Below are 57,372 nucleotides of genomic sequence, written 5' to 3'. Positions count from 1 at the left end.
ATTATGCCATGCGCTATAGCATGGAAACTATGCACCATGGCGCATCATGTTGTCATGATAACACACAGAAGCCAACTTTCGGTATACATCATTTTTTCACCTGACATTCAATTGAAATGATTCAAGCGTCCACATGAAACTTACTCAATGATATAACTAATGACACTAGTTCCATATGAAAATAACAACTTGTTTGAAAGTTGGATACCTGAATATCTAACAGTCACTTTTACAAAACTTTTGGCATCCAATTGCCCCAAACCCAAATCATCTTTACCAAAACTTGAACTAAAGCTAATGAACCAACAAACACCTAATAGAGCATTCATACAAATAATAATAGAATCTAAACATAAATTGGCCATATATTCCCATTACAATTTATTAAAAGGGGCAAGTTTTGCCAACCTTGGCACTTGGTCAACCAAAACATTCAACTAACAAAATAATATGTTTAATATTACTAATCATGCACTTGCACAAGCAATTTGGCCTCTCAACACAATCTCACCATGAGATACATAGCCCAAGCCAAATCACAACTATATTAATCTACACAAATAATGCAAGTACAACCAAAATAATTATGTGTTCCTAATTGAAAACGTATAAACATATATTCAAAAGTTAAAGGTTATTTTTATCCTTGAATTATACATGAAAGGTCAAAATGCCTTTAAATTCAACTATAGGTTAATTATGTCCCTCAACTTTAAATATTCTCTTTCTCATCACCTTGCCATTTTCTTACCGTTAGTTGATCATTAGTGGACCCCACATTACATTTTTTTTATTTTAAAATATTTAAGTTAAAAGGTAAAAATGACTCTTAACCTGATAAAAAATATTAAAAAAATAGTGTGATCCACTAACGACTAACAAATATTAAGTGTTTTTAACTTTAGAGTGATAACAAAGGGAATATTTAAAGTTAAGGGACAGAATTGACCTATAATTGAGTTTAAAGATATTTATGACCTTTCACATATAGTTCAAGGAATAACCTTTAACTCTTATATTCAATCACACATGAATTTAATCAAAAGTCTAAGGGAAATTACAAAAAAATAGAGCCTAACTACTCTTTGCCTTGACTAGCCTGCCCCCTACTCCTACAGGTGTTATTGTAACATCCCAAGTTTTTAATTTGTAAACCTATTTGCTACTTAAGAATAAATTAGTAAAGTAATTAAGATACTCATATTTTTAATTTTTTAATTGATATTTTAAATCATAGATAGCTTCTACAAGTTGGATTGAGTTGGGTTCAAATAGTATGAGGCAAAGTGAGAGGTGCTTACTGTGCCATATGCTGTAACTTGTGCACCACATGCTATGTCTTGTGCACTATATGCTACAGCATATGGCACAGTTTCAATATAAAGACATGAAATTAGTTAAAAAAATCAAATGAAATTGGGAGAAAACTATAAAGCTAGAAAGAGAAGGATTGGACCTCTAATAAAGCTTTAATTTAGGTGAATTTGGAAGCTACTTTAGACCTTCAAACTCTTGAGTAAGCTTCCTACTCATCTCTTCTACCTCTCTATCTCATCCTTTATGGAATTTAAGGGTGGGTAAAGTTACTCTGAATTGGTGAAACTATGGGTTTATGTTGCATGTAACTCTAAAAGTTTGATTTAAGTTTCTTTATCTTAAATAAGTGATTTATAAGTTTAATGGTTGTGATGTGAATGAACCCTAACATGAGAGATTTACGGTTTTAAAGTTAGGGAAGACGATTAAGTGAGTGATTTAGCTTTATAGGTGCTAAATGAAGATAAAGAGTTGATTGTAGCTTTGATTAGCTCAATGATAGAAGTTATAGATTGTGAATAGCTAAATTTAATTAAATTTAACTAATAAGCACCTATGTTAAGTTAGAAGAACTAACTAAATTTACCTTGATATTGCAGATTATTGTTATTTTGAATCTCTTTGAGGTTCAAGAGATTGTTAGAGTATTAGAGTGCCACAGGGTAACCCTTTTTGTGTCAAAAGGGTTGAGGTAACAGAATGATTTATGCTGTTTGTTACCTTGTGAAATTGTTTGCAAGTTATTTGTGAAATTTATCATGTGATATTTTGTAATTGCATGATTTTAGAACTTGTAAGGTAGGAAAAAGAAAAAGGCTTTTGAGAAGATGTTGTCATGCGGGTGTTAATTGCATTTAAATAAGTTAGGTAATATAGATACACACACACACACACATGATAAGGCATGTTGATATTATTATATGTGTGAAAGTCATGATGTGAGGGTAGGAGTTTACCTTAGGAGTAGTAGTGATAAAATTCATATAGTTGGGTTGTCACCATGAAACATTTAGTGTAGCAAACATACTATGGATTGTTAACATGGGAAATTTAGGTGGTCATAATATGCTTTATATAACTGAAAAGCGCTCGAGGATTAGAGCATTTGACCCTAATTACATGTAATCATTATGTCCTATCATGCTTTCTATACTTTTAAATACTAATTGGTTTGAGCTCAAACTATCATTTTAAAAAGTTTTTGGGATCTCAAATGTATTTCAAGATGTTATAAGTTCATAGCCCTTCTTGATAAAGTAATTTAGGAGGGACTTAATGACTCCTATTTACCTTTGTGTATTATAATTGTGATGATTGTTGGTAATGTTAAAGTGGACATTACAACTATCACTCATAAAATTATAACCACAAGCTAAGATAAGGTTCTAGTAACTAAATAAGTTACACTACCTATTAGCAAGTCAAAACATAAATGAGTACATAAAGTGGGAGTACAAGTAATTCATATGATTATGGCACATATCAACATTACATATCATGAATCACAACATGCATAATCCATAATTCCATTCGAACCTCCTCGATATTGGTGATTGAATTTGTGGGCTAATAATACAATTGGGACAAGTTTATGTGATTAGATTGACCCAAGTTTACTTGATAGGGAAGGCAACCTAGCCAAGATTCTATTCCATTTCTAGACCATGTTTTACCCCTTTTCAAATAATTAAGCTATCACATGCTTAATTACTACCACATGTGGTGAGTAAGGACTTTCAAATAGATATATAACTGAACACCAAGGCCATTTGCGGTGTTAGTGAGTACCATATGGTTTTGCATTACTCTTTATAGGGTAAATTTCTCACCCTCACATATACACGATCATGCTCACACATATATCACATTATCACATGCATTATCCATGATAACATTAACATTTCAAAAATTATTTTCATAAAGTCATATATAAAAATATACTCCCTTCATTAAAAAATATAAGGCAATTTTTAAAAGGTTGGATGTTAAAAACTGTAAGGTATTTTTAGTCTTTTGAGGTGTAATCATTATTTTTTTCTAAAATGCCCTTATTAATGAATGACTTTATATTTATTGTAGGAAGTTTAATAAGGGTAAATATGAAAAGATGGAGTTAATTTGAAAGTATGTAACTATTTCATTGTAGGTGAAATTTAGTTAAAAATATTGTATATTTTTGAACGGAAGGAGTACACACATATATAGATTTGCTTTTAAACTATTTTCCCATTTCACATAAATTTTTTAAAACCAAACTCACACACTCATGTGCATATACATACAAACATGATTACTCATTTCACAAATCTCACAAATGATTTAATAAGCCAATAAGTATGGCAGATTATTTACTTACCTCAACTTTTTTGTTACTAAAAAGGGTTACTTGCAGGATTTTAATGCTTCTCAAGCCTCTTCAAGCTCATGTAAGCTCCAAGAAACTATAATCTACATGATTAAATGCTTATCATTAATTATCAACTCTATCATGAGCACTTTCTAGTTTAATTAAGCTATCCACAACCTTAAGCTTTTATTGTTGGTTAAACTAACACCCTTGCTTGTAGGATTTCAACACTTCTCAAGCCTCTTCAAGCTCATGTAAGCTCCAAGAAACTATAATCTACATGGTTAAATTCTTATCATTAATTATCAACTCTATCATAAGCACTTTTTAGCTTTATTAAGCTAAGTCCACATTACTCTCAATATTCAAATTTAAGGCTAGAGTATGTCCAACCTCTATAGCCCAACTTCAAAACACCATAAACTCACTATATATAGGTATATAAACCTAAATCAACTCCCGATAATCCTAACAAACACAATGGGTTTGGTTTAAATTCAAGGAGCAATAAAAACTCTAACCTCCAACACCCAAACCAGCAAGAATTTCGTATGAAGAGGTAGAGAGGTGATGTAGAGAGCTTACCTGGCTCAAACTTAGCCTAAAATACTTTAAAGTGGTCTAGAATCCAAGCCCTAGCAGAAAACTTGCTCTTCTCTGTCATCCTTCCTCCTTCTTTTGTTTTCCTTCTATTGCGAGTAACTCACGACAAATTTGATGAAATCTATCACCATTTGCCATGGCGTAAGGGGCATATGCCACGACAGATGGTTCAGTCTGGCCCAAGCACAAATTAGGCCTTCACTTGAACATATCCAAATAATCAATTTCAGGCGATATATAATCGTCCATTTTAATTAAATAAGGGGACATGCAATTCATATCTCATAACTTTAGATGTAGCAATAATAGATTGCCAACATGCAATAAAGAAATCTAATGAATTAATTGTAGGAGTACATGCTTTGCTTCTTACAAGAAGAAACACCTGCTATATATAAGGAAAATGACAATTAAGGATCTTATAAAAACATTAATTATAATTATAAATTTTAAATTATTGAAATCTCAATAATAAATCATGGTCCTTACTTGCAATTAAAAAAATAAGAATAGTCAATTGGAAAATTAACAAAATACACTTGGGATTATTTATAATATTAGCTAAGAATTTAAGAAAGTTAGTTGTGAATCTTGTTTTTTTGTTGTCAATATACAAATAAATTTCTTGGAAAATCAATAAAATATATTTAAAATTATTTATAATGTTAATTGAAAATTTATGAAAGTCGTTTATGAATTGCAAGCCAATTACTTTTGATTTTTTTTCTATTAATATATAGATAAATCACTTAAAAAAAGTACAAAATACAATTCAGATTATTTGTAATGTTAGTTAAAAATTTACGAGAGTTACTTGAACATCGCAAACCAATTACTTATAATTTTTTGCTATCAATATAAATCACTTAAGAAATTAATAAAAGATACTTGAAAATCTTTGAAATGTTGGTTGAGAACTATGAAAGTACATTGTGAATCTCAAACCAATCAACAAAAAATATTTGCAAGCAAAGACCATAATTTATTATTGAAATTTTAATAATTTACGGTTTGTAATTACAATTATGTTCTTACGGAGTCTCTAACTATCATTTTCCCCCATATATATAATATAAAAATTCTAAAACCGCTATTTTTTACTAGTCATGAATAGTATTATTTATTTTCAAATTCCACACAATACATAAAATGCACACTAATTTGTATTAAAAACTCTATTTGAATTGTTAATTTTAAGCCCTTCAGGAAGTTGAGCAAAGAGAAGCTGGTCACGTGGTCCATGAAGCCCGAAAGTTACTGTTTCAAGGTAATTGAAATGATGAGTTTTGAATATAAGACTCCACCCAAAGACATATCTAGATAATTAATTTTAAGTGATATCTAGCCGTCCATTTTAGTCAAACAAGATAACACGTAATTGCATCCTCCGATTTCCTCCTAACGTTAGATGTAACAATAACACATGGCTAACATGCAATAAGAGAATTTGGTCAATTAATTGTATAAGAATGCAGATGTTTTACTTCTTGCAAGAAGAAAAACACACACACACTCTCTCTCTCTATTTAGAGAGAGAGAGAGTAAAAATAATAAAACTTCTAACATACTGTACTCTTTATGATTAGGAGTTACCAACAACATTAATTACATATTTCTTAAACTTAATACAACACACATAACACATTAAGTAGTGTAAAAAAACTCTTAAGTGTTAATTGTACACGGTTTAAGAAATCAAACATAGAGGAGCATGCCCCAAAGTCCATAGAGCTAAAAAGCATTATTTCAAGGTAAATGAAATTAAATGATGTGTTTGAAATGTCATAACACACTATTAAGATGCATCTAGATAATTAATTTTGAGTGATGTATAGTTGTTCATTTTTTGCCTGACAACGCACACCATTTTAATCCAATAATGATCATTCCACGTTATATTAAAATTTTTTTATCAAATAAAGAGACACGTAATCACATCCTCTCAATTTCCTCATAACTTTAAACACTGCAGTAACACCAGGTAAAAATTCCTTTAAGTGAATTTTTGGATTATTTTTTTTTCTTACAAGAAGAAACACATGTTATCTGTATATAGTATAAAAATTATAACAAGTCATACTATTTTAAGTCAAGAATATTATTATTTATTTTTCAAACTTTTATACAACACACAACATATACATCATGCACCCTAATTAATATTAAAAACTCTATTTTGAAAGTTAATTCTAAGTTGTTCATAAAATTGAGCAACGAGGAGCATGTCACGTGATTTGTGAAGCTAAAAATTAAAAGCATTATTTTGAAGTAATTGAAATGATAGATTTTGAATGTTAAAATGAGAGATACATCTGCGTAATCAATTTTAAATTTTAAGTGATTTCTAATTGTCCATTTTTTCTCCCTAGCATAGTTTTTTTTTTCACAAATAATTTTATTAACTAAACTTCATGTTTAAGACTGGTTAATTTGGTTTATAAGACTAGTTTATGTTATTTTTATATCGTTGGGCTACATTATTTAATGCAAGTGGTGACTCCTAGAGTTGGACAACAACGAGAAATTTTTGTTCTATTTATATTGTCTTGTAATCCCCTTAAAGCTTTTTTTTTTTTAAAAAAAAAAAGAAGCTAAATATGGAACGACCTGCAGTATGTGTTTATGTTGTTTTAGAAAAGAGAATCCCATCGAAAGACTTGACAAAAAATTTATTTACAGATAAAAATCAATATAAAAAAATTATTGTTACAATGAAAACAAGAACTAATTTTTTTTTAGATGAAACTTGTTATCAATATTTGTCTACAAATAGGTTTTTTTTTATCAAATATTTGGATATGTTTCCTTCTTAAAATGGGATACGAACAAATCTTACAATGGCAGCAGTTTACAAATGCGGCTTAAAAACTATAAGTGGGGTTCAGGTTTGGTACCAATTTAAATTAATGATATATATAATTTTATGCTTTCATAAAAAAAATAATAAATCATCTTAAATATGTAAAAATTAAAGCATCTAACCTATAGCTGGAAATACGAGCGGACCCAACCCTTAAGAACCTAGGTCCTTGCTTGATTTTCATTTTTAACCCCTTTTTTAAGGTTCAGCTTTTATATAAAAGGCTCAGGGTTGGGCCTGGAAGCCCTGTTCTAAAAAAATAAAAAATTAAAATAAAATTAAACATTATAAATTAATTAAAATATTTTGAAATTAAAAAATAAAAATCCTCACAATATTTTAAAAATTAAACAACATATTTAGAAATCTAAACAACACACATTCATCAATTAAAACCCAAATCTTCCTCATCCTCATCATTTACAAATAAAACATTAGATCTCTCAAATGCAAGTGCACTTTTTGAAAATGGAGATGGAGATTCAGTGTCAATTACCTTTACAATTTCTTTTTCATCACCTATAATAAATAATAACCAAATTGTGTTACTATCAATCAAATATATATACGTGCGTGCGTGCGTGCGTGCGTGCGTGCGTGCGTGTGCGTGCGTGTGTGTGTGTGTGTGAGATAATCAAGCTTATCAAGGCTTGGAGGGTTGCACGGGCTTGAGTCTTTTTTCACAGGACTTATCAGGGCCTAGCCCTCAAGCCTGATTCCTTTTAAAAAATAATTTTTAAAACCCGAACTCTTATTTAAATAAGACCTTCAAACTCGACCCTTATTCCTGTCTCTAATCTAACCTGACTATAGGACTGTGAGTGCACAATTTTTAATTAAAACCATGATATTTAAAGCATTTTAGATATTTCAAGACGTAATTAATATTTTTTAATAAAAAACTCTTAATTAAGATGTGTAATTAATAAAGTTTTTTAATTGAGAAACAGTATTAAATAAAGATAAATATTAAAAGAATGTGTAATTTAAAGACAATTAAAAATTTATTGAAGATGTAATTAAGTTAAAAGTGTCTTAAAATATTGGACTGAGAGAGTATTCAAAAAAACTAATAAATATATTTTCTATTTGCTTTCTAGTCTAATTCATTGCTCCCTCGTGAATCAATTTAAAGTTTCTATAAGAAATTGTGTTTTGATACTTGTTGATGTTGATTCTTCTTCTTCTTTTTTTTTTAATTTTGGCTATCCTATATATCTAATTTAATCAGTCCAGAAGCCATAGAGGTTAAGAATTAGATAAGTCTGGAGGGAGTAATGATGAAGGGTGGTAAAGGTAATGCAAACAGAATCAAATTTTAAGTCGATTAAGGTATCATTTCAAAAGTTAATAATAAAAATTATAGTTAAATCGTGCTCAAGTGAATTGTAAATAAAATATTTTATTAAATAAATAAAATTATTAGTTCAACAGTTAACCGAAATTTTAATACTAGAGGTGGGAGGGTGCAATTAAACAAATTTTTGGTGAGATATATTGTGCAGCGCTAACAATGAAGAAAGTATGCGGAGGGAATATTTTGGTGGGATGAACTATGTTGACCAAATGTTAAACATATAAAAAATTCTTTACTAATTTAATATTAAAAAATTAATTATATTAAACATATCCGTCTAGTTTCTAATCCCAATAAGACCATATCATCTTTTTAAGTGGCAGCGAATTGTCAACACAAATGTAGCTTTAAAGAAAACCTATTTTACTATACTTGTTTTTATATATTTTTTAGAGAGATTCAAATCTTATACAATAAAATTAATTATTATAAGATTTATTAATAATTGAATTAAGATCAATGTGTTGTGAATGACTTTAATTCAGTTGTTAATAAATTTGTAATATTAATTTTTTTTATATGAGACTTCAACTTAATTTTCTTTTTCTTATTTCTCTTTTATTTTTTTAAAAAACATCCAACACAATAACTCGACATCTTGGGCTTGGAGATATGTTAAGTCAAGCTTCTACTACAAATTGACCTTGTGATTTAGAGGCTTCATAAAACCACACATCGACCCAACAAATTTGGGCTCTTTTTTTTTTTTTCACTAAGCACATTCTCTATTGAGTTCTTCTCTTCACAATTCTTTCCCTTTATATTTATAAAATTTTGATTCCATTTTAAAATTGTAGATACTCTTCTCACATGATCTATCTATATAGGGGCATCAAGTCCGCATGCAATCAATATGGTATGTAATCTATTGTTCAATTCCCAACATTTTTGTTGTCATATTTTGTAATTAAAACACAACCGCTCAATATGATGCTATTTGTGCAATCAATCCATGTCACTGCCAATAAAAGATTAAAGTCAAAGTGGTTAGCGTGTGGATCATGCCAAGGCAAAACTTGCATGATGAGGTCACTACAATTAAAATGGTGTCATGAGATGTTGATGTGAATTTTCGTATTATATTTAAGATTTTTTTTAATTCACTTATTTCTACCTTAGTTTTTATTACTATTTGTTTATATCTAAATTTTCATTCTTCGTATAGAATGATTGTATTGGAGTCACGATTGGGAGGAGCAGGCTTTAATGAAGCTCTAGATTTATTAAGGAGGCAGAAGTTTATGTGATATTTCAATTTAGAGTTTGGGATAATGGAAATTACTATAAAAGTTCTACACACCCCTACCAAAGAGAATAAATATTAGTTCATATAGACACTTTGACTTGAATTAAGGTTCCAATTGTACATTTTATAGGTGGAGTATCGGTAAATTCTTTTCTTTCTTTACCACTTTATATTTATTTCAAAAATTATAAAAAAATGAATTTAAATGTTTAAATTCTTTTTGCCAAAAATGTAAATATTTAAATTGAAACTCATTGTTTGACCACTAAATAAAAAGAAAATTCTAAAAGTGGAGATTTGAGATTATCTACACTAATTAAAATTGTTGACCTCTCTAATGGAGTGGGTGATTGTGGGCATGTTGAGTTTATTTAGACTAGCTTCAATATATAAATTAGTCCAAACAGTTGATATCTAGTCCTGAAAATTAGTCCAAATAGTTGATATCTAAGCCCAAATTGTTAGTAGTTTTTAATAATCCAATAATCCAACACCCTGAAAAAAAAATCAAAAATATGTTTTACTTTTCAAAAAACTTTAAGGTTAAGGCATAATACTTAAATGGAATTTTATTTATAAAAAAAATAAATTTGAAATCTTTAAATGAGAGAAATTGTAAATAATAATATCATTTTTAATTTTGTATCTTTATAAAGAATTTTTTTTCTGGCAAAAAAATATTTTTTTATCACTAAAGGAGCCTCAAGTCTTATCACTTGACTGAATGAATTTTATTTTGGACCTATTTGAACTAGCCCCGAAAACCTCATAAAAAATGCTTTAGTTTGCGAGAATGATATTTAAGGCCTTTTTAATAAAATTTATCTTAATAAAGACTTATTGGATTGTTGTCTTGTGAAAATATAGATGTAAAAAATTGAACCTTAATTTATATTTTTTTGTTAGAGTTTCTTTAAAAATTTAATAATTTAAGGTTTAGCTTTTAACACTAACAAATACATATTTTCACAAAATAATATTTAATGCAAAACTAGATAGGCTTTTATAGTAATAAATTTCTTAGAGATGTCTTTAAATGTCATTCTTCCTTTTATTTTTTCATGTTCAACTTTAAAGTTGTTTGAACTTATTTAAACTAAGTCGTCGGACTTTAAAATAGGGTAATTAAAAGTGTGGTTTAGTTCAATTTTGATCAAAAAAAGAACCAAACGAAACTAATCGATTTGTACAAAAAATAATATTTAATCAATTTTTTTATTAAAATCAGTATGGTTCAATTTGATTTATATCTAGATCAAGTTTTAATATTTTGTAACATATAAAATTATACATTAAGTCTAAGCATAACTTTTTACTTTTTTTCAGCTTTTTATATTCTAACTACAAGTCACATTCTCACTTTATCATCCATGAACTGAAATGAACAACATATCCAAGTTTCATTACAATTTGTCTCAATATCCTTAATTAAAAGTAACTCATTTTAATTAAAAAAGGAGAATTACACATCTAAAATTATTTAAAAGATCATTCTTGAAGTAACACTAGTATATGTATTCACTCTCTAATAATAAACTTGAGAAAGAAAGGGTTAGGATTTAGAATTCTATTAAAATATTTTGAACTTGAACTAGACTTTAATTGAAATTAAAATTTTAAAAAATAAACATTGATAAACTACTATTAATTATAAAAAATACATTTAAAAATATAAAAGGTATGATTTAGATTTGATTAAGGCTTCAAAAGAAAAAAAAACTTAAATCAAATCATTTGATTTTTAAATTTATAAAACCAAATTAAACTTTACTAATGATTGGTTTTATTTAATTTTTATTGAATTAGTTTGATACCGTTGATTTTGTTTGGTTTGCTCACCCTTACTTGAAATTGCTACTACTCAAACTACTGATGTAGTACACGTACATGGACAAAACAAATACATACATACATTGATATGTATATATATATATATATGTATGTATGTACATGTATACATACAATTGCTCATAAGGAAAATGACCATTAATAAAAAAATAAGGAGAATGAATATGGAATCCAACCCGATCCAGGCTAGTAGTGATTTTTTTAATACAAGCTCACGGATAAAAATTGTGCAAAAGGACAAACAATTAAATCATAAAAGAAACTCCTCACCCTGTTGGAAGCACATCATAAATCTTAATATCTAAATTATCATTCATGATTTGGTAAGCAAGCCAGTTAGCACATTGATTTACTTTTCTGCATACATGATTAAAACTGATCATCCAGTTCTTCTCAGCAAGTTCTCTAATTTCTTTATGATTCCAGACAATGGGTGATTTTGTGAAAAGGACGTTCTACTTGTACAGTGGCTAATGGGTGTCAAGATCCATTAAGCCCAAACCCTTTTCTTTGGGGCCAGATCTGATGTCTTGATCTCATCTATCTTCGCCGCGACTATGAAGTCATTCATACTCAATCCTCCTGCACAAATTGAAACCCTTCCGGTCAACTAAAATCTCCATGCTATTCAATCATGCTGAATAGTGAACATTCATAGGTTCACAAAAGAATTTTAATATGAATGGCATTAAAAACATTTTTTTTAGGGAAGAGAAAACTTACATTTTATTTGGGACCAACACTAAATGAGAAAAATCATGTTTAATATTTAATGCAAAAGAAATATGCTTTCCACTCTACTTTTGTGATGGGCTGAATAAAATAAAAAAAGAAGATATTTTATTTTTGAGGAAAACAGTAGTTAAATAACCATAATATCCTTACTAAAATATTACATTTAAGTAATGTACAGATTTTAAATGTAAAATTTTAAATTCAAAATCCAAATCCATTTATCCAAAGGCCATCTCAAATAAATATTTATATTTTTAGTCAGTAAAAAATATTTTTTTCATATATTTTACAGAATACATTAAATTACCCATTTACATTTTTTAATTACCAGTAATAAAATAGGGTTAATTAGCAAATAGAACCCTGAATTCTTGCTCAAAAATTGCCTTGGACCCGAACTCTTAAAATATACAAAATAAACTCTAAACTTTTAAATTCATAATAAAATAAACCCTAACTATTAACTTTTTTAACACCATTATTGTTCACACAAGTACTGTAACAGTTAAGGTTAAATTTGTAGGAAAATAAATCCTAAACAATACCTGCGTGGATAGTAACAGTCTTAAAAAGTTAACGGTCAGGGTTTATTTTGCTATTAATTTAAAAGTCTAGGGTTTATTTTGCATATTTTAAAAGTTCAGGGTCCATGGCAATTTTCAAGTAATAGTTTAAGGTTCTATTTGCTCATTAACCTAATAAAATAATGAATTTCTTCAATAATTAAAAAGGAAACAAGGGCATTTTAGACATTGTTTGAAAACACTCTCCGGATGCGGGGCTCTTCCCCAATTCTGAGGGTGAAAAATGAATTCCTTCAAAATAGTTGTATCAAGATTCCTGAATAAAATAATTGTAGAAGCAATGAATCAAACATGCATGCATTGGTTAAGAATCCCATTTTCCATTCTTCTCTCTAAGTTACACTTTCAACCAGATGAGACCTGGGAATGATATATAGCTCATTTTTGGCACACTTACATGTCCAAGGATAATTGATTTGTTAAACAAAGTTTTATAGACTGAAAAGAGTTTGACCGATGAAACCGGGAAAATGGACTAGTTTAGGACTTACCAATGGAAGCTGTCCATAATTCTGCCCTCACTTGATTTGGTTGTTCGAAATGGAGATTTGGGAAATGGCCTGAAGCCTCTGTAACCTTAAGGATCCTGTTGATGAGCTCAACTCCACGTTTAAAATCTCTCACTTTCCACAAGCATTGAAGTTTAAGTGCACCTTCTTCATGCAGTAGTCTCCAACCAACAATCTAAACAAACTAACAAAAATATGCGTTTAAAAAAGAAAGTGAAATGGACTTCCATCAAATTTGCTTCAGTGACTAAGAATGAACTTACTTCAAAATAAGACTTGGGATCAAACTAGGAATGAAATGACATTAATTAACCACAAAATAGATTCTTAGAGTAAACATCATTGATTGTACATCATGTTTGCAAGTGAATCAGCCTTGATTTACTGTAATACATAATTGAATATTGATGGGAAACTGATGAAACCATGAACAAAACTAAATTTCTTCGCATGACTTGTTATTAAAAATTATCAGGGAGAAGCAACTTTATGAGTATGTCAGCTCAATCGCAAGTATAAAACTGAACTTAAAGCATCCAACATTAAATTTAAATGACTGTATATACATTAAACCCTAGAACAGAGAATTCACAAGGGTAAGTAGTAACGGCCCCTCAAACAGATAAGTCTTGCAGGACAATGATTGCATTTGCAAGTGTCCTGACAGTGCATGACAGCTCGATAGCAATATCTTCTTAATGAAAGAAAAATTGCATTTCTGTTTTCCTAGATTTGGAACATGACCAAGAAAATTATAATCACATTGACAACAAAGAGAGAACCAGGCTTCAAGTGTTGAGTTGAAGAAAATTAAGGTACATATTATAGATGTCCATTTGTTCTGTACTCAGAAAATTTACAAAAAGAGAAGCACATGCAACAAACCCACCTCGGCCGAAACCATGTACATTCCTAATTAGGAATGGTCTTTGTTCCCAAATTTCATATAAAATAGTTCTATGAAAAGATATAGGAAGAAAGAGTTAGCTCAACAGCTCAGCAAGTATATAAACTTCACATTCACTAGATTATATTCAAAGGAACTCATAATTCTTCAGATAAGTTTTATATAGGTTAAATTCTTGTTATGAACAAAAACGTAGGACTAACATAACCTGATTTAAAATATTGAACTCAAAATAAATCATCTTATGCCATATTCCCAAAGTACAGGATTTTCATATGTTATAACAGCTCAGGAATCAACTACCAAAAGCCAGTACCCTCTAAATTACAATGAACGATCTCTTTTCACAGGCTAAGCAGCAAACTAACATAGACAAGTTCTGTCAATGCAGAAATTATGACAAAAGACAACAAGATCATAAGCAGAAACTATTTCTCTACACAGGCTAAGCCGCAAGCCACAAACTATGATAGATACATGGGTAATTTCAGGATAAATCATTCAATGATTCAAGCCCTGCTTGTATATCAATCACAGTTAACAGATGTAGAAGACAGAATAGCTCATAAGAAGATATCATTTTTGAGAAACACCAACATTTCAATTTGTTCCTCAACAGATAATTTCTTTCATTTCAGTCCTTCAATGGTTAAAATATTTGAAACGTCGTCCTTCGATCCTATTTTTATCCAAAATTTAACACGAAACACAATTTAGCTCCACTGACCGTTAACATTGTATGGATTTAATTTTTTTCATTGTGGCCAAACTAAAATAAATTATCAATCAATAACCAAGTTGAAAGTTCACCTATCCATCAGAGCATCAACCTAAAGAAAGTTTTGCCCACAAAATTTGACAGCATTAAAAAACGACAGAAAGAGCAAAATTAAGCAAATGGGTGTAAATTCAGACCTTCTTCAACAGTTTTTTGGCATCATCTTCAGACATGGGAGACTGCAGGGGCGAAACAGGAGAGCACTGTTGCTGTGCAAGGGAAAGAGCAGAGAGATTGGGGATAAGGATTTTGTGCTCGGTGTCAGAGTAACCCACTACCTTCTCTCCAAAATTGCTTTCCAATTCAGCAGGGAAGGGGTCTCTGGCGCCAAAATCGCCGAGAAAATCGGCGCCCATAGCACGAGTTCTGAGACGAAACGCAGAGGGAGGCCTTCGGGAACGAATTGAGGGAGAAAAGGCGGAAAGAAGACGAGGAGCGGATGTGAGATGCAGAGCCACAAGCGAAGAAGAGGAAGTGGTCATTTGATTTACTTGTGGATGAAACAAAAGAAAGATCGATGGAAGGGAAGTGGAGAGCTGAAGTGTGTGAAATGGAAGAGAGAAAGAAGGCTTCGAAATCTGGTGGCAGAGAGGACTGGATTAGGATTGGTGGTGAGGATGGAATGGCCGGGTTTGGACAAGAACATCAAGTGGTGTCAAACTTTTTTAAAATATATGAGCGAGCGAGTGTTGCATTGACTATAGCAATTTGGTCCTCATCATATCCATAACGTTGTTTTAATGGGTGAATCTGTGTTAAGCCGTGAAAAATAACTAAGGGGAGGCCATTAAACTAGTATCTCAACAAACTTTGCCAAACAAAAAAAAATGAAACTTCGGTCAAAAAAAATCTCGTCAAACGGTTGACCAATTTTTTTCTGACTTGGAGGAAAACTTTCCAAAACCATCCTCAGCTTCCACTACCTCTGCCACATCATCAAGCTCAAAGAGATAGAAAGATAGTAAACTTTCATTTAAGAGCTCTTGATCACACTTCATAAAAAAAAAACACACCTTAAATTTTGAAAATTCATTTTAAATAAGAGATATTAAAGTGAAATTAAAATGTAAAGTAAAATTAGCTCATTGCCTCTCAACTCCTCTATTTCTCTATTTAAATTATTCATTCTCTTATATGAAGTTATTTAATAATATCACAAATAATTTTTTGTAAGTTAACGAACAATTTCATGTAGAGAAATAAATAATTTATTTTACTATGATTATAAATTTAGAATAAAATTAAATTTAATAATGATAAAAATTCTTGTAATAAACAACTTTATGTAGGGAATGAACAATTCATTTTATTATGATTAAAATATTTGAAATAAAATAGTGATACAAACAACTTTAATGAATAAAGAATCATAAGAATTGAAGGATATTGAAGTAATTTTATTTTATATTTTAATTTTAACATTACTTTAATAGCCAAGTTTAAAGTGAGTTTTCGGAGTTTAAAGACCTTTTTTTTTTAAATTAAGTTGGTGTTAATGTTAATGAATTTTTTTTCTAGAAAAACCGCGTGAGTGGTGTCCCAAAATGTCAGCTTTGCACTTTGCCTAATCCTCAGAGTCGCAATTGCGGGCGCCCGGTTCCGATCGACGTCATCATGCTCCCCTGCTCATCATAGGGCGATCGGGTCCGGCCAGAGCTACGGTTTAGGTTCGGAGGATGATTTTTTTTTTTTTTTAGGAGAAGTCAAAATGCATTCATTATAAAAGGAATACATACAGAGAAAAAGTCACACAATAATGCTGTTACACAGGGACCACGGTAAAAAACACAAGCAAAGAAAAATATTTCTTCGTTAAAGACCCTTGAAAAGATGTTTATCAAATTGTGAGATGAAAGCTTGAATGTCCTGTAGAATTGGATGAGAAGTCTGCTTCAGAAGAGCACTAGAGGATATAAAATCCTTATGATGACAATGCACTTGTAGACAAGACATCGGCAGATTCTCCTGACGACAGGAGAAAAGATTTGCGTCTTGGGAAGCGTTCTTCTTCATCGTGATTCCATTAACAGGATTTGAATGCAAACAAATGACAACTTTGCAAGTCACTTGGTTCTGCCTTTTAACTTTCGTCATCCAAAGGCATATTCCAAGAGCATATATTGAATAAAAAGAAACACTGATTTCGAAAGTCAGACAGAATCCGTTCAACATCAATAGAGATGCCATTGAAAAGGATCATGTTTTGGTTTGACCATATATGAGATTCAAGAGGATAAAGATACTCTTTAACATGTCAAACTGATGATCTTTTAATAGCCTCTATATTAAATCAGGCAACCACATGAGACAATTGATTATCCCTGAAAAACAGATGTTTTAAAATTGATTCCTCTAAACCAAACAGCCCTTGCCAATGCACAGTCAACAAAAAGGTGATCAAGAGTTTCATCACAATTGCATGAAAAAGGACAAGATACATTGGCATGAAGATGATGCTCTCTTAGAATGTCAATAGTTGGGAGAGCTCTGTGCAAAATTTTCCATGCAAGAAGTTTGTATTTGAGAGGAAGTTGAAGCCTCCAAAGAACTCTCCAATAAAGGAAAGGTGACAATGGAGAATTATTTTGAATCCTGCTACATAATAGTTCGAATCCTTTCTTTGCTGAATAATATCACCAGGAATCAAATTATTAGAACACCAAATAATCTTGTCCTTTGACTGCGAATAGGATAATGGTTTGTTGCAAATTAAACTGGAGATACGATTACGATATAAGGAGAGAATAAAAGGTTTGGTTCGGAGGATGATGTTAAGTTGGGTTTTGTCATGAAAAATGTACTATTTTATTTTGGAAAGTTTCATGTTTATTTTATTTTCAGAAAAAAAGATGGCAAGTTTTCGAGGGAAAAAAATTATTGATCCGAGAGCCAGATGCACGTGACTTCGACTTTTCAGGAAAAATGTACCATCTTATTTTGAACATTTTACATGTTTGGTTAATTTTCAGAATAGGATAATAATTAGTTTTGAAGAAAAAAAATTAACGCAAGAGTTTAATACAATCTGACTTTGGTTTTCCAAGAAAAATGTACTATTTTATTCTTAAAAATTTAGATGCTTGGTTAATTTTCAGAATATGATGACAAGTTTTCAAAAAAAAAAATCTTCAGAAGAGCGTTGAAGAGTGTCAAAGAGGACAAGAGATGGATGACTTGCATACACTTGCAAGTTCATGGAAGAAATTTGTTTTAGAAAGACGTGCAGAACGTGGAAGATTTCCAAAGATAATGAAAAACTATTTGAAACTTTTGAAGAGTGTTGAAGACTCACAAAATAAAACCACCGATGGAAGATTTTTGCTTGCATATACTTGCTTGTAAACTCATGGAAAAAAGTTGTAAATATGTGCATGTATATATATTTTGAAGAAAATAGTGATTAATTATTTTGACTTAATTTCATATCCTACCAACGAGCAGTGTAGTTGAAATTCAAGAGAAGGACTGATCCTTTATAAACATGACGAACCTAATTAAAATTAAAATTTTTATTAAGAGAGATATTCTCATTTAATATCTAATCGTACTTCTAATAAGAGGATACATACTCAAGAAAAAAAAACTTTATATCCTAATTCATTGACACGCAATAATTTTGTATATGTTGTCCTAATGTTTCCTTTCACTTTGTTGCAAAAAGATAGAAAAAAGATTTAAATTAATATAATATAATATGACCGTTCTGGATATCAAGGAAACTAAATGGTGATGTCTGTTTTTATTAAGTAACTATCACCCCGTTTTTATTTATAGAAAAAAACTATTACTTTTAGTTTATTTTTTTACATTAAAAAAATTACATTTTTCAATAGATATTTATTACAAACTTTATAAATCATCCCTTATAAATTTATCATTCATAATCATAAGAAATAATTAATAAAAATTTGATTAACATAATTAATAAATGGTATTGTAATTTAATTTTTTATTTTCAAACACAATTGATGTAGTTAACTAATTTTTTTAAATTGTGTGATGTAGTTTGTTTCTCCTACAAATAAAAATGGAGGAAGTATATGATTATATATATTAGTGCATATAAAAATTTTGTTCAACCCACCTGATTGAATCGTTAAACAATTAAATTAATACTTTAATTGATTTAATAAATGATCAATTTATAAATGGTTTGATATAATTCAGTAACAGTTTTGACCATTAATCTTTAAATCCCAATCAATACTTTGACCAGTCTAATTTTCATGAGTGGCTTGAAATTTATTATAGTATGTCTAGTTTTACATTGAAAATTAATCAAATCAACTACAGAGCTCTCCATGGTTTTTATCTTCTGTTCCAATATTGTAGTTTTAATAGCTTTTAACACAAAAAATCAAACACACACTAAAATTTTAAGATGTATTTAATTGGTATATTCTTATTTGATATCGATGTTATATAAGCTTATGTGAATCTAAAATGTATTATTCTAATTTCGGACGTTCATTAATCTATTAAAGATATTCATGTTGGCAAGATAATTAAAAATATTTCAATAAAGGTTTGGTAACATTTTATGAAAAAACTACACAAATTAGAACGCGAAGAAATATATGGAATAAAATATAATCATAACAGTCTAATTTCATAAAACCCAGATACGTACATTGAAACAAACATCAAAGATCCATCTCTCTCTCCAAGTCTCAAACAGTCACAGTCATGCCTTTACACATTTCTTCATCGTCTTTCAGATATATATATATATATATATATATCTCAAACCATCATCATCAATTGTCACATGAAAGAAAAAACGATATGGCAGCAAAAGCAACAAGCAGCTCCACCATTATTATTGTGGCTGCTTTCATTGCAGCTCTCATCACAGGCACCAACATCACCACTGTCGTCTCCGACGACACCGCTCCAGTTCCCGGCGACAAGTCCCAGCTGAACAAATGGTTCAAGGAGAACGTGAAGCCATTATCGACACAGTTACGACGACGAAGGACGATGATTCAACCTTCAGTTGCAGAAGCAGAGAAACGTGTGAGGATGGTGAAGGTGAAGAAAGATGGAAGTGGGGACTTCAAGACGGTGACGGCGGCCATTAACAGCATCCCGGAAGGTAACTGGAGACGAGTGATTGTGTTTATCGGAAGCGGGACGTACTTTGAGAAGATAAAGATAGAGAAGACGAAGCCTTTTGTGACTCTTTATGGTGATCCTCAGAAATGGCCAAACTTGACTTTCAATGGAACTGCACAACGATTTGGAACCGTAGATAGTGCTTCGTTGATTGTTGAATCTGACTACTTCGTTGCTGTCAATCTCATTATTTCGGTTTGTATCATAATATTCATGTATGCTTATAATCCTTATAGTTTATTCTCGTGCCATATTCCTCATCCCTTTTATTTGATTAATGTAAATGTAAAGTCCTTTTATTTTGAAACATACTTATAATATAATGACAAAGAGATGATATAAATAGTGTTTATTTTGTTGGCATGAACTTGACACTATTAAACTATGTGATGATTTGAAAGTAGTTTAGGCATGAACTCTATTTAAATCAACAAAATAAACACCCTTTGAGTTAGCTCAAGGTTGATATGAGTATTTTCAAATTACAAGGGCCGACATTGCAGACAGATCCTGTTAAAAATAGAAGGGATGGGAAATCCTGGAACTAAAACCAAATATAGTTTAAAACCCTAGTTATTAGTTTTAAGTCTTATATATGAATAATATTATTTCTGCTAAAATTATGATAGAAAAATGTAATTATATATTGAATTTGTATCTAATCAATACGCAGACACTTATAATTTTTTTTATTTATATGTTGCTAAAACATGACCATGTTAATCACCAATTTATATTGTTGTGTTTTATTTTGCTATATATAATATTTTTAATATAATAATTGTTTGGTAGCATAGAACTCAGCACCGATGCCGAACGGGAAGATTGCGAGGCCGCAGGCGGTGGCGTTGAGGATTTCCGGCAACTATGCTGCGTTCTACAGATGCGCAATGTTAGGATATCAGGACACCATTTGTGACGACAGAGGCAAGCATTTGTTCAAAGATTGCTACATTCAGGGAACCATGGATTTCATTTTTGGAAGTGGCAAATCTCTTTATCTGGTAATTAATTAACCATCTATATATACATATATATATATTAGCCTAATTGATTTTGTATCAAAATTAATTATAAGTAAATTGATTATAAGTATATTAAAATTTATATCATTTTAATGAGATTCATCATATACCAATCAAACCCTGCTTAAATTGAACCAATGGTCTTTTTGGTTGCACAATTCCTATATTTTATAATTTGGTTATAAATCAAGTTCTTAAAGGAGCCAGGGTATTTATAGATTTCCTATATTAATTACTTTTTAAAATATAATTTGATTCACTTTATAAGTCACTAACTGATGAAATTGTTTTATTTTAAGTTAAAATTTTAAAACTACCCTTAATAAATAAGAGAAAGAAAAATAAAAAAATAATATTATATTATTTGTTTATTTTTTACTTTTTATTTGAAGGTTATATTTAAAATTTCACCTGTTTTTATTCTTTATACTTTTTTGTATTAGTATTGATAATATTAATAAAAATGACTTACAAATAAGATTGAAGGGATTTTTTTTATTACATTTATGCTAATTTTAAATACTTGTGTGAATAATTTGAAGAAATTAATATAATAAACACAAATTTGAGTGGCAGAACGCAAGACTGAACGTGGTGGGGAGAAACGGAGGGGTGATAGCAGCGCCAGCAAGGACTAATCAATCGGACGACACGTGTGGGTATTCGTTTGTGCATTGCGACATAAGCGGAACAGCCAATGGCACGTACTTGGGGAGAGCGTGGATGTCACATCCCAAGGTGGTCTACGCTTACACTTCCATGAGCTCAATTGTGAACCCTCTCGGCTGGGACGATAGCCCTCAAGGAGCTCCCAAGTAAGGCCTTTTCATTTCAATACTATCTCTTTCTTAAAAACCAAATTATATTAAATTATTTTTTTTAAGGAGAATGGCAAATGAATTTCATCAAAGTAGGAAATTGTTAAAAAAGTGCGACCAAAATGGGTAATTATTCTGAAGTTCTTAAAGATTTATTTAACAACATTAATTATGTTTCTGACTCTTAATAAAATAATAGAGAATATAGTTGTTAAAATCTGAATTGAAATTGTTAATTCAAAAGGTTATAGAAAGCATAATTGTTATCATATATATATATATATATAAACTAAATTGAAGTTATGATGAATAGTTGTGTTGTTAATATATACATAAATTGAAATTGTTAGTACGTTGAAGTTGTTAAGATAAAAAGCGTACTTATTATCGTCAAAACATAATTTTGCAAAAATTTATATCAGATAAGCCCTTAAAACTTCAGAGTAATCCTTTCATTTTGTGATACCCTTTTGTCATTTGCCAATGTTGATGACATTTATTTGTCATTTTCCTTTACAAAAATCTGTTAGTTTACCTAAATCTCACTTTTAATCATTTACAATAGAAGTTGTCTCTATTGATAAAAATCCAGTAGGTTAAACGATAATTTCACTCTTAAGATTGTAGGTATATGAGCGTTTAAAATTTTAAACTCAATTTTTAATACAATAATTCTCTTTAACTTTTAAAAATAGTGTAATATCGCCGTTATTGTTAATTTTGACTATTAGTTAATTAAAAAATTATCAAAAAAGACCAACAAAGTTGCATGAAAGGACAACAAATTACAAAAAATGACCGTTCGCTAACATTTTTTAATAGTAGGGGATATTGCAACATTTTTAAATTTGAATGAAAATATTGCACTAAAAACGAACTTAAGGTCCTAGATGCTATAGGATCTATAGTTTAAGAAGCAAATTTTTCATTTAACCTAAATCCTTTTTATGAAACACGATGCTTCCTATGTCTTTGAATGTTATTCTCCCTATGTATGAAACTTGTTATAAATTAATTTCATCTTGAATTAATAAATGCATTAATGGAATGTTAAAACGTGTAGCACTGTGTATTATGGAGAGTACAAGAACAAAGGAGTAGGTGCGAGGAGGACAGGACGTGCAAATTTCACAAAGTGGCTTAGACGTTCAGAGGCTTTACCATTCATCACTCTCAGCTACATTGAGGCTTCCAAGTGGTTGCTTCCTCCCCCAACACTTCCTTAGCCTTAGTCAAATTTTGTGACCCAATTGTATGTTCTTATTATAAGATTGAAGAGTGGGTTTCCACATTAGTGCTCATCAAATTGCGGTGCTTATTATTGTTTTGAACAAGTCAGGGACTAATCTAAATCTAATTTGGACTGTTTAATTTAAAGTTTTAGGGACCCGTCTGATTGATTGTGTTGTCATTTTTTTCTCCTTCTATTCACTAAACGGTATGGAAAATTTTGGTGTTTCTTTCATTTTTTTACCTTCTTTAATTTAAATCTTTGAGCATAATAACTACTTTCACGTGTTTTTTCTCCCCCAAAAAAAAATGTTCAACTCTGACGTTAGCCTTATCCTTTCGATGATTAGTCCAAGAAAATTTAGGACCAGGTTGATGGATAACAGTGGCCGAGAATGATCAATACATGAAACAAATTACATGCAACCACTAGTAGAAGAACAAGAATTGACCTTATCTTTTGTATAGTTAAGACTTAAGATCTAATTAAAATCACCAATTAATATCCACAGCATAGTCATAGTTGGAGCAGTACGTGCATATCTTCTGCAAGGAGTTGGCAATAACATATATGAGGAGGTATAAACGAAGTTACGGTAAAATCAATTTTGTCAAATTTAACAAATAGTTGGACCTTTCAAATATACTTTTGACAAATATAAACTAAAAACCAAACACACACTTAGTTTTTAAAAGATAAACAATTGACCTAAAACAACCTAATTTTAAAGCTATTACAGGAAGAAATTAGTTTTTTTTTTTGTGACCAAAATTAACCCAAACGTAACATTACATTTTAAAAAAAAGAAAAGTTTATATTTATTTATATTTGTTTTGTTTCATACTGTAATTTCACCTCTATTTTTTTTAAATATATCTATTATTTCATTGAAATAAATCACTGCCAATTAATATTTGAAAATTTTTTTGGTGGAATATATTTAGACGCAACTTTTTTGTTAAATTTTCTATATACATTAGCAGGATATAATTACAAAATTCTATGTTACTTTGTATCTGGTATACATTGCAGAAAAGATACCTAACTACATATAAAAATATAGCTCTATGTTCTCATTATAGTTTTATGGGATTGTACATTTTGGCAAAAGTAACCCAAAGCTGTTTTTTTTTTTAAATTAAAATGATCTTCAACGGAAACTAGACATGCCATCCAAACATAAGAGATTTATTTTATTCCTTATAACCTCAACATTTTAAACCAAAACAGATCATCTTAAATATTTTATTATCTTGATAAAAGTAGTATATAGAAGAAAATAATATATGTTGGCTTAATTCTGAAGCGTGGCACTCCTTGCTTGTAACAGGCGTGCCATAGGAGCCATATGTCCTCTAGTGTGTCAGAGAGTTCAGTGACTGTGGGTTCTTAAGGTTCATCACAATTTTCTTAGAGAGTTTAAGTTATTAAAAGTCTTTGCCTCTTAGAAAATGAAAATGTATATGCTTGGAAGGAAGTAACCACTCATTACTTAGAAATCAGTACAAGTCTGGGGGAACATAATGGTTCAAGTTATCAGAGTTGAGAAGCAAAGTAACAAATCTAGTTTTTACCTAAGATCACAAAATGGTCATGCAAAGCGAGGTTTTGACCATAACTGTTTGAGAGTCTATTGGGTTTTTTTAAAAAAAAAAAAAATAGAGAGTCTATTGAGTTTTGATGATTGAGTGATGATCCTTGCCTGTTGACCGTCCTCCTCCTTTTATTTGATCAGGCAATTGCTCCACATTTGACTTTAAATTTTTCCTGCCAAGAGCGAGCTATAACTGTCCGTGCCATCTATAGGAGCTATAGATGTTCCACACTATGGAATATGGCTATACAGAAGTCCTCCAATCCTATTCGACCCAATTTGATTTAAAAAGATTCAATTCTTTTCGGTCTTATTAAAAACCAGTCCTTTAAAACTAAAAAGACTAAATTATTTTTTTTGAGTTGGACTGGACTACTGGATCACTTGATCCAATTTAGTCTTATTAAATTTATTTAATATGATTATAATTAATTTACTAATTATTTATAATAATAAGTTAAGACTATTAATAATTTAATAAGTTTAGTTTATCACACGGCCACATGCTCAGACTAGGAATTTAATAATCTGGCACCTGGATTGCAATTGAATTTTTTTTGTTGTTGAAAATTATTATGGATTTATTATGATTATAAGTGTTTTTATTATCTTAATTGAGTTTATTAGATTGAAATGGATTATTGCTTCTAATAGAAGAAAAAAAAGGGAAAAAAGTTCAATGAATACTAGACCAATAAGATTAGTCTCTCAATTTTATAGACTAAGTTTAATCCTATTAATTTTTAAATATTACTGAATCAGACTGAATTATGGATTGCCTAACTCAATTCTTTTTATGAAAGAAATCAAACTCCAAACTAAGTCGAAGTTCAATCCCATCCAATCATTTGTACAGCCTTACTATGAGAGAGTGCCTTGTCGAGTGCATCTTGTTTCTCACGAACGTGGGGGCGTGTCTGGACTTTGTCGCTGCTATCTCAAAACGCAACGTTCCCTTGATCCGCTCGGGTTCAGCCTCTAGGGATGTATCCGGTTAGGCTTCTCCTATGCCTCTCATTTTTGGCCCACTAATAAGCAGTCCAAACAATATATATATATTATAAGTGCGTGCGTGTAAAATTCAAACGTTTTTCAAATTAAATGAGAAGGATTTAAATGCTACTTTAATTATGCTATTAACTTATCCATCTGTTACTTTAAGACAATAACAACACTATACATTGCTGTTTTTACTACAGCAACAAAAGAAGACCAAGTCCTATTTAATTTTTAAAGAGAAGTAAATGATCAGTTTTGAAATTTACCAACAATATGGCCACTCGCAATTTTAGTTAAATTCATAATTCAAGATGTTGAAACTTGAAACAAACAGCGAAGAGCTCTCCAAATCTCACAAATCTAACCATATCAACTCCTATAAATTGCACTGTCCCTCAAAAAAAATATTCCATAGCTCAACCCAATCAAACTCAGAAAAAAAAAAATTATCTATAAAAAATATAGAAAAAAATTAAAAAAAAAAAAACCATGACGGTGGCCACCAAAATAAGTCGTGTTTCTTCAATTCAGGTGGCCGTGGTGGCGGTCATCGTCGCCGCCACGGCGGTGTTATCCGACGACAATGTGCCGATCCCGTCAGACAAAGATCAATTGGACCAATGGTTCTCACAGAACGTGCAGCCATTATCTGCCCGGAAGGGAACTCTGGACCCAGACCTGGTGGCCGCAGAAGCTTCTCCGAAGGTTGTTAAGGTTTCACAAGACGGAAGCGGCGACTTCAAGACGATCACCGACGCGATTAACAGCGTTCCGGTGAATAACGCGAAGCGAGTGATCATCAAAATCGCCGGTGGAGTTTATACAGAGAAGGTCACGATTGATAGGACGAAGGATTTCATCACTCTCCTTGGTGATCCAAAAAACATGCCTAACTTGACCTATGGTGGCACCGCCAAACAATACGGCACGGTTGATAGTGCTACACTCATTACCAACGGAAATTACTTCGTCGCTGCAAATATTATTTTCTCGGTTTGTATATACATTCAATTCTTACGTGTTTTTAGACATGTTTGTGTTCTTAGTTTTGATCTCTCAAGTTTATCTCAATTATCAGTTTGATACTTAAACTTTAATCTTTATCAATTAAATCACCAAAATTTCTCCTTCAAATCAAAAAGACTAATTATATATATGGTTTTGAAAATAAGTAAGACAAATTTAAAAGATTAAAAGTTTCATTTGCTTGATATATAATAATAATAATAATAATAATAATAATAATAATAATAATAATAATGAAACTTATGGTAAGTTTAACTCATCATTTTTCAATTTTTTTCACAAAGATCGAGAATTTACTGAATTTTCTAAGGAATTAGGTGTGATAGAGTTGAATACGTGGGAATAAGTCATGGTATATAATTCACTGACTTATATAATTAGTCATGTTTGGATTTATCTGCGTCTAACGGAGCATGCTTGTTTGGTGAATATAGGTTTTTAGTACTAATTAGCAATAATGTTTGATTGAATGTTTGTGTTGATCTATCAGAAGAGTGCATGAATATAATTTAGAATTATCCAGTTATTATTGTCAAAATTAAGCATGATGTTGAATATTGATAATATATCATTTAGACATTATAATTTTGTGGTGTCATGGTATGTGCACATGGTCATGAATTTAAAATCAGGTTGATTTATTTCTGAAATTAACATGACAAATTTTATAGAAAAATATTAAAATATAGAATTTTGAAATGTATTCTTCTGCTTAAAAGTAAATAAATACAAGGTTTTTTTTTTTTTTGCCTCCAACATATATATTACTAAGGTACTCTTTATTCGTCTTAAATTTATAGTGCGTTATTGCATTAATATTTGGATCCGTATAAATACAATTGATTAATGCATGTTACGTTAATAAACTTGAACTATAAGTTGTTTCACACATATTCTATATCTATTAAATTATATTTGTCTTTAAACTGAGAAATTTTATGAAGTTTAGAAACAAACCGAAAGATTATCTAAATCTAAATAATATACATTATAATATTTTCATAACACATATTATCTAACTTCCCAAAAAAAAAATAGTGAGCCTCTTATACTTCTATTACACAAAGATGCATGTGATAATTTTTCATTTTCCCTATGACATTGATCATTTACGAGACTAACGAACACTTGATCTTAATATATTTGATGGTAGAATTCGGCGCCGATACCGGACGGGCGAAGGGAGGGAGCTCAGCCGGTGGCGATCCGTGTGTCCGGCGACAAGTCCGCCTTCTACAACTGCGTGTTATTAGGGTTTCAAGACACGCTATGTGATGACAGAGGAAACCATTTGTTTAAGGACTGTACAATCCAAGGCACAGTTGATTTCATATTTGGGAGCGGCAAGTCGCTGTATCTGAACACAAAGCTGGTGGTGGTGGGGAACGTCGGCGGCGTGATCGCAGCTCAGGCGAGAGAGAGCGACGACGACACCATAGGGTACTCGTTTGTTCACTGTGACATAAGTGGGAGTGCCAATGGGACGTTCTTGGGAAGAGCATGGATGTCTCATGGCAGAGTTGTGTATGCTTATACTTCCATGAGTGACATTATTACTCCTCTTGGTTGGAACATCAACAACCATCCTTCTATGGCTCAGTACGTATTTAATTACCCTCTCTTCTCTCTCTCTCTCTCTCTCGTAAATATATAGAATCTACATGTTATTTGGGTTTAAGATATTTAACTACTTCACGAGGAATATAAAAAAAAAAACTAGTTAAAAGTAATTTATATCATGTAAATTGTTAATATATATATATATATATATATATCACTACTTTTTGAGACTATTTTGAAATTACAATTAACTTATTTTAATTTCCTTATTTAGTTTCTTTGAGAATGAATCCTATGGAATTGAGAATTTATGAATTTTATGAAGTTTGTCTTTGAAAAAAAGAGAAAATATTTCATATTTTATAAAAATAATAAAATGAATAAAAGTATAAAAAAGGGAACTTTACAAAAATTCATGAATATCAATTTTAGGGTATTTAATTAAGTCCAATTTCTCTCTTATCTGAAATCTCTCTAAGTAACACAATAATAAGTGTATTTGTGGAAAAGGAGAATTTTGATGTTATTGATTTATTGCAAATTAGTTTATATTTAGGAGCATAAAAAAAAACTTCTAGATGGCATCTTAAATAATTAAGGACTAGAAGAAGGAGCAGCATTTGTTTTTGTTTTAATTAAGTTCAATAGAATGGAAATGTAAAAAGGCAATACGGGAAAATTAATAAATAAAAAAAAGACTCATTTTCCCCTACATTTTTTCAAAGCAAATCACTTCATCATATGAATATTTAAATATATTTATATTCTACCAAATATATAATGATTAAAAAAACATTTATATGTCAATGGTCAACTATTTTAATAACAACGCCATCTTCCTTACTTGAAAGAAGTTCTAAGTTCAAACTCAGCTTTGATATATATGTGTGAGCATGTAGGTGTGTGTGTCTTCCTTTTTATGGGAAAATGCTAGGTTAGGAGTAAAATTTAAAAAAAAAAATTTATACCACATATAAAACATATATACGTAACATACTATTCCATCCTCATCCTCATCCTCATCCCCTTGTTTTTTAGTATTTTCTACTCATCTTACTTCCCAAACACGCCATTAGAGTTAGTAAATTAGTAGAGAAAAGATAATAAATAAACCCCATTTTTATGAGATCCACAAATTTGTTCACACTATTCTCTTTGCTTCCATAAAATTCACATGACAAATTATACGTATCGTTTTTGTGATTTATTTAATTAAATGTATGTGTGTATATTGAATGAAATTCAATTTATTGTATTTTTAATTTAACATTATATAAATGCAGGACGGTATATTTTGGAGAGTATCAGAACAGCGGAGATGGTGCAAATACCAAAGGACGTGCCCCCTTCACAAAGTTCCTTAGTGATGCTGATGCCAAGGAATTCCTTTCTCTTGGCTTCATTCAAGCTTCTGAGTGGCTGCTTCCTCCTCCTCAAGCCTAATTTTTTTTTATTTACTTTCAATCTTATTTTTATTTCCACAAGAGTGCACATTTTTTTTCTGGACCTGGATAAGAGTACACATTTAATCATCTAATTTTATATAATATTTTAATTTGATCTTTTAATTTTACAAAATATATATATGTTTTCAGTCCTCCAATTACCTTAACATTATAAGTCTTGAAATGATTATTTCTTGTTTTAATTATAATTTTTTTTCTTAATGAAACTAACGATGTTGATGGTTGAAGATTGACAATTAAAGATATTGTATAAAATTAAGTGATTAAAATAAAATATTGTATAAAATTAAAGAAAAAAAATGTGCTTTTGCCTTTTATGTTTAATTGATATGAATAATTTTCAAAGAGCCATGGATTAATTAGTTGATGATTGAAGAATAGAATCGATATAGAGTACTCTTGTTTAATCAATCCATATAGCATATGGGGGATACGTTTCAAATTTTCACTTTTTTTCAGACCACAATATAAGTCATTTTTTAAAAACAAAATATAGAGTATTGGGTAAATTTTATATTTTTTTTTTCATTTGTACCCTTGTTTATTTTATTCCTTGTCTTTAACTGATTCATATTTAAAGACCATAGATATATTACAAGGAACTCTTAAAAAGACATAAATAGAAAGATGTGTACATTTTTTAAAAATTAAGGTTTTAATTAATATTTTTTGTAAATTGTAAATTAATTAACAATAATATATATTATAATCAGGGAGTATGTGTATACGAGGAGCAATGTGTGATGTGATTGTAGGCATAGGTACAAGGTGTAAATGTAATTTTACTAATTTGATTAATAAAAAAATTGGTTTTATTCTGTTCTATTTTTATTATTTTTCTTATTCAATCTCTATATATGCTTCTCGGTTTTTCTTGAAAAAATTAAGTATATTTAAAGTTGAATTATTTTTCAATTAATTATTAAATATATGTTGGCAAAAAAAGTAATTATTAACTATAAATACGTGTCTCTGACAATTCAATTTTTAATTAATAATCAAAATTTTGAAATGTTAAAAAAGTTATTATTGAAAAATATTAGTTATCAAGTTTAATGGTGCAATCTTACGACAAACAAATGCCTAAATTAAAAAGGATAAGCACCAAAAGAAAATTAGATCTAATAAAAGAGGTACAACTTGTTAAAATTCTTGACTCTTATTTAGTATTTAATCATGTTCTGAATTGGCTGTACACAATTGAAAAAATAAAGTAGTAGTGAATTTTTTTTATTAATCTTAAATATGAAGAGAAAAGGAAAAATTTTTGAGAGAGAGAGAGAGAGAGAGAGAGGGAGAAGAAGACAAATAAGCCACATCACATCTTTTGGGTGGATTATTTATCTGGATGTGTGCATAGTCATCAACCACATCACATAACATTAACCATGTTAATCGGCCGGGGGGTAAAAAGATTGACATGTAAAATACAAGGGTGTAATTGTAACAAATGAAATTACATGGGCCTAAATAAAAATTAAAACAAATTATAAGAATTTACAAATATGTTTTTCGTATATTACACATATCTTTGTATTTTAAATTTCTGAAAATTGCATCTCATTTATCACATTGTATCCTATCAAACATACACGCTTTACATGTATTAAAAACAGTTACATTCTTCAAAATTAACATTAAGTTCAGAAAATAACTTAAATTTAAAACTTTGAATAAATTGAAAGATTGAACATAAAAAAATATCTTTGTAATAATTATAAAGTAACTCATTATATCATATGTATAAAAAATAAGAAAAAAATGATTAAACTTCCATACTTTAACATTGTATACTCGTTGTTGCCCCAAAAAAAAAAAAAACAATGCCTTACATACTAGTTCTATTTTTTTCATTTTTAATACAACTTGTTAGATGTGAGGCCTTTTTTCATTTTGGCCCAACGGATGGGCCGAATTCTTGGCCCACAAAACACCCACCAGGTGTCTTCATCCCCCTGGAGACCTAACCCGATTCTGTCCAGAAGGGTGCCTGGAAACAAAACCCGAATATTCTCATGATGGCTGAGGCCTAGAGTAAATTCTCTGGAAAACTAATAACAAGCAACAATTACAGGAGATCGAAGAAGAACCAGTGAAAGGCAAATACGTCGTCTTCTGTTGCATCTCATCTCGTGCCATCTGTCATGGCTTTGAACAATGGATTCAGATCTGCTGCGAGGCTCCTCAACTCTTCTGACACGTTGGTTTCAAAGTCAGGTCAGTCACGCCTGTATATTCCCTTCTCTATTTGGTAGATGACAAACTGTTCAATGAGGCTATGGATCGATCGTCAGAGTTTGAGCTAATTTTTTTTATCTGCATTTTATGATTCCTTAGCCTTGTTATATGAAATTTCGGTTCTTCTTTGGTTTGCTAATTTTTTTATCTTCATTTTATGTCTCCTGTTGGGGTGAAATGGACGGTTTTTGTTAGTTTACGTGGTTTTGATCTGAGAGGAGGGTTAAGATCAGAGAATAATTAATAAGCTTCTCACAAGATTGATTCACTTCACGGTTTATAGTTTTTTAGGGTGTTGGTGGCGGGCATATCGCCGAACCCGAACCGTAATAGTTGCTCTCTTAAGAACTATTATTGTTACCAATACAATTTAAGGTTTGGCAGTTTTTAAATCAAATTTTAATTTTAGTGAACAAAAAACGCGGGGTTTTCTAGGCTCGTGTTACTCTGAAATGAAATGAAATGAAATTCTGGGAGACGCTTTGCAAAATATGGTATTCTACTCTGGAACTTTGCTATTCCTTCGAGAATTTAGGTGCGAACTCCCAGGTACCATGCTTGATGTTTCAAACAAGAATGTCATGATTTCAAGACCCAAAATAAGGCACTTTCTACGCAGAAAATTTTGAGCTACCTAAGGATCGTGTCATTTTTGTTTGATGATCTTAAGAATGATATGTGTTACTGCATAGCGTGGTAGAAAAATTCCTTAGATGCTTCTTTTGAACTGCTTTAATCTATGGAGTTTGGATGGTCAAGTTTGAGGAGGATTTTTATCCCCAAAAACTGAAGTCTGAGGAGGCTTCCTCAGTTCGATGCTTAATTGGGCAGTTTTCATGGACCACCTAGACTGTAGTTTGCATAACTGACAGTGCATGTGCATCTTTCTGATAATATCTCTCGTGGACAAGTATGAATGACAGTAAAATACAGGGTACTAATTCTGTTTAGTTTAAAGAGCCATAAAAGCACATAAAATTCATATTCTGCCATGGAGGTGAGACTCCTTGGAATAGAAATAAATTGCAAGATAAATTTCCAAAGTAAAACCGTGTAAGGTTGGATTGTTCGTCTTAAGAGCAGTAGAGCCATTATATGAAGGAAGTGTCTCTCCTAGAAATGGAAAGCTAGCTTTAAGATGTAACTGCTGTGGCAAAATATAGTGAGGTGGGGATCTTCATGTCTTAAGGCAATGTTGTTATAATCTGACTTAGGAATTATTTCTCGGAATTGGAATTCATATCAAGTTAGCCTAGTAAATTTAACTTGATATTGTAATTAAATTCTACGTTCTCCAAGGGTTAGTATGCTTGAAAGCCTCTTGTTTGTTGATTCTTTTGCTACTTTCCTATTATTTATGTTTACAAGGTGTCAGTTTTTCAACGATAGAATAGGCTTCAGATCTCACTTCTGTTAAAAGAACTGCTATAGAGATCACATAAGGGTTGACATTCGAAATTCTTTGGAAGTCACTGTTTTCTTCAGTCTTTTATTGGGAGAATGCTGCTACACACACGCACACTTGCTTTGGAGTTTGGGAGATCATTGCCATTCTAACAAAGCATACCGTAGATAGCAATGCTTTCTCTTTAAATGTATTGCGATTGCTCTCCATCCCTTATAAACCTTACGGACCTTTGCCCCTGTATGGAGATGGGATCATTTTTTTAAATGATGTTCATGTTGGCAAGGATGAATTATAAGATAAAGTTGTGTTGTAAGATCATTACCATTACCATGTTGGAGTTTGGAAGATCATTACCATTCTAACAAAGCATACCATACATAGCAATGCTTTCTCTTTAAAGGTATTGCGATTGCTCTCCATCCCTTATAAAACTTATGGACCTTTGCCCCTGTATGGAGATGGGATCATTTTTTTGAACGATGTTCATGTTGGCAAGGATGAATTAAAAGATAAAGTTGTGTTGTAACAGTGAGCAGAGGTTTCCGTTCCACCGGGGTTAAGAGGATGGGAGGTGGACATGGGCATGGCCATGATGAACCAGAATATCTACATGCAAAACACATGTACAACTTGGATAAAATGAAGAACCGTCCATTGAAGATGTCCCTTGCTGTGTTCAGTGCCTTCAGCATTGGTGTTTTTGTTCCCGTCTACGCCGTCGTCTTCCAGCAAAAGAAGACAGCTTCTGGCTAGCTCTCAACACATGAATTGTTTGTTTGCAATTGGGAAAATCCCAGACTAGCAGAATGATGATTTTTGTGCTGTTTTGAATTTTTTGTTTCTGATTGAAACTAGAATTGGGTTTTCTATATTTCTTGATAATAATCGATCCTGTGATTGAACCTGATGCTTGACGCTTGTACATTGTTATATCTTCAAAGGAATAATATCTTGCAATTAGTTTTAAATTTTAGCTTCCTCCTTATAGGTGATCAATGGAGGGACAGTAACCTATTGTACTTAATGTTTTTCTATTAGGACTGAATATAGTCCTGTTCTCACTCCGACGATCAAAATTTTACAATCTACACTTAATGATAGACACTAAAATTAAGCTAATGCATGCATGTTCTGTGAGTTTTTAACAATTAGTCCAACACCTTCATGCTCTAGTGTCCTCGTGCTACTCCGATTTCAAATATTTAGACTATAGCCGGTACTTTTGATGTCATTGGCAAAAGGAATTAGAAAAGGAATCACAGAAAACGAGTTCTTAGGGACTGTTTAAAAACTTATTTTAAGAACAATTTTCTGTTTTTTAGAACAAGAGAATAAAAATATTTGTTTGATAATATTTTTTTAAAAAGTATTTTAGAGAATAAAAAAAATAAAATATTGTTCTAAAAAATAGAAAAATGAAAATAATTTATAAGTGTTCTGTGATTATTGTTTTGAAAAATAAAGGAGAATGAAAAAAATATTTATTTTTATTATTTTTTGTTTTTAAAATATGTTCTATAAAACATCAATTCTTAAAATAATAAAATAAAAATAATTTTAAATAGCCTCTTATTCTTCTAAGCAATATTATTAATACTTTTGGATTAAACCTTCCATAATTTTTACTTGACATTTCAGTTCTCATGCCTTTACCCGGTATATTTATGGTAAGTTGAAATTCAAGTATTTTGCGTTTAGTTTTTAATAGTTTTCTTCTTTATTCATAAGGTTTGAATTTTGTTTAATAAAAAACTTTGCCAGTTTGTTTTTGATATGTTAATATATTAGAATAAAATACACACACGAAAAAGGATAAAAAAATAAATTGATCTTTAAACTATATGTTCACAAGTGTTTAAAATTTTAAAATTATTTTGGATATAATATTTTTATCATTAATAAAAGTTAACTTTAATCATTATTAACTAAAAAATGATAGAAAATGACTTTAAAAATTATAGTAAATGACTAAAAATTATAGACAATGAATCAAAACATTACAAAAAATGATCAAGAAAATTTTGTTGGTTCTTTTTTGTAATTTTTAACTGTTAATGTTAACTTTTATTAATAGTATGAGTCAAAAATAAATTATTTTTAAAAGTTGAAGAGAAATATTATATTAAAAATGAGTTTAAAATTTTAAACATTTTTTGACCTCTAACTTAGGAGACAATGTATGCTCTTTGACCCTAAGAAAAATTGCACTTTTTTTTAGTCCTCTAATCTCGATATTTGTTAAGCTCAAATGATAATTTTTTCATACAAATTTTTTGTACAAATTATGATTATTTAAAAAAATAAACTAATATGGCTATCTTCAAAAATATTTTGCTAATATTTAAAAGTTTAACATTAGCATTTTATTAATGATTGAAAATACATTTTATTAAATTAAGAGATTAAAATAAAATATTATTAATTTAAAGGGTAAATCTGTATTAATATATATATATATATATATATATATGTATGCATATATTATATTTGTAAATGCTTGTTCTTCTTCTTCTTGGTTTTTTGGATGCCAGCTTTTAAAGTTTAAATTAGTGCCATACGAAATTACAAATATACCATCAGAGCTTTTAAAGTTTGCACCAGAAGGGTTGACGCGGTCCGGTTTAGTCCGGTCCGTTAAGACAAAAAAAGGCCGAAAGCGTTCGATTGGTCTAGAAAACGGGCACGAGTACGAAAGAAGCTCGCCGAAGAAGCAGCCGTGCAGAAAAGAGCATTTTCGCGTCGTCCTTTGTTGCATCTCACCTCGCACCAGTTGCCATGGCGTTGAACAGTAGGTTCCGGTCTGCGGCGAGGCTCCTCAATTCATCGGACTCGTTGCTTTCGAAGTCAGGTCAGTTTGGCTTCTACCCACACGCCGCCGTCACGGTGGGTAATCCCTTCGCTTTTTGGTTGCTTAGCGAGCTGTTCAAAAATGATATGGATCAATCATCAAATTTAAGTTTCTGTTTGAATATCCTGACCCCCTATCATGTATTGAATTGAGTACTTTTGTTTGCCATTACACTTTTTGGGGTGAAATGGAGGCTTTTGTTTACTTGTGCTATTTTGATTTGAAATTAGGATTAAAGTTCAGGTAATAACAGAGAACCTTGTGACACGATTGATATACGTTTTTTCCGCTTTTGGGTTTTGTTTTGTTTCGTAAGGTGTTCATGGTGGGGAAATTGCCAAAATGTAATAATTGCTGCCTTGAGATATGGACTGTATCAAATTATTCTGAAAATAGTACACGCGCTTTGTTATATTTTTGCTATCAAATTGTCCTGATAAAATAGAATGAATATATGATTTTTAAGTGTATGGAATATGTACGTATACGTTTTGTTTCAATTGAAAAATCATATACTTGTCATAATTTAATTAGAAAACTTTAATGCAAGAGTTTAACTATTTGTATCTAAGTTTAATTCAACTATCTTTTGGAATGTTTAGGGTGAATTCAATGAAAATTGATGTAAGGTTTTTGAATCTCGTGTAACATTAGAGCGAAATTGTATGAGGAATTCTACAATTTTGCTGACATGCTCCCCTGATAATTAAGATCTAACTCCTAACTACTGTGCTTGATGTTAAGTTACATGATATCAAGACCAAAATAAGGGACTGTCTACCATTCTAGAAATTTAAAATGTGCCCAGACGTCATGTCATTTCGGTTTGATGATTTTTATATAGATAGTACGATAACAGTTTTTGTTGGATATGAATGTTGATAAGCTTTATCATTTGTACTGTCCAAGAAAACCCGTTCAAAAATTATTGTAACCTATCTTGGTTCTTCATTAAAAGAAGCCTGAAGTCATTCACATGCTGGAGGTTATGTAAAGAAGTATAACCTCCAGTAAGTGTTGTTGAGTGATTTTTCCATTGCAGGTGATTTTGTATAGATAGAAATCAGTTGTTGTAGGTCACTGAGAACTGATACTCATTTTATCAAAGAGTGCACATATTTTTTGAACCTTGAAGGAAGGAAAACATTTTTGAAAAGTAAAGTACTAAAGAGCCTTGGTGAATGGCAAAACAATGATGAGCATGTAGTATTAATAGTTAATCGTGTGCTGGTGGGTATGGGTTGTCTCAAGTTACTGCAGCATGGTATATTAACCCACCAAATCTGCAGTTTTGCTAATCAGATAGGTGTTTTGTACTTCAGATGTTTTGTACTTTATTCATATGGTGCATGCTTTAGGTTACAACAAAGGGGACCACATTAAGTGATTGGCTTTGTTTTTTAGAAGTTGTGGAATACAATGGCTGGTTCCTGTTGCTGCCAAAGGTTTTATTTTAAAGACGTTTGGTCGTGAAAATGGATCTTTTTTCTCAAACTCTAAGTTGACTTCCTGACATAGTGGGGTTAATTTGCCTTCAATTAGAAGGGGAGCAAGAGGAAGGTTAACATTCTTGTTATGCCAGTGTCAGTTTTTGTTTTTGTGCCTGAGGAGGGGAGGGAGCTTAGTGAATCCAGAGAGGAAGGACTCTAGGTAAACAGTGGGCATTTTGAATGGTGAAAAACATAAATCCCTTGAAAACCTTGAGGCATTGGTAATAAGGAGAAGGTGGTTACCCGTGCTTGATGATTTAGATACAATTATGGCAAATCAATAGTTCTTTGGCATCTAAAAGAGACTGATATGTGATAGAACGTCTTTTCAGATAGAGAAGTTGAAAATCTTAAGAATGCTTTTTTTGAACTTCAATCTCTGGAATCTAGGTGGTCAAATTTGAGGATAAAGTCGCTTCTTCTGTCTATGTGGACACATAATTAGGCAGAATTTGATGGGACCATGTAGCATATTGCATAACTGACAGAAGCATGCTCAAATTACTCATTGCCTCAGGTAGTGGTTGTGAATCTAGAGAAAAGCATGAATTACTGTCCAATACACAAGACTATATATAAGTGAAGTATTAAAGCCAGGACAACACCTGAGATTCATTTTGTGTCCTGGAGTTGAGACCCTAGGAATTGAAGCAAAAAGGTGAGTTCGAGTGCGGAAGGAAAAAAGCATAATGTTGGAAGCTTTGACTTTGAAGGCAGAAGAGCCATTAATACGAAAGAAGTGACTCTCCTAGGAATAAAAAATTAGATCAAGATAAATTGCAGTGGCAACATATAGTGAGGTTGGGATATTCACATCCAAGGGCCATGAGACTATTAACTGGATTGGAAAATTAATTTGTTCTGAGTTGGAAATCATAATGGGTCTCTTGGGATTGGGTTAGTCTAACGACTTTAGCATGCTAATCTATATTTTGCTGCTTGATTCAATGCTCAACATGATAATAATAGACTCTAACTTTTTCTTGGGTTGGTAGAGTTGAAAATCTCCTGTTTTCTTGTTCATTTGATACTTTCATCCACATTGCAGTTTGGTCATTTTGTAGTTCCATAATAGAACTGGCGCCAAATCTCACTACTGTCTAAAGGATTGTAATGTTCTTTGCTAGACAGAGTTTCCTTTTGTTTTTCACGGGAACAAGCTGCCATGTTCCTTTTCTTTCGTGCAAGATCCTAATTATACGGACAGAACACATCATACATAGCAAGGTTTTCTATTTAACATGCATTATGATCATTCTTCTTCCTTTATAAAACTTATGGACCCATTTCCCCTTTTATGGAAATGGAATCATCTTCTCTTTTGATGTTACTCATGTTGGCAAGCCCGAATAAACAGACAGTCTTGTTGTAACAGTGAACCGAGGTTTCCATTCCACCGGGGTTAAGACGATGGGTGGTGGACATGGGCATGGCCATGACGAGCCCGAATACTTGCATGCAAAACACATGTACAACTTGGATAAGATGAAGTATCGTCCATTGAAGATGTCTCTTGCTGTGTTCAGTGCCTTCAGCATTGGTGTTGCTGTTCCTGTCTTTGCAGTCATATTCCAGCAAAAGAAGACAGCTTCTGGCTAGCTCTCTCATCACATGCTTTGTTTACTTGCTGCTGAGGAACCCGGACTAGCCATGTAATGTCTAGTCTATGTGTTGTTCTAAATCTTGTTTCAACTTTCGAAATGGATTTTCCTTATGGTTATGATTTTTTTCCCCATAATTTCATCTAGTAGTTCTCAGTTGCAGGTTAGGTGAGATATTGACGAACAATGAACTGTGGTACTTTTTGTTTTTATATTATTAACTATATTCATAAGAGATTTGAATTCCATTGATGTCTGAAATAATTGCACGGCAATTGAAGACAATGACGAAATGGTGTTTATGAAGAAGTTGGAGTTTATGCCTAGTTAACTTTGAAATAGTTTGCTGATAGTTGGGTCATAGAAAATTGAATTAATGACAGTATAGTTTTAAAAGATCGAATTAATTATGGTTAGATCATTGACAATTTAATTTTTGAAAACAAATTTAAAATATTAATTTTGGTAATCATAAATTCAAAAATTTCAGTTGCAGATAAAATATTTAAATTTTTAATTGATTTGTATCAAAAACAATTAATTAATTATTAATTGTAACCGAAATTTTTATTTGTAAATGTTTTACTGAATTAATATTTATAATTTATTTTAAAAAAAATAATTGAAAAACTAGCTGTTATTGATTGAATTTTTTGGAGGTTAACTATCTTTGTTCAGGGTAAAAAAAGGGACTTGTGATAAAAGGATTGTTCAGGGGGAAAAAAAAAGGACTTGTGATAAAGGACAGTCCAATTAATGTACTCAAAAATAAAATAATAATAATAATAACAAAGAAGGAGAGTCCAATTAAGTGAACAAGGAAAACGAACTCTGAGACACTGTAAATACTAATATTGACACTGAAGGACTCAAGTCCTTCGTTGATCAAAGATAAAAGTTAACTATCAAAATGCTAGTAATCGGTACGAAACATGGCAACTGTTAAAAATTAGAAGCTTAGTTCTAAATTTTTAACTGAGGTTTTCTTATTTACAATTCAGATTTTGATTTTCCTATTTAAACTTTTAATTATTGAAATCACTACATTTTCAACAAAGTCAAAAGTCATCTTGATCCTAGTATTTGTAGTTTGATATCAGCCAAGTACTCAAGTCCTTCAATATCATTTTTATAATTTAAGATTTTGATTGTTATTATTATTTGTCACCTTCAAAGGTCTAACGAACCACTTCTTTATTTTCAACTAATAAAGTTGTAACCACTAATTGATTATTGCTTTCCATTTTTTCTTATGAAGAAAAGTTTAGGTGAGTTGAGTCTTAAAAGCTTACCAGAGTCAAAACATACTTCTATATTCAGAGAGTACCTATAAATCACCCATTAATAAAGTCTTTATGTGGGTAGCAAAATTTAATATCATGATCTTGTGAGTTATGTACCAACTCCTAACCAAGTATACCCACATTTGTTATATTACTTTCCCATTAGAGGCCCTTCACTCAAATGAAATGTCATCTACTGCCGGGACAACTATTTGCACTTTAGTAATAACTCCACTAGACACTGAACTTTCAATCTCTACTCTATTAAGAAATTTTAAGTACAATGTAGTGAGCGAAGATTTGAATCTCCATTAAAAGAGATGTTTATATTTAATGTGAGGAATTAAAAAAATAATGAGTAAACACATTATCATTAAGCCAACAATTATATTATGCTAAAACAGGATAGCCTTTGGATATCTTGTAAGAAAATTATAAAAGCTTTCATACTTTCTTTTTGAAGTGATGAGCACTTTCGTACTATAACCACCTTTATGAGATTCCCAACTATGTGCGATTACCAATTTTAAATAGGTACCAAAGTGTATATAACTTTTTACAAGGTACTCAAATGCCATTTACCCTTTATAAAGAACCAACGGTCCAATTACACAAAAGCAGTTTTTTTAAAAGGAAAATGAAGTATATATTATAGAAATAATTTGGGACAAAAAAAGCGCAATGGTAAGTGAGAAAAGGGTAAGAATTCAAATACAAATACATCTTAATGCATTGGATATAGAGCCTACAACTATGTCTTTGTTGGACTGCAATATAACATGGCACAATTCTTCCAGGTTCAGGGTCCGTGCCAGCCCATACATGGAGGGATCAATTACAAGAGAAGTAAATTCAACTAAATTTCAAATCTCATAAGAATTTTTGTTCTACATAACTATTTAATCGAGTCATATTCAAGCATTGTTAAGTTTAATTAGAAGATAGTTAAGTCTCAAATGTGATTTTTGCTTTCATAAGAACTCAAACTCAAAATCTCATATTTAAAAAGTTATAGTTTCTTTCACTAAAACCAACATCTGTTGGTCGAAGAATCTCAACTAGTTGAAAGGGGTCTATTATTTGTCATAAATCTCTGAGAGAAGTTTTGCTGTTGGTAGAGTCTATTTTTTATATTCATAAAAGGATTTTTTTTTTTAATGGAGCCCAAGATTTATTTTCACTCTGGGCTAAAACTCATCACAAATTTTGAGAACTAACCCCCCTACAATCAAATAAAACATACTCTTTCGGCTCTTGAACGTGAGAGAAATTTGGGAGATTTGTTTTGGTTGTCTGAATAATGCAATAATAAGTTAATATTTTTTGAAATTCTTAGTCATTCCCTAAATTAAAATATAATTTTAAACTGTTATAAAAGCTTTTTTTTTATAAAATCAAAACAATGAATTTTAATTTTAATTTAAAAATATGACCAACAATTTTTATTTTATTTATATGTTGACATTGATAGCATCAATATAAATCTATATATCAACGTATCATATAATATCCATTATTTATATGTGTTAATGGCTGTATACATAAATGCTCTAACAAAAGGTAAAAGAAGGTAATACCATCAGAGCAAAGTCATACAGGTAGAAAGGATGAATCAAGAAATGAATAGGAGTTTGAATTCATCCATGCTTGCATTTAAGAGTATTCTAGGATGATAAGAAAGTAAGTACAAGATTTGGAAGTAGAAAAGATTAAAGATTAGAAAGGCTTTGAGATGCTTTGTCCAAGTCACAAAAAAATAGAGCTAAATTCTTTAAGGATATACTTGTAGAAATGTAGATGTACTAATAGAAGTATGAGTGCTTTAATGTAAACAATGAAGAGCTTCATACGAGTAGAAGAGAGTAATACCGGAATGATTTATGTAAAAGAAGTTGATTCTTAAAGTCATATACCAGTAGCTCCAAATATATTTGGGTAGAAAAGAGGCATTTGGGTAGAACAGAGACATATCGGTAGAAATTTTATGTTGAGAATCAAGTAGGACATTTGGGTAGTAAGTTGGACATTTAGATAGATGTGAGACATTTGGGTAGAAGTCCAACATACTAATAGAAGTAACATGCACAAGGTAGGCTCAATCATTTAGGCAGGAAGAACATCTTCTGATAGAAGTTCATATATATTAGTAGCAGTGTCAAGATCAAATAAGGTTTAGATATTTAGGTAGAAGTGATACATATGGGTAGGACATTGACATACTGGTATGCATGACATATACTAGTATGTTCAAGAATATATCCAACAACAGATTTAATTCTATTTAATTCAAGTTGAACTAATTCATTGATAAGAAATAATTCAAATAATTATTTCTATAATAGAAAAGAATTAAGGTTAAAGAAACTAAGAGAGTATAAACATTTAAACCTTATTTCCTTAAATTTGCTAATAACGCTTATATGCAAAAACAAACTTCTCTATTTTTTGTAATTATCAAAACTAGAGTTCAACATGTTTATTGTGGAGCCAGCTTACTGTAATCAATTTGAAATGTCTACTAATCTATTGCCCTAGTAAAGGTTATGTTCTTGCTATCTTTCCAATTTGTTGATTTAGGATTGATCATTTGCTTTGGGTTTTGGTGTTGGATGGAAAAGAACCTCTGTAGTTTATCATTATGTGTATCAAGAATGCTCTTTCATTTTTGGCATTACTAATCAACATAAGGAACCAATTACCATTCTTGCTGCTATACTTTTGTTGCCATATTTCACTTTGGTGTTTGACCATGAAGGTACTGACAATGGTGGAGTTCAATTATACATCAGTGACCACAATGCATGCACACATTCTAGCTGTTTCTATTTTCTTAAAGTTTGCTGGAAATCTTCTTCAAGCATTCCAACTCTTATCAACCTCCTGGACCTTCAAGTTCCTCCTTTTAGTATTTCTATTACATATATGTTCTATGTGGGCAATGGTATATTGGTGGCTATTATGGTAGCTACCATTTTCATACCTTCTTAAGATTATTGGCCTTTGCTTTCATTTATTATTCTGATCTTTGATCCTGAAATGAGAAGTGTTGCAAAAGCTACTCTTACCTCCTGTTTGGATGGGAAGAAATTATGCAAAGAAAGAAAATTAGAAAAGAAAAAAGGAGAGAAAACACATTTTTTCATATTTGGTTGGGAAGAGAAAATTGAAAGGAAAGAAAAGTTGAAAAGAAAATAAAGAGTGAGTCCCACCACTTTTTCCTCTCACCTTTTCTCTCCACATGTGGAGAAATTTTGAGAAGAAAATTCTTATTCCCTTCCTTTTAACATTGTCTCTGGACTAGAAATGTCACACACACATTTACCTCTTCTTCTTTTTTTAAATAAACACAATAATGTGATGAAAGACTTTCCGTTAAAAAATAAATCAATATTTGTATATTTTCTTTTTTATCTTTTTATTAATGTTAGTTAATTTCATTTCCCAAATTATTTAGTATTAACATATTTAGATGGTCTTTTTTTTCTTCAATTTATTTTAATAACAATCATGACCTAATAATATATTTTAATATAAGGATACTATTGTCATTATGTCATTTGTCTATTTTCGCTACTCCTCATTTTCTCTTGTTCATCCAAATAAAAAGGATGATAATATTATCTCTCTAATTTTTTCTTCTTTTTATTTTTTTTTCTTTCAACTTTTCTTTTTATCTAAACAGAGCATCAGGGAGACCTTAATACCATGTCTTTAGATGTTGGTGCATTCCTCTGTCCGCTTGTTCGATGCATTATGCATTCATATATATGATATTGTGGCGCAGCTGATAAAGTCGATCGACTCCACCAAGGTGAAGCTATATAATGTGGATCCGCATGTGCTTTGTGCATTTGCTAATACTGGAGTTGAATTCATGGTGGGGCTAGGAAACAGGTACTTGTCAAAGATGCAAAGTTTGAACAAAGCTTAGGCCTCAATCAAATCAAACATACAACCTTAATGAAATTCCAATCATGCTATCTCTATGCCTTTTTTTTTTTAAATAAAACCAATCATTCTATCTCTCTCTATTGTAATTAAAAGATGTCGGAACTGTCTAGTCCTATTATTCTGTAGAATTCATCTACACTAATCTTTCCTTTACTTTAGATCTCAACGCACAGTATACATATAATATAATGATTGTAGAGGATTCTCAAGTTGAAGTCCACAAATGAAGAAAAGCCAAGGATGTAGGATGAACCACGAAGGACCACATCAATGGCAGTTGGTAGAGAAGGAAGAGCAATGAAGAAGAGGAAGGGAAGAAAATGCAAGGGGTAATTGGGTCATTTAATAAGGAATTTAATTGCAATAAGCTCTTGGGCTTGTGGAGACATACCCAAAATATTTGGGCCTTATTTGCAAATATGTCCATTCTAAGGGTCCTTGGTACAATTCTCCCTAAAAGTTACATTACTCAACCAAGTGGGTGTGATACAGATGATAGCAGTCTTAGCCCCTTAAGTATCATTTTAGAGTTTAATTCCTATAGGTGTGCATAGAGAACATCACAAGGGAGATGACAATCTCTTAAATGATGCTTGGATTCCTTTAAGAATTAGTCTCATAACTGTCGATATCTATATGAGTGCATCCAATTCTATTTCTAACACTCATCTCATTAGTCTTTAATGCAAAATTCTTTATAAAATTTAATGTAATACTCATAATTTATTTACAAAAAATGCAAGAGTTAAGTCTAACGGAAGGGGCTAGTCTCTAGTCTTTCACATGGTGAACCAATATTCAAATCACCGTTGAAAAAGATGCCTACATTTAATACCTAACAATGCATCCAATAGGATTGTCTCCAATAAGTACAATATTATTTAAAACCATTTTTTTGATAAGATATTGATAGTTATATGGGCAAATATAGATAATTTACTTGCAATACTTGATTTAACCAAAATTCAATTATATATGACATATTATAAAATTATAATTTATAATATTATTGATTTATCCTAACATTGCATCATTTTGTTATTATTTTATTTCTTTTTTATATATAAATATTATATATATCATATGCATTTGATATTATTTTTTATTTAATTATTATTTTATTTGTTTGATCATTGGTCTAACCATTTAAATTATAAAAGTTTAGATTAGCTAATCTGTTTTAGTTAACATTCAATTTGACTCTTTTTCGATCACCCATATGTATTTTTTATTAAAAGTAATTTTATTTGAATTACCGTCACATACTAAATGTAAGGCAGATTTAATTATGTGATACAGTAACCCTTGGCCGCAAAATGGAGGGCAAGACAAACCAGACCCTTGAGATGTGCCTGCAAGACCACCTAACAATGATAGCAGTAGCCGTTGGATCATCAAACCCAGCGTCCTTTATCACCGTCCATCTTCAAGACCATAGCCCCACTTAACCGAAGTCGGAGCAACTCTCTCTCTCTCTCTCTCTCTCTGCTCCAAAAAAAAAAATGCAAGAAACCAGTAAGCCAAAGCCTATATCGTTCCAGGTTAGTTCAACGCTTTAAACTAGTGACGTTGAAAGATAGCTATATTCACTCACTGCTACATTGGAATCATCGACACTGTTTAGTTAGCCTCTATAGCTTACGCTTGTTCTTCATCCTCCTCCTTCTTCGTATTCTACATCACTCTTCCTCTTCTCTTCGATCTCATCGCCTCCTTCTTTATTATTTTCGCCTCTTTCTTCATTCCTTTGCAGAGATCAGCTACCCATTTTGAGCTGAGGACAACGAGGAAGCAGGTTCGCGGGTTGGCTTCGTTCCAATGGCCTCGTTTACTGTCCCCTGCCCCAAATGTGTTTCTCCTCTCCATCTAGGATTCGGCTGGCAGAATCCGCAGCGCGGCAAGCAGATTCTGTCGTTTCAGAATGGGTTGAGCTTGAAGCCGTGCCAATCTGATCCAGCGTTATTTGGGACTCGGGTATCTGATGATTTTATTCAATGTTGAGTTTTAATTATGTGTCTGGCTTTGATGAATACCTCATCATCGATTTGTTCCTATTTTGGCTAATGTTGTGGCTATGGCTATGCTTTGTTATGTTATTGATATTTTATCTTCTGATTATAGAAGTAGTAAGTAATAATATGATGAAGAAGCTAGGGGTTGCTTCCGAATCCCATTTTTTAGCATTTCCCTCTTCTTTTTATGGAAGACAGAGAAGGATATAATTTTAGTTCTTCGTCTTTGGGCATTTGAGTGCCTTGAGGCTAAATTATTTTCGTTTTTAGCATTTCAACTTTATCTTACTGTCTGTGCTAACTTCAATTATTCCATCCTGGCCAAAAAGAAAACTTCAATTATTTCATCATTATCAGAATGATGAATGAGTATTAACCAAAATTCCACGCTAGGCTAGGGAACCCTTGGTTTTGATAAACGGAAAAGAGCTATTCTTTCGTTCCAAAAACTCATCTTCATTGGAAACCTTTTTCAGCATCTCACTTATTACGGATGGCTTATATAGTGGTCCCTGGGAATTAAAATATTTCTAACAAGAGTTAATAAATATAACGTTTGATTTGAAACATCCTCAGCTAAAAGAATATTGAAGAAGTGATATTACTGCCATACTTTTTGTATGCCCCATTTCCCTGGGATTTCTGAATGGTCATGGACTAATTTGTATTTTGAATTTGCTTCTTTTTGAACATCACAAATGGCCTTCTGTTGTATGAAACTAGAAACTTAAATAGGTCTTGCATAATATTAGGCTGCAATTCTGCTATAGGTTATCAATGTTAAATTTAAAACTATATTTGCAGTAACGTGCATTGCTTCGATGCCATGAAGCTTGATGTTGAATTTGAAATTTTTATATTACTGCAGAGTTCTCTGCGTATTATCACCAGCAATAATTTCAGTCAGTGAAGTGCATATTTTGGATTTTATTCAACAGATTTGTGAGCGCATCTGTTAGAAATATGCATTCAGGAACCGCACCAGTAGATCAGTGCTTAAATAATATCCCGTGTGCATAAAATTGAAAAAAATCATGATTTATCAGTGACATGACATTTAGTTTGATGATGATTTTTAATTGATTGGATACAAATAAACATTTTCATTGACTTTACAGCTTTATGTTATGGATTATTAATATTCCGCTGTTCTATGTGATTGTCTCCTGCAGAGCCTTAACAAAAAGCAATTTTCTTCCTTGAGGTTTCAAGCGCAGCCGAATGAGGTCAGACTTCTAGGAAATGTATTTTAGATGAAAATCATCATGAAATCTTCTCAATTATCATATTCAAATAAATTCTTTACAAGATTGTACCAGTATTTCTTACCCTGCTTTTCATTAGGCTACTGCTGTCAAAGATCCTTCAAACTCTGCACCCATACTTAACACCGGATCTGAAGTTGCATCATCACAAGAGAAAGATGATGGGAAACTCTCTGATCCAAGCACTTCTGTGGATGCAGCTTCAATTTCTGCATTCATGAATCAAGTATCTAATCTTGTCAAGTAAGACTAAGCAATTGACATTTGCATGCAATCTCATGGTCTCCATATTTCCATGTTAGAGACATATCATTTCCATGGTTGCAGGCTTGTGGATTCCAGAGATATTGTGGAGTTGCAACTTAAGCAATCAGACTATGAGCTCTTGATAAGGAAAAAGGAAGCTTTGCAGCCTCCACCAACCACAGCAGTAGCTCCCGTGCCAGCATCTTTACCTTATCCCACTCTTCCTTCTCCATCCCCAGTACCAGTTGCTGCTCCTGCTCCTGCAAGCCCTCCACCTTCAAAAGCAGCGCCTGCCTCACCTTCACCAGGGAAAGCAAGTACCTCATCTCATCCACCACTGAAGAGTCCAATGGCTGGAACCTTTTATCGAAGTGCAGCACCTGGTGAACCACCATTTGTCAAGGTATGCATCAGTATTATGATACATGAATGTTGTGCTTGTTTTTCTTATAATTTGTCAATTTACATATGCTAATGATTATTTAACTATGTCATTATCAACATAGTATATTATTTTTACCACATAGAATAGTCTTATTTAACTTCTTGCTGCTTCAGGTGGGAGATAAAGTGCAGAAAGGCCAGGTCTTATGCATTATTGAGGCTATGAAACTGATGAATGAGATTGAAGTATGTCTACTGTCTTTTCGTCTGTTCTTGCATGTTACTGGTTCTAATTTTTTCCCTGTATCCTCTTTTGCTTTTCCATTTACTCGGGTTTACTCAGTATTAATGGTACTATTATATAAAAAGGGCCTATCAGTATGGCACCTATTAAAGCAGACTTAAGGAACGGTTTATACGATTTCTGTTTTACTTCATTTTCATCTCTTTGAAGTGTTTTAATCTATAGTCCCGTGGCTAAAATAAAGACCAAAATTCACATCACGTGTTTGCCTATTTTGTTCCCAGGCTGATCAATCAGGCACCATAGTCGAGATACTCTTGGAAGATGGGAAATCAGTCAGCGTAGATTCGGTACTCTCTCTCTCTCTCTCTCCATACTGTAGAAAGGACAAATCAATAAATGAGACTTGTAAAATAAAGTACTTTGTGTTTGTTATTAAATATTTTGATAAAATTGTAACATATGGGTATTCTATACAATTTATCATTAAGTTGTTGAGTGTTGACTGGTTAAGGTTATTCTACATGGTAGAATTTTAGTCTTACTGGAGAATCTGATAGCAAACATGGAAAAAGCTGCATCTAAATTTGGTCCAAAATCAAATAATTAAATAAATGGTTCATTTCTCTAACTGAAATACTTGTGTTTCTTGCAGCCTCTTTTTGTAATTGCACCATGAGTACGAGGAGGAACTTTCTTCAAAGTTGGGCAACCCTCTTTGTTGGGTAAAATGAGGATTCACAGAATTTTTTATGATTACCTTTGCTGTGTAACTCAATCTTCTTCTGTTAGTCTCGTTTACAAAATCCATGCTTCTTTACCTTTTTCTATTTATTTTATATGAAGTTTTATTCATGAAGTCTTCACCATGTTGAAATGAATACTGGAAAGAGTTGCAGCTTTAAATAGTTTGGTGCTATGGTAAAGCTGTTGACTATTTTGCCATCCGCTGACTGCTGCTATATGAGCATCTTTCTGCAGCTGAGAGATGGAATTGTACTCAAAATAATGTTTGTTTTATAATTGAGCATATCTCACTGTTGATATCAATATCAAACACCCAAAGTTATTATTTATTTATTTTACTATTCTAATGGAACGATATTTATGGAGTTTCTTTAATATTTTTCATTAGAGTAGGTGCAGAGTGTAAAATAAAATATGGTGTTCATGAATTGTGAATAAGGTGCCTAACACGTCTACATTTGATATTGAATATTGATGATGATGATGATAGTTTTTATTTTTCGATGATGATGTTCTTTGAAAAAAAGGTTTAAATGCCAATTTGAATTTTAAATTATAGGCTTAGGAGGTATTCAAACTTTAAACTTATATTGGATAGATTTTGCACCTTGAACAATTAAACCAGAGATAATCTTGTTCCCATCATTAAATTGGAACTAATGTTAGTTTAAGCAAAAGGGAGAGCCAAATGGGATCCATTTAATCGCTCATCCATGTCATACGAGGCCTTCCCTCTCTCTCCAATTACACGAAACTCGGAGAATCTGGACCGAAAGTAAGGCTCACACGTGGCCGACTACCTGGACACTGGAGGCGTGGACAGAGAAACGCAAGAAGAAGAGGAGAATCGCCCCTTGCATTAGGCATTTGAAAATTCCCGCAAATAATTGTGAACGAGGAAGGCGCATCACAGCATCTCGCCAACGAAATGCTTCTCTTCTCCTTCACTAGACTCATCTCCCCTTCTCCTCCACTCGTGTTAGATTTTGCCTCCTGGCCTCCGATAATCTCTTCGAGCAATTGTTTCTGTTTCTCATCAACATGATGCAGCTCATCTCATATCCCTCCATCAAGGTATGCTTGTTGTAAATTGCTAAATTGCTCGACTGCGCTTGATTCAGTTTAAAATCTTAATAAATCCGGTTATTTGCATTGAGGTCAAAATGAAAGAGGGTTTATGACCATTGGTGGCATCGATCAAGCTCCATCGAATGCATTCTTGGCATTGTCCAGATTCTCTGGCGGCGATAGAGGTTTCGAGATTTTTCTTTTTTGGGCGGGGGTGGTGGGGGGAGGCAAACAGCAAGGTGCGAGGAGAGAGAGGGAGAGAGGGCTCACACTCAAAGTTACAGTGTTTAGTCTCAATTAGAGCTAGTAATTCAAACCACTCAAAAAAAGTTGAGACTAGACTTGATTATATAGGCTATTTTAAGATGATAGAATATTTTAAATTCAATCTAAATAAACCTAATCATTAAAATTTTCAACTCTATATGTATGTAGTAGAATAGGTAATTTTGGCCAAATTTAACAATCCAATCCGAATCCAACCAAAAAAATTAGGGTTGGACTTAACTATGTAAATTTTTTTTAAAAGATGATACTTTAAGTCCAACCTAAATTGAACTTGACTCGAATAAGGTTGACTCGCCCGAATTATCAGCTCTTAATGATGGAGTTAAGATTGCCCCAAGTTTAATTGTTCACGGTTCAAAATGTATCAAATATGAGTTCAGGTTCAAATTGCCCTTAAGCTTATAATTTAGAGTTCACATTATCATTTAACCCTAAAAAAATGACATTGTAGTCCTAAATAAGTATATATACACTTTAGAACATTGTACTCCTGTTTCAAGACGTGCTTAGTATGGGGCAAAGAATAAATACTTAAATAGTGTTTGAATTGATAGATTTAAATTTGAACTTTAGATATGAAATCTTGCATTTCAAATCTCACATTTAAAATTTATATATTTAAAATTTTTTATTTAAGTAGTTTAAAAAATTTTAAATAAAAAGAAGAGATAAGTTGATATTCAAAATGAAAATAAAAAATTGACAATGATGAGTTTATATTTATTTTTTAATTGATAAGAGATGAGAATGAGAAATGAAAAAAAATATGAGAATCATATAAGTATTAATAGTGAAAACATGACGAGAACAAAATATTTCAAGTGACTAAAATTTTAAATGATTACAACATACAGGAATTTTGAAATTACAAGATAATTGTAATAAGAAATTGATTTATATTTGAATCAAATTCAAATTCATTTTTTTTTTGTGTATCCAAATGAGAGATTTTGTACAAATCCAAATCTAAATCCTCATTAGTTCAAACGTACCCTATAATCAATATTTAATATCTTTTTAATTATATTTAGAAATAAGTATGAGTAATATTTTTATTCACAAACTTTTTTCACTTCATTTTTTCACTCTATAATATTTATATTACATGCATCTAGGGTTGTCCTCAATATCTAAAAGCCCAATTAGCCTAGCCTTGATTCATTTGGGCACATCCAACTGAAGATCAAGCAGGGCTCAAACCCAACCCTACCCAAACATATATAATTTTTTTTGTAAATAATATGTATTTTATGGTATAAATTTTAGTTGAAAGTTATCATAAACTATATTATTTTTAGAAATAATGAAATTTTTAGTCTATTAATTTTATCTCAATTATCAATTTAGCTCCTAAAGTTTAATTGTTATCAAGTTGGTTTCTTACATTGGCATGAGTTATTGACTTGGTTCTTGTTTAAATTGCAGGTAACACTATTAAAATTTGATGACATGGATGAGAAAATCTTGATAGTAGCCATATAAATTAATAAAAAAAGTGTAATTATTGAGATAAAAAAATATACTCAAAAATATAAAAAAAATAAAAGAACAAAACGCTGCATAAGGATTTCTAATTTAGCAAATATTAAACAAATTTAAAGGCTAATTTGTTCTCATTTAGTGATATATAAATGCAATCATCAAAATATATTATACTTTGATTAATTTAAGAGTAAATTTGTTTTTAAAAACTTAAAAAAAATAAAATGATAATTTAGAAAAACGTTAGATCAAATTAATAAAAATTAAACTTAAAAAATTAAATTAATAATTGAGCCAAATTTAAAGAACTAACAGTTCCATTATCTCTTATTTTTATAATCTTTTTGGATGTTCCTTATCAATAAAATTTTTAAATTTATTTTAAAATTTAAAATTTATTTTTAACTTAATATTATGTAAAAAATTGATAATTGTTTATTTATAAAGAATATATTTTAAATGATAATAATTATATTTTTTAAAAAAATAAATTTTTATATATTTTTCAAGAAAATATTTGTAAATATTTTTGGGTATATTGAGTCAAACCTAGCACAAACACCCAGATATTAGGCTAGCTAAAATCACGCATCGGGCAGGCACTAGACAACGGTGAAGTGTGGCCAAACCCTACCCATGTGCAGCTCTGTAGGTATCCCACGTATGCTGAAACACATGCAGATCTTTCAAAATGACTAAAAGATCTTTCAAAATGGCTAAAACCTTAATTTAGTTCCTAAAGAATATATCCCAATTTAACCTTCTATAAAATAAAATTGGCTATTTTAATTTGTTCTCTCATGGATATAGTATTGAATTTAATCTCTCATAAATCTTTTTTCTCAATTTAAACGTTTACGTATAGATATATTTCAGTTTGAGTTTTTACCAATAAAGCCATTATCAATAATATTCTTTTGTTGATCGTGTGCATATGAAATTCACTTATATACAATAAAAATTAACTTTATCTCATTAGGTGGGATCGGTTATATAAATTGTATGATATTATTGTGCCCTAACATTTATCAATCTTTTATAAATATTATTAACTAAAATGTTTTGATCGACAACTTTCATAAGTGGTATTATTGGCTTTCTTTTACTGCTCTTAATAGGGCATGAAATTCATGTATATAATTATATTTAAAATGTTTTGTAATATGTTGTTAATTATTTCTTACCAACGATTTTTAATTTTTAATAATTTATAAATATCTTAAATTTTTGAAGGCTCACGTGGTTGGAATCATTTTGACTATTTTAGGTATATGGTTCGGTCGTTTGCCTTCAGATTCTTTTCATTCAAATATTCATAGTGATAGAAAATAACATGAGAAGATTCATATATAATTATATTAATACACCTTGAACTTTATACATTTTTCCAAATATATTCTCTGTATTCAAAAATTGAATGTAAATGATTCACCCCACACTTCTATTTTTCTGTCCTTTTTGGCTAATATCTTGCAATTATTTTTATACGTCTCTGTAAGACCTATTTAGTGGGGGGAATGAGAAATATTTAATGAGACCTGATTTATCATATTATTTGCAATCTATCTAATTAAAATACTTTAAATAATCTAAATAAAATCTTGTATAACATTTTTTAAATTAATTTTATTTTTATAACAAAATACACATTTGATTTCTTGCACTTTCTCTGTTTAATATCATTAATATAAAAACTAATTTGAATTTAATACAATCTAAATGTCATGTTTTTATTGGATAGATCACAAATGATATAGTACACTTGGTCTACTTAAATATTTCTCGGGGAAATATATGGGTTGAAAAAAATATGTGTATATATGAATTGTGTGTATATATGTCATAAATATAAATTGGCCCACTAGAAAAAAAAATCTTCTACCTAAAAAATATGGACTAAATTTTTGAAAATTTAAAAAGATGATCGGTTCACATTGATACATAAAGAATTTATTATTAAAAATTTAAAAATTTATAAAAAGTTTATTATTAATATACAATAGTACAAATATAACAAACTAACCAAAATAAAAATACATATAATAAATTTTGAGTTGTTTGCTTAGTTTAATCCTATAATATAGCCTATATCACTTCATTTTTTCACTCTATGATATTTATATTACATGTATTTAGGATTTTGTACAATGTTTGAAAGCCTAATTAATCTAGCCTCACTTGATTTGTTTGGGTACATCAAATCAAATATTGGGCAAGGGTCAAAACCTGCCCGACCCAACTCAAACATATACAAGTTTTTGTGAATAATATTTATTTTATGATATAAATTTTAGTTAAAAGTTATCATAAATTATATTATTTTTAGAGATAATAAAACTTTTAGTCTTTCAAATTTATCTCAATTATCAATTTAACCTTTAAAGTTTTATTTTTATCAAGTTGGTCCCTTACATTTGCATGAGTTATTGACTTGATTTTTATTATTTAAATTGCAAGTAACACTATTAAAATTTGATGACATGGATGAGAAAATCTTGATAGTAGCCATATAGATTAATGAAAAAAGTGTACTTATTGAGATAAAACAGTAGACTCAAAAATCTTTAAAAAAAAAGAACAAAACGAGGCATAAGGATTTCTAATTTAACAAATATTAAATAAATTTAAAGGCTAATTTGTTCTCATTTAGTAACATATAAATGCAATCATCAGAATAAATTATACTTTGGTTAATTTAAGGGTAAATTTGTTTTTTAAAACTTAAAAACTAAAATGATAATTTAGAAAAACGTTAAACCAAATTAATAAAAATTAAACTTAAAAGACTAAATTAATAATTGAACCAAATTTAAAGAATTAATATTTTCATTGTCCCTTATTTTTATAATCTTTTTGGACGTTCCTTATCAATACAATTTTTAAATTTCTTTCAAAATTTAAAATTTGTTTTTAACTCAATATTATGTAAAAAATTGATAATTTTTTATTTGTAAAGAATATATTTTAAATGATAATAATTGCATTTTTCAAAAAGATATTTACAAATATTTTTTAAATATTTTTTTGAAAAATATTTACAAATATTTTTTTGAAAAATATTTACAAATATTTTTTTAAAAATTTTTGGGTATATCGAGCCAAACCTAACAACGGTAATGTGTGGCTAAACCCTACCCATGTGCAGCTCTATCTGTATCTCACTTGTGCTGAAACACAGGACAGATCTTTCGAAATAACTAAAAGATCTTTCAAAATGACTAAAATCTTAATTTAGTTCCTAAAGTGTATATCTCAATTTAACCTTCTATAAAATAAAATTGGCTATTTTAACTTGTTCTCTCATGGATATAGTATTTAATTTAATCTCTCCTAAATTTTTTTTTCTCAATTTAATCATTTACGTATAGATATATTTCAGTTTGAGTTTTTACCAATAAAGCCATTGTCAATAACATTCTTATGTTGATCATGTGCATATGAAATTCACCTATATACAATAAAAATAAGTTTTATCTCATTATGTGAGGTCAGTTATATAAATTATACGATGTTATTGTGCTCTAACATTTATCAAATTTTTATAAATGTTATTAACTAAAAGATTTCAGTTAACAACTTTTATAAGTGTTATTTTTGGCCTTTTTTTACTCCTCTTAATAGGGCACGAAATTCATGTATATAATGATATTTAAAATGTTTTGTAATATATTGTTAATTATTTCTTACCAACGTTTTTTTATTTTTAATAATTTATAAATATCTTAAATTTTTGAAGGCTCATGTGGTTGGAATCATCATGACTATTTTAGGTGTATGGTTCCTTCATTTGCCTTAAGATTCTTTTCATTCAAATATTCATGGTGATAGAAAATAACGGAAGAAGATTCATGTATAATTATATTAATACACCTTTTACTTCATACATTTTTCCAAATATATTCCCTGTATTCAAAAATTGAATGTAAATGATTCACCCCACACTCTTCTCTCTCTCTCTCTCTCTCCCTTCTCCCTTTTGGCCAACGTCTTGCAATTATTTTGATATATACGTCTCTGTAAGATCTATTTAGGGTTTTTTTTTTTTGGGGGGGGGGGATATATGGGTCCAAAAAAAGCCCCCAAAAAAATGCAGATTTAAAGGTTAAATCCTGAAGATGCCATAAATACTTAAATAGATAATTTCATTTAATTATTTTTTGAATGTGATGAAATACAGGCAATTGGAAGCGTCCTGCCTGCTTATTAATTAACATCATCATCATTTTAAATTTAAAAAATACATGTTTTCCATTTTTTTGTTTTTATGACTTATAAAATATATATTTATAACTTATAAAACATATTAAATACTTCCATTCAAAATTATAAAATAAATTAAAAAATTTCTTCATGATGTTTAATATATTTTTAATATATATATATATATATGTATGTATGTATGTATGCATGTATGTATAAGCGCACATTAAATTTAACATATATATAGATATTTAGTTGCCATCTATTCGACCACAAAAATATAAAAAATTATGAATTAATACCTCAATTGGTTGAAGGATCAATGTAATCTTAAAATGTTAAATTTAAATTATAAAATATCAAATCAAAAATTAATCATATTAAAGCACAAAATTTGGAAGAGAATTCAAGAAGGGAATAAATTGAAAAATATCAAATAAAAAAAAAGATCAAACTGAAAAGGCCAAATTCATGACCTTAGGGAGTTTTCCTTATATATGTATGATCTCCACATTAATATTTGTCCTTATATTAAAATTGCTGCTATAAATAAAATCAATTAAATTGCTGTTGTGAATCAGAATAATATAAAATTATCATGGAAAATAGGGTGGGGGTGGGGAGAAGAGTACTGCTTCAACCTAAGCAAGTTGCGTTGCAACCCTCAATCCAAACACAATCAGTTGTATGAG

The 57,372-nt window shown here is 30.6% G+C and overlaps 5 protein-coding genes across 8 annotated transcripts; 4 read left to right on the top strand and 1 right to left on the bottom strand.

Annotated features, from left to right (window-relative positions):
• Positions 1-11,701: 11,701 nt before the first annotated feature.
• On the bottom strand, positions 11,702-15,657 carry LOC129306618 (probable pterin-4-alpha-carbinolamine dehydratase, chloroplastic). The gene is made up of 3 exons (XM_054947300.1): positions 15,229-15,657; positions 13,389-13,581; positions 11,702-12,160 (listed from the first exon to the last, which is right to left on the bottom strand). Exons 1-3 carry the CDS (start codon positions 15,571-15,573, stop codon positions 12,069-12,071), a joined length of 630 nt encoding a protein of 209 aa, XP_054803275.1. The 5' UTR covers positions 15,574-15,657; the 3' UTR covers positions 11,702-12,068.
• Positions 15,658-19,759: 4,102 nt separating this feature from the next.
• LOC129310780 (putative pectinesterase 63) lies at positions 19,760-23,275 on the top strand. The gene is made up of 4 exons (XM_054952716.1): positions 19,760-20,401; positions 21,004-21,210; positions 21,808-22,046; positions 23,113-23,275. Exons 1-4 carry the CDS (start codon positions 19,778-19,780, stop codon positions 23,273-23,275), a joined length of 1,233 nt encoding a protein of 410 aa, XP_054808691.1. The 5' UTR covers positions 19,760-19,777.
• A 3,047-nt stretch (positions 23,276-26,322) lies between these two features.
• LOC129303548 (pectinesterase PPME1-like) lies at positions 26,323-29,981 on the top strand. The gene is made up of 3 exons (XM_054942927.1): positions 26,323-26,866; positions 28,053-28,498; positions 29,743-29,981. The coding sequence occupies exons 1-3, from the start codon at positions 26,363-26,365 to the stop codon at positions 29,900-29,902; spliced, it is 1,110 nt and encodes a 369-aa protein (XP_054798902.1). The 5' UTR covers positions 26,323-26,362; the 3' UTR covers positions 29,903-29,981.
• A 1,921-nt stretch (positions 29,982-31,902) lies between these two features.
• On the top strand, positions 31,903-34,478 carry LOC129309279 (uncharacterized). The gene is made up of 2 exons (XM_054950788.1): positions 31,903-32,142; positions 34,101-34,478. The coding sequence occupies exons 1-2, from the start codon at positions 32,070-32,072 to the stop codon at positions 34,322-34,324; spliced, it is 297 nt and encodes a 98-aa protein (XP_054806763.1). The 5' UTR covers positions 31,903-32,069; the 3' UTR covers positions 34,325-34,478.
• Positions 34,479-46,250: 11,772 nt separating this feature from the next.
• LOC129285928 (biotin carboxyl carrier protein of acetyl-CoA carboxylase, chloroplastic-like) lies at positions 46,251-49,975 on the top strand. 4 transcript variants are annotated; one of them, XM_054921938.1, is made up of 8 exons: positions 46,251-46,285; positions 46,498-46,718; positions 47,929-47,982; positions 48,101-48,264; positions 48,349-48,670; positions 48,826-48,897; positions 49,180-49,245; positions 49,551-49,975. In XM_054921938.1, the coding sequence occupies exons 2-8, from the start codon at positions 46,563-46,565 to the stop codon at positions 49,572-49,574; spliced, it is 858 nt and encodes a 285-aa protein (XP_054777913.1). In that variant the 5' UTR covers positions 46,251-46,285; positions 46,498-46,562; the 3' UTR covers positions 49,575-49,975. The 4 variants fall into 4 exon arrangements, with proteins under 4 accessions (XP_054777913.1, XP_054777887.1, XP_054777896.1 ...); XM_054921921.1 differs by lacking the exon at positions 46,251-46,285 and adding an exon at positions 46,313-46,367; XM_054921929.1 differs by lacking the exon at positions 46,251-46,285 and adding an exon at positions 46,392-46,413.
• Positions 49,976-57,372: the final 7,397 nt, after the last annotated feature.

The sequence above is a fragment of the Prosopis cineraria genome, unplaced genomic scaffold, assembly GCF_029017545.1.
Source record: "Prosopis cineraria cultivar Desert tree isolate PC_DT_omini unplaced genomic scaffold, ASM2901754v1 PC1, whole genome shotgun sequence".
In the NCBI taxonomy this organism is placed as follows: Eukaryota; Viridiplantae; Streptophyta; class Magnoliopsida; order Fabales; family Fabaceae; genus Prosopis; species Prosopis cineraria.
This window is presented reverse-complemented; position numbering and strand designations above follow the sequence as displayed.

Excerpts from the sequence above, each read along its gene's own strand:
- LOC129303548 (XM_054942927.1), top strand. The coding sequence starts at position 26,363 with ATGACGGTGGCCACCAAAATAAGTCGTGTTTCTTCAATTCAGGTGGCC. Across the intron at positions 26,867-28,052 it reads CTGCAAATATTATTTTCTCG|AATTCGGCGCCGATACCGGA; the intron begins GTTTGTATATAC and ends ATTTGATGGTAG. Across the intron at positions 28,499-29,742 it reads AACCATCCTTCTATGGCTCA|GACGGTATATTTTGGAGAGT; the intron begins GTACGTATTTAA and ends ATATAAATGCAG.
- LOC129309279 (XM_054950788.1), top strand. The coding sequence starts at position 32,070 with ATGGCTTTGAACAATGGATTCAGATCTGCTGCGAGGCTCCTCAACTCT. Across the intron at positions 32,143-34,100 it reads CACGTTGGTTTCAAAGTCAG|TGAGCAGAGGTTTCCGTTCC; the intron begins GTCAGTCACGCC and ends GTGTTGTAACAG.
- LOC129285928 (XM_054921938.1), top strand. The coding sequence starts at position 46,563 with ATGGCCTCGTTTACTGTCCCCTGCCCCAAATGTGTTTCTCCTCTCCAT. Across the intron at positions 48,671-48,825 it reads GTGAACCACCATTTGTCAAG|GTGGGAGATAAAGTGCAGAA; the intron begins GTATGCATCAGT and ends TTGCTGCTTCAG. Across the intron at positions 48,898-49,179 it reads AACTGATGAATGAGATTGAA|GCTGATCAATCAGGCACCAT; the intron begins GTATGTCTACTG and ends TTTTGTTCCCAG.
- LOC129310780 (XM_054952716.1), top strand. The coding sequence starts at position 19,778 with ATGCCTTTACACATTTCTTCATCGTCTTTCAGATATATATATATATAT. Across the intron at positions 20,402-21,003 it reads CTGTCAATCTCATTATTTCG|AACTCAGCACCGATGCCGAA; the intron begins GTTTGTATCATA and ends TTGGTAGCATAG. Across the intron at positions 22,047-23,112 it reads AGCCCTCAAGGAGCTCCCAA|CACTGTGTATTATGGAGAGT; the intron begins GTAAGGCCTTTT and ends TAAAACGTGTAG.
- LOC129306618 (XM_054947300.1), bottom strand. The coding sequence starts at position 15,573 with ATGACCACTTCCTCTTCTTCGCTTGTGGCTCTGCATCTCACATCCGCT. Across the intron at positions 13,582-15,228 it reads CCAAAAAACTGTTGAAGAAG|ATTGTTGGTTGGAGACTACT; the intron begins GTCTGAATTTAC and ends TAGTTTGTTTAG. Across the intron at positions 12,161-13,388 it reads ATTATGGACAGCTTCCATTG|GAGGATTGAGTATGAATGAC; the intron begins GTAAGTCCTAAA and ends CAATTTGTGCAG.